At 48.3% G+C, this 72,089-nt stretch overlaps 1 pseudogene across 1 annotated transcript; it reads left to right on the top strand.

Moving 5' to 3' along the window:
- The first annotated feature begins 24,788 nt into the window (after nucleotides 1–24,788).
- On the top strand, nucleotides 24,789–54,197 carry LOC123169916 (probable apyrase 6; annotated as a pseudogene). The gene is made up of 9 exons (XR_006484981.1): nucleotides 24,789–25,516; nucleotides 25,779–25,891; nucleotides 25,978–26,085; nucleotides 47,518–47,572; nucleotides 47,850–48,044; nucleotides 52,927–53,024; nucleotides 53,194–53,393; nucleotides 53,476–53,561; nucleotides 53,658–54,197. The product of XR_006484981.1 is annotated as a probable apyrase 6 (transcript).
- Nucleotides 54,198–72,089: the final 17,892 nt, after the last annotated feature.

Raw genomic sequence — 72,089 nt, 5'->3', positions numbered from 1 at the left:
ATACCGGGTAGTGCGGGGTTGATTTTAAACTGCGGCGCCGGCGACATTAAAAGTGGGAGCAGTTGGGACGACGGTGGGCGGCGGAGCCTGGTCAAAGGGCTCGCCTCCCGGTGAGCCTGCACAGCGGTCTGCTCGCACGCCTCCCTGACAGCCGGCGCAGCGGTCTGCTCGCACGCCTCCCGTCGACTCACACGCTTGCTCGGACGGCACCTGCCGATGAGAAGCGGGGACTCGTGGCGGCACGTAAACGCCCATGGTTTCAATAGTGAAAGCGTTCGCCTTAACGTGACAGGTCTTTGTTCCAAAATACCTTGGCTCTTCATTTGTGCAACTTGTCATAAGCAGCTTGTCTCAAATTGAAGAAAAAACTTACGAAGTAATATTTGTGCCATATCACGTGACCATGCTTAGTTTCAAGAATTTATGCTCACTTTTGGATTTTCTGAAATTTAAGATCCAGGATTCGAAACAATATCATAACCTGCATCATGCAATAAATTTTCAAGTCGTACATCTGTCCTGTTGTATTTCTTAAGAAAGGATTTGGTCAAACATTTTGCTTAGTTAGACTTCAGATAAGTTATATATGCAGAGTAAAAGGATAATCCCTCTGTACCAGTGCATTGCCTGATATATTAACTCAAGTACTAGGCACGAACAAACGGGCTCAATTATGTGCTCATCCTGGTGTAGTAGTAGTAGTACTAGGCAATGCAGTTGACGGGTGACCTTGACGAGCGACGACCGAGGGAATTGAACCGTGCTCGGCACGGTAGGTAACGTTGTCTAGTTACTAAAGCATCCCTCCGTTGTTCATCGGTAGTCATTATCGACCGGGGACATGAGGGGAATTTCCTAGGGCTGGAATTCCGGCCGCCAGATATTTTGACTTGAAACGCTAAGGCTCGACTCGTTGGGGTTGCCTAATGTGCATACCACGCACGCCACCGAAGGACACGTGCCCGGTTTCTTTTTTAGGATCAACATGAGCCAAGGTCTGGCCGGTACGCCGTTGGGTCCTACCATTCGAGAATACGAAAGGAACCTTTTAAATTGCCGAATGAATCTATGTGTATTACAATACCCGTATTTTTCTTGCAAATACTAATCTCAACGTGGTAATTGATTTATGACGAGTTGTTGAATTAGAGTGAGTTTGTGATATAGTGATCTCAACGTGGATTTCACATTTCATGGTATCCCTAGTAAGTTTTCCAATGCAAATTCAAATTTAAAAGATGAACAATATGGAGGTGAGAAAACTTTGTAAGTGCATCTATTTTTCCAAACCATGCATGTATGACACGAATTCAAAAATACTCCTTCTATTCCTAAATATTAGTCTTTTAGAGAGTTTAACAAGTGACTACATACGGAGCAAAATGAGTGAATCTAGACTCTAAAATATGTCTATATACATCCGTATGTGCCAGTCCATTTGAAGCCTCTAAAAAGACTAATATTTAGGAACGAAGGGAGTAAAATGTAAGACATCCATGGTCCTCAGTTCAATATTTAAAATGAACATGAAACTGAAACATGAATATTAAGTCTAGTACTACAGTACATGCAAATGTTGTGTTTAGGCGAAGCTATGATTGTCGGGGGTCAACCCCTCAACCTTAGATAAAATTGTGGAGCTCTGTTTAGGGTTGTTTAGATTATATTTGTCCCCACCCTCCCAACCATCGATTGGTTGTGCACCCCCCACCCCTCCTCCCCGGGAGAATATCATGTGCCCCCATACCTTAGATGCTATATGCCGATACGAGTTGCTTGGAGCTTGTAGATCTGAGATATAGCAGCTCACATGATGTGTCTTAATATTTTTGCAGGAAACCTTCATGAGTTTGAGAATTGCACACAATTTGTACAAAAACTACTTAGATGCCCTTTGATCCCATATCCAATGACCTCGAAGCTCGTATCACTGTAGCATCTAAGATGAAGGAGGACATCATATTCTCCTATATGTAAGAATATCATGTGCTACCACACCTTAGATGCTTTGGTGATACAAGCTCTTCGGAGGCGTTGGATTTGTGACCCAACACCTCCACGGTGGTTCGAATGGTTTTTTGCAGAAAAGCCCCAAAAGAGTTCAACCACTGCTTACAAGCACAAAGACTGCTCAGATGCCATTGGATCTCAGATCAAACGACCTCCAAGCTCGTATCACTATAGCATCCAAGCTGCGATAGCACCTTATGTTTTCTCGCACGGGAGAGTATGAGGTGCTCCCGCACCGTAGATTCTATGGTGATACGAGTTCACTGAGATCTAACGGCCCATAGTAGGAGGTTTGAATGTTTTTGCAATATACGACTGATAGAGTTTGGGAAATGCGCAGAAAGTACAAGTACTATGCATGTGCCATCTGATCACTGATCATACGACCTAGATGCTCATATCACCATAGCGGGTAATTAAGCTACGGGGAGCACCTAATATGAGCACCGGGGAGCCGTTGGATCGAAGATGCAGCGGCACACACGAGGCCTGAATGTTTTATTAGCAAAAAAACCTTTGGAGAGTTTGGAAATTGCGCATAATTACAAAGACTACTCCCAAGCCATTGGATCTCACTTCCAACGGTGTAAAAACTCGTATCACCATAGTATCTAAGCTGCGGGGTGGATGTGATATTCTATGCCGCTGTCATTTTTGTTCGTAAGCTTGCAAAATACGTGTAGCTCGTGCGTTACTTGTCTAACCGCGCAAAGTGTTTGTTCAAAAAAACCATCCTACACTGAAATATCGGAACAACACACGGGGGTCCCACTTGTCATTAATCAAATTTGGACCTAAAACTAACAAATCTGAAAGACGAGATTCGAACTGGCAACCTGGACTACAAAGCGTAAGTCGATAGCCTGAAAAAACGAACGGTTGTTGGCTTTGTCCCATAACTTGATTTTATACAGTACTTGCGTTGAGTAGAGTAGAGGGAGTGCCTCGTCAACACGTGCATGACCGTTGTCTCACTTACTGGTGGGTCCCAGGTCTGCGATCTCAATCTCTCTTCTCTCCATCGTCTAACCTTTGCACGGGCACACACGAAGAGCGGCGCTAGCTTGCCGTGGTGTTATTACAACTAAAAAAAGCTTGGAAAATAGAAGAATCGCCTAGAACAAGAGACGTTGTGGCTGGTCGAGACGGAGCTAACCACATCTATCCTCCGTGCCACGTTTGCATGATGAAGCTGTGTGGCTAGTGGGGTGTTTTCGACCGACTGGCTGGGTCCCGAGGTCGAACCATAGGTACTACGTCTGATACAGTATATTTTTACACGCACATTTTTCCTCCGTGCCGAGACGTGGCACACCCTACCGCGCGGTTTCGGGGTCCTCCCGGGTGGTGCACGCATATATTCTTCCTGACGTGGGACGCCCTACTGTGCGTTTTCTGGGTCCTCCTCGGTCGTAGCGCCGAAGCAAGTAAATGAGTCATCAAATCACGAAAGACCACCTTTCCCGCCGAGTACATCAGTGAAGCACGGTGGCTAGCTAGTTGGGCTAGTTCGACCGATTAGCTAGGCCGCCGCCACATTTGTTTTTTCACCCCTTTTTTATCTACTTGCCGACAGGTAAATTTAAATATCCACCGCGGTGTTGCTCTGGTGTTTGGGTGCGGCAGGATTTTTAATTTTTTGATTGACGGGAGCAGGCGCGGCAGGATTTTTAATTTTTTGATTGACGGGAGCAGGCGCGGCAGCAATTAGTCACGATGACTCCGCCTGTAAAAACCCACTGCTCCCTGATGTGAGAAGTCGTCGACTGGTGTTTTACCGTGGTGAAAACCAAAAGATTCCCCGCTCCCTCCGCCTTCCCGTAGATTGCATTGCCTTTCAGCCGTTTCGCCCCCTTTGCTTCCTCTCCCCATTGCTTCTACCTGGTGCCATGGCGGCGCAGCAGATCACGGAGTCCGAGGTGAGGCGCCTGACACAGGAGCTCCATGTCAAGGATGCGGAGCTCAGGGCCAAGGACGTGGAGCTCCGTGAGCTCAAGGAGGAGAGGAGTGCCATGCTCCTCCGTTATGTGCGGGAGTTCACGGAGCTTCAAAAGCGGCAGGCGTCCACCACAAAGATGCTCGAGGCGTCGGCGGCGTTGCTGCAGAAAGCGGGAGATACGATAGGCCGTCAGGGGAGCCGGCTGGAGCGCGAGCGGGCCGATCGTGACGAGGTCCAGGATCGCCTCAGCCACTTGGTGAACCAAGTTGCCACGCACGTGTTGCGGCTGCGCGATGCCTACCGTCGTGCCAGCGCGACGATGCCGGCCGTCGGGCTAAACCCGTTCGACCACCCGGTCGACTTCAACGAGCTGCGGCTTCCTGACCTGGTCTCCTTCTTCACCTATATCTCCGAGGAGCTGAGCCGTCTCCGCGCGATGGTGGGGGCTGAGCTGGACAAGGAGGGGTTGCGGGCTGCCGTCGCCGTTGCCGGGCGAATCCTTTCAGGGCTCCGTCACCGGAATCCATTCGTGCCATTGGACGCCGTCTTTGACGAGCTGGCTCCCGTCGACCGGGAGCGGGCTCTGCGGGCGGTTGCACCCTGCATCACCAACGTCGTGCGCCTCGAGAAGCAGAGGGACTTCGGTGGTGTTTAGGCGCCCTCTGCATGGGCATGTCCATGTCTCGGCGCAACATGACCGTTGGATCAAACTCAGACGGTGCAGATCAGTCACTGTAGCACAAAGCGTGTGGGTGTGTTTGGTTGCATTCTCATCTCAATATAGTTGTTTCCTCTTCGTGTATTTTTGTCAACCTACTAGTGTGGACTCATGCACCCTTCATGCACTCTGCCAAACACCCAAAAGTGGGTCGAGAAGGGAACTTTTGCTCCCATCCCGTGCACCCTTCATACACCCTGCCTAACACTATTCGTGCTTCATATGGTTCATGTTTCGTGGAGTACTGTAGCACCGTACTCTCCGTGCGCTGTGGACCTAGTTCTGTTAACATTGATCTCACCGTTCATTCTCGACCGGACAGTCGAAAAAGCGGTACTATGTTACATATAGGAGTAGTTGACATGCGCACAACATCATTTGTTATCCTCATATCTTACTACACTAGCAACAAGATTGTGTAGTACTGACGTATGAACCACTGCACATGCCTAGTAGTAGGAGCACTGTGTATGTTCAAGTGGCTGCCGTGTTTCGCACTCCTCCGTCGTAAGAGTGGAAACGCTTGCTGTAATCATTTTTTTCTTCAGAAAAACAGTGGACACGCTCTACCGTGCGGATCCTCCTCCAGCCATGCACTAAATTACTCACTTTCGCCGACGTGTGGGACAGCCAGCACCTGGGTCCACCAGCCATGCACTAAATTACTCCGTAGTAGAGTGACGGTAGACTACCCCGATCGAACCGCCGCAGTAATGCCCAATGAGCCGTCAAATCACAAAACCCCCTCCTTTCCAGCAGTAAGTTGGACGGACGAAGCAACCATCATTTCACTCTTCTCTCTCAGCTTCCTCTCTTGAAGAAAACCCCCACTCGCTTCGCTTCTCCCTCATCTCGTTCCTCCTTTCACTCTTCTCTCTCAGCTTCCTCTCTTGGATGGACGCCGGAGCACCGGCCGACGTGATGTCTATGGCTCTGGCCAAAACCGTCGAGGCTCATGGTACGAAGAAGCGCAAGCACCCCGCCGAGACTACCGCAGACAAGCTCAAAGCCATCGCCCTGTCCAAGCCCCCCTCTCCGGGATCCCTCATTAAGCAAGTCCAGGTAATGTCTCTTGTTGACGATCTTTTTCTCGATCTTGATCGTGTTTTTTCATCTAACACGCAGTACTAGTACTGGTAGTACAACTTTCTGGGTGATCTTGCATGTGATTTTAGTGTGCCAAATGACGGTTCTAAATTCCTCTTTTGACCAAAACATGCGAGAGGTTGACACTGATTTCTTATAGATTACTTTCAACTACTCCCTCTGTCCCAAATTTCTTGTCTTAGATTTGTCTAGATACGGATGTATCTAATACTAAAATGTGACTTGATACATCCGTATCTAGACAAATCTAAGACAAGAATTTTGGGACGGAGGGAGTACTTTATGAACATCAATGCTACCTTTTAAGAGGGTATATTTGCCTCAGTAACTTGTGTTATGGATATTGCATGTAATCCCTCTGCTCTCATGCCTTTGAAGACATGTTCTAGTGTCTTTGTTCACTCATTTCTGTGCGTATATGTAGTCATATATGGAGTATAATATCGAAAATCATCTTATATTTCTGAACGGAGGTAGTAATAAAATATGGTTTCTGTTTGAATTAGAACCAGGTCCGCGGTGGAGATGAAGTTCTCAAAGTCATGCCGTGTGAACTGGAAGACCTGATGATGAGTTCTACTGCTGAACTATCCAGCTGCTGTGTCCTTGTCGCCACGTGTCCTGAACTAGTGTTTTCCTGTAGCATTGTTGTCAGGCGTGTTCTCGAGGCTGTACTTGACCACAACAATTTCCTGGCTGTGCCTTCGATTACGAAGGGTGTGGTTCTTGTAAAGCTTCCCAACAAATCTGATGCGGCCTGTCTTCATCATCATGTTTATGAGTGGAAAGACCACTCTGTTAGGTTCTCCAAGGTTGACAAGATGGTGATGGTGCATGTAGACATCTCACACGAAGTCCATGGCCTAGTCAGTTATGCGGGGTTCATCCCGTAGGTCGGTGGCAAGAAATAGTCTGCAGAGTTTAGTTAGTGCAACTTTGCTTGTCTGTAGTAAGTACTATTGTTCAGTACTTGATTTGTGTTTGTGAACCCTGTATTGTTTATTAGTACTGCCGCTTTTGGTGTGTGAACGGTCTATGTTAATGTCTATGTTAATGTCTGTCCACTCAATTCAGTCTGTATATTTTGAAGTATCCAGATCATATTTTTTGTGAGGACGGTTTATCAATTATGGTTACACTCCAATATCTGTATGCATTGCAGGGTTTATCGCACCCACCAGGATTTCCAGTCCCATGGATGTTCGGTCCATACGATTTGTCACGACCTTTGGACTGTCCTGCTTGTGGGAGTAGGCGGGGCCCCTGCATGCCACGCGTAGTTGGACGATCAATCTTCTGTTTAGTACTTCAACATAGTGATTTCCTGGTAAGGATTCACTCGTGTCACATCAAGTAAATCTTATTGATTTACTGTCTAAATCTTATTGATTTAATGTCATGTTTTCTTTCTTTTCCTGCAATTTTACGATGCAGGTTTTGCCATGTGACATTCATCACAGAATAAACCGTTTGGTTTGCTCTACGATGGCTATTTTTGCAGGTTTCACTTCTTATGTCGTGTCAGTAACGAAGGCACTGTCCATCACTTATATTACTGGAAAAAATTGGATCAGTCTGTTGTCTGAGTACAAGCTGAATCCCTATGATGAACTGCAGTTTGGTTTAACAAAAACGCCACAATTAGTCCTTCTCGCGTTTAAAAGAAATGAAGAAAAAAACTGGATCACGGTCACGGATCCTAGTCAAGTTAGAAAGCTGATCATAGCAGACCAGACACGATCGCCGCTGTCTCGCACAGATCGAGCACCGGCAGTTGCTCTAGCACTGACAGCGGCAGCAGCTCAGTCTGATCCAGCTGAGGATTGGGCACCGACCGCGTCAGCGGATCAGTCTGATCTACCGGAGGATCGGGCATCGACACCGGCACCTGCTCCGACACCGGCACCAGCTCTACAAGGAGCACCATCTCCGGCAGCAGCAGCGGCTTCGGCACCTGCACCAACACTTGCACTTGCATCTGCTCCGGCCCGTGCAGTTGCACCGGCAACAGACTGGGCTGCAGTTCGCACTTCATATACCAAAGTCCTTACAAAAACCGACATGTCCACCTTCTTGGTAAGCATTGGCCGCCCAAGTGCTTCGTTCTTTTTTCTTTCCATGTTGTTTCACATGATTCACTGTGTTGATCTAACTGTTTGGGTATGTCTTCTTGTTTGCAAACAGAGAATTCCTAGAGCAACGAGGGAGTCGTTCAACAATCCGGGCGACCGCGGCCAAGTTTCTCTTACCATGCGCAGCCTTGGTGTGAATGAACCTGCTCAATATACCGTAAGTACAAAGGATGGTCGCATGATGATTGATGCTAAAGGATGGTCAAGGTTCAAATCTAAATCATATCTTGCGGTAGGGGATGATGTCAAAATCGAACTTTCTCGGCAAGGAGAGCTGGTCCAAATCAACTTTGAAATTCTTCAGTAGCAGCACGCAACTGCCGAACTGATCTATCCTCCGAGAGATTTTGATGTAATAATCTGGCATGGTGAAACAAGTGTCCTGTGTGTATAAGTAGTACGACAGTATTATTTATCACATGGTATATCGTTGATAGAATTGCAACTCTGATTGCTGGTTAGGAACTGTCGTTCGATTTCATTCCAACAGCTGCCGTGCTTTATTCAATTTTGTGTATTCGCCTTGCGACAGCATCTAAAACCAGCGCCGTACCGATCGCTTGCAATATGAAAAGCGCTGAGGTAGAACACATGGGCCCCCAAACATGCAGGGTCGGCCTGCGGCCCAAAGTCCAGAACCGTGAGCCTATCTGAGTATTATATTCTCAGCTGAACCCCCATAAAAAAGCTGAACCCCCATAATGCCCGTGCGTTGCAGAGGGAGTATATTTCTCGGCAAGGTGAGCCTGTGATATAAAAGATTTGTATATTTCTTTACAGAGGGAGTATCTCTCTGTCAAAAAATATATTTATGTGTAACTAGTTACTCCTGTCTTTCTACTTCCTTTCGCTGATATGTGGGGCAACCGGCAACGGGGTCCACGTGCCATATGCACAAATTAGAGTGCACAACTTCACGGTAGACACACCCCGGTCGTAGCGCCGCAGTAATGCCCAATGAGCCGTCAAATCACAACCCCCCCTTTCCAGCTTTAGCAGTAAGCTGGACGGACGAAGCGGCAATATTTCACTGGGCCTGAATCCCCTTCTCCCTCGTCTGCTTGTTCAGAGAAAACCCCCTCTCGGCGATTGCATAGGGTTTTCTCATGGAGAACCAGGTACGAATTCTTCATCCATCCCCGATAAATCCAAGTCCCTTGGTCGCAGGTAATCCTAGGATGGCAGCCGCCGCCGTTGATGCATTTTTCTTCCTACTGAATCTAGTGTGTTTCATTTGCAGTGCCCAAAGTGCGAGTACCCTACAGGTTTCTGCGCCCTCGGCGAGACGCCACACTTGTTCCTTCTCATCCTAACACAGCATTTTGAAACGCGCACAGTATGTTCCTAGAATCCTCTTTTCTATCCGGGAGGGTGGGGTTTTTTTGAACATGCTGTGTTCTCATATTATTTTTCCTGCAGTGTATTATTTGCTCTGCCAGAACACATGTACTCAAGATGCTCGGCCTTGCCATAACTGAATACACTAGTTTAATGGTCACAGTGAAGACAAGCCATGGATATAAGTTCCGAGTTGGGTTCATGAACCAAGAAGATCGCTGCTTTTTTTATGGCCGAACTTGGATAAACTTTCTCAAGTGTTACGGACTGAAAGTTGGCGCACGAATGTTGATGGAAATAGCAGAACCTGGTCTCATCTTCACTGCGATCTTCCACCCCGACGTCGTTCCAATTGTTCATCCATGTTAGTTTTGTATCTGGTTCTTGCTTGTTGCCTCGATTACTTCTTAATCCACCTATTCTGTCTAACTAATCACAATTTAACTTTAGAAGTAGCAACGAATCTCTCACGAAGATGCTACTTCTAACTAATATTTTCTTATAATTGGTGGCACGTGTAGGTTTTTTCAGAGTTAAGCAGTCTGCTCGTTTGTTACTCTGTAATAACTCGGCTGTTACTAATGGCACTGAAGTTGACTGGATCGACATCCACAAGTTCCTACACTTTATTGATCGTCTTGAGGTCCTTGTGGGGCGTTTCAATGGTGGAAGGCCACGTGGGATATGTGTGCCACTGCTGCACTCGTTGAACAGGTCCAACTGTGTCGAGAAACTTATGGTACGAGCTGTTTTCTGTTATATATGTTGTTCATAAACTATTGCTTATACACAGTTTTACAGCTGTGATCTTCTTGAAACAGGAACTGCCGAGTTCTATTGTTCCTATACAGATGCCTGACCATGGTCGGGTCAGACTTGCGCTTGGTCACAACATGATGTTTATGTCGACCTACTCAATTCCCCTTGGAGGTGAAAAGATACTTATTCATGGGTGGTCTCAAATAATGAAGGCCCGTCCATCTTGGAGAATAGGACAGAAGATTATGTTCATGCTTTTCCATGGCTCTAAAGCGAATATCCTGTTTATTGACCACGTTGCTTTCAGCTTTGGTTGTTAAGTGCCCCTGCTGGTTTCAGTTAAGGTTGTTAAGTACTCCTGCTGCTTTTACAGTCTGTCGTGTTTCTTCAGTCCTGTCTTCCTCCAGCCGCCAAAACCAAACCAGCGCCGGCGGGGCCGCCTGCTTCCGCCTCCCACGGCTGGCTGCGCCTCAGCGCACGCATCGCCGCCCCACCGTCTCCTAAATCGTTAACGCCGACGTCCTCCGCGCGCTTTGGTGCGCTCGCCGCGGCGCCGCCCTCTCGCGTTGTCAACATGGTCAACAAACAACAGGAATCGGCAGAAGTACGTGGAGAGGATGACAGTAGGGGCCCACCACGTCAGCGTATGGAAAAATAAAATGCTTCCTCCTAGTGTTTTCCTGACATCTGGGACCCACGACATTGTGAGCGTATATAGTCAATAGACAAGAGAACAGCACAAGATCGGCTGACACCTGGGACGTAGCTACTCGAGCAGTATTTTTTTGTTTGGTATTGTTGAGACGGAGCAGGGTTTGAACTGGGCTGTGGCCCGTCTAGCCCAGGCTTATATTTTATGTTCACCATGTGACCAGCCCAGCTATTTTTTCTTTGTGAAAATGAGCCCAGTTTATTTTTTCTGAAGAATACCCAATCCAGGCCTACTTATTTTTCTACGCCCTGATGGGCTGCAACTCTTTCAAGACGCCTGCAAATCTTGAAAGTAATATGAAATGGGTTGTAAATATAAAAACAGATGACAAATTGGCAATTACTTTATAATTTCTGAATTTTTTCACATTTTCAGATTCCTATTTCACTGGGCATTAACCTAATTTAAATATATCTTCAAAGTACTTTAAATCTGGCTCGACATTTCGGTATTAAAAATAGTTTGGAACCCACAGAAATATGCGAAATTGGCCCTGGCCAACCAAAAAAACGACTGCAATAAATTGCATAAGAAGTTGCCATGAGCTATATATAAATTATTAAAAAAAGAGGGAGTGGTCTGACTTGTGGGCCTGTTTAGTTGACGCGTATGCAAGATTTTTTTAGTTATTATATACGTCAACAAACGATTCTAGCAGACGTAACCGTTGGATGTCAATCCAACGGCCGTCGTGTTTCTTCAATCTCTGATCTTCTTGCTCCAGCCGCCAAAGCAGCGCCGGCGGGACCGCCTACTCCCGCCTCCCGTGGCCGGCTGTGCTGCCGCGCAGGCCTCAGCGCCCCCTACTACTCCCACCGCTGGCCAGGGCATCCCTCTACTCACCCACACCCCCTGTTATTCTGCGGCGACGGCAGCCTCACACCGCAGCCGAACCGGTGAACCCTCGTACTCCTCTCCGCGCGGGCTTCCACTGCCGCGTCTTCCCCGGCTCCGCGTCGTCCCCTTCCTAGGCCTCGCCGTCGTCCACCGCCGTGGTGCTCTCGGCGCGGCGTGGTCAATGTGGTCAACGACCGACTTCCATCGGAAGAGTACTGTACGTGGAGAGGCTGACAGCTGGGTCCACGGCAGCCGCAAGGAAGTGCCTCCTTATTACGCGGAAAATAATTATTCCTCCACCTGACAGCAGGGACCCACCGGACGGGCCACCAGTATTTCGCGAAAAAAACGTTTCCCCCTGACTGCTGGGACCCACAGGACGGGCCACCGTATTTCGCGAAAAAAACGTTCCCCCCGCTGTCAGCTCGGACCCACCGGAAGTGCCTCCTTATTACGCACAAAAAAATGAATACCCCCTGCTAGCTGGGACCCACCTTGGTGGGAGGCTGACTTGTGGGCCTACTAAGTTGACTGGGACGGAGGCCTTTGTCAACTTTAGTCAATATATGAACGATTCTAGCTCCAGTGACCGTACGATGTCCATCCAACGGCCGTAGTGCTTCTTCAACCTCTGGTCTTCTTGCTCCAGCCGCCCAAAGCAGCGCCGGTCGTGCCGCCTGCTCCTGCCGCCCGTGGCCGGCTGTGATGCCGCGGAGGCCTCACCGCCCCCTACTACTCCCACCGCTGGCCAGGCCATCCCTCTACGCACCCACACCCCCTGTTATTCTGCGGCGACGGCAGCCTCACACCGCAGCCGAACGAGTGAACCCTCATACTCCTCTACGCGTGGGCATCCACTGCCGCGTCTTCCCCGGCTCCGCGTCGTCCCCTTCCTAGGCCTCGCCGTCGTCCACCGCCCTGGTGCTCTCGGCGCGGCGTGGTCAACGTGGTCAAGGAATGGCTTCCATCGGACGTGGACTGTACGTGGAGAGGCTGACAGCTGGGTCCACGGCCGCAGCAAGGAAGTGCCTCCTTATTACGCGCAAAATAATTATTCCTCCACCTGACAGCGGGGACCCACCGGACGGGCCACCGTATTTCGCGAAAAAAACGTTTCCCCCTGACTGCTGGGACCCACCAGCTACATCTTCGCACGCAAGGAAGTGCGTCCGAAAAAAAACGATTCGCCCCCTGACTGCTGGGACCCACCAGCTACATCTTCGCACGCAAGGAAGTGCGTCCGGGCAAAAAAAACAAAACGATTCCCCCCTGACTGCTGGGACCCAGCAGCTACACCTTCGCACGCAAGGAAGTGCGTCCGGGCAAAAAAAACGATTCGCCCCCCTGACTGCTGGGACCCACCAGCTACATCTTCGCAGGCAAGGAAGTGCCTGACAGTCGGGACCCACCTGGTCGAAGCGTACGTAGCGTTGTCATTCTGGTCGCGAACGTGTACGTACATATATACTGGTCGATGTAGAGGCGCGCACGTGTCGTAGTAGAGGCGCGTACGTGTCGTAGTAGAGGCGCGCACGTAGCATGTACACGTACGTACAGCGGCCAGGGTGCAAGAAAGAAAATACGGCCACGTACGTACATACGGGCAGGGTCTCGAACGCCTACTCGCGCATACGTACGGCCAGGGCTCGTGTACATGGCTGGGTCGGAACGGAGAAACAGCGTCGTCGTCGTGTTCATGGGGAGGCAACGGAATGCGTCGTGTTCATGGGGAGGCAACGGAATGCGTCGTGTTCATCGGGAGGCAACGGAACGCGTGGGAGCCAACCGGCTGGGTCGGAACGGAATGCGTGGTCGTGTTCATCGGGAGGGCTTGGACGGAACAGGCGATGGAAACGAGGCCTGGCGTACCGCAAAACGGAGGAAACGGCCTTGTGTTCGACCGGCCACGTTCGAAACGGGATCCTGTTCATCGGGAGGGGTCTGGCGTACCGCAAAACGGAGGAAACGGACCTCCTACGGTCGAAACGGGGGTCCTGTTGATCGGGAGGGGTGTGGCGTACCGCAAAACGGAGGAAACGGACTTGTGTTGGAGCGCTACGGTCGAAACGGGGGTCCTGTTGATCGGGAGGGGTGTGGCGTACCGCAAAACGGGACTCCACGGGATACTGTTCATCTCCACCGTCGACCTCCTCCAGCCTCCACGGGCTACCGTCGACCTCCTCCAGCCTCCACGGGCTCCTGTTCATCCAGCCTCCACCGCGCGCTACTCCACCGGCTACTGTTCAACCACCCCTCCACCGTCTACTGTTCATCCAGCCCTCCACACCACGGGGTCCTGTTCAACCACCCCTCCACGGGCACCCCTCCACCGTCTACTGTTCATCCAGCCCTCCACACCACGGGGTCCTGTTCAACCACCCCTCCACGGGCACCCCTCCACCGTCTACTGTTCATCCAGCCCTCCACACCACGGGGTCCTGTTCATCCAGAGGCAACGCCACCGCTCACTGTTCATCCAACCCCCCCCCCCCCCCCCCGCAACGCTCACTGTTCATCCAATCGATCGGCTTCAGTTAGCAGCAGTAGCGAAGGAATCGCTCGATCGGGTTCAGTTAACAGCCATCGATCGATCGCTCGGGTTCAGTAACGCGTAGCCTGCAGTGCAATCGCTCGGGTTCAGTTAGAGCCCAACGCCTCGCTCGGGTTCAGTTAGAGCCAACGCCTCGCACACACGCGCGTACGTGTACGAGAGAAACGCGCATCGCTCGGCCCCCGACCTCCCACCGTAACCGGGAACTCCCCGAAATTTTCCTCCCCCTCGCTTCTACCACGGTTTTTTCCGTCATGGACGGCCCAAAGAATGTCATGCAGTTGCGTCTCTGGCCCGCCCAGGACGAAAAGCCCATTTTCTGTCATGATTTTTTGTCATAGAAGTAGGAGCCCACCACATCTATGATGATACCGGGTTTTGTCACAATTATCGTCATAGAAGTGTCATATGTATGACAGAAAAAAATTTCGTTCGGCCCAAAATGTCATGGATGTGTCTTTTTTTGTAGTGCAACGTCCCACGCGGTGTTGACCGCAGGGGCGCCCTTCCCCTTCTTGGGCATTCCCGCCTCCAGATTCATGGAGGCCCCCCTCTTCTTCTCCTTAGGGGGAGGGTTCTTCTTCTCCTCCTCCTCCTCCTCCTCCTCCTCTTCCTCGTCGTCGTCCTCAGGGACGAAGGAATGGGCTTCCTCGTCTTCAGACGTCACGTCCGAAGTGCCCTTGCGACGGGGGCCACTTTTGGCCCCCTTGGCCTTCTTCTCCGGCGCCTTGTATGGCGCCGGCACCAGCATCTTCGTCAGGAGCGGGATGACCGGCTCTTCAGGCAGCGGAGCCGGACACTAGATCCACTTCGCCCTCTCCATCCAATCTTGAAAAAGCAATAATAAACTCAGACATCATCCTCGAAACAATTAAGTAGGGGGTATGTCAAAAATAGCATACCTCGCTGGTGAGGTGTTTGTAATCATGCCCACGATCTGAATCTGTGGCCGGCGGTTTCTCGTTGCCCTTAAAGAGCAACTTCCAGGCACCTTTGTGAGTGGTTTCGAAGAGCCTCTCCAGAGTTTGGTGCTTCTTCGGATTAAACTCCCACAGAGGGCGACTTCTACACTGGCACGGGAGGATCCGGCGAACTAGCATCACCTGGATTACATCGACAAGCTTGACGTTCTTGGCTATCATACTTTGAACACGCGTTTGCAGTGCTATCAGCTCATCGGGCGAGCACTAGTTCGGACTCTTCTCCACCCAGGAGGTGAGTCGCATGGGAGCACCAGAGCGGAATTCGGCAGCTGCGGCCCAGGTGGTGCCGCGGGGTTCTGTGATGTAGAATCATTGTTTCTGCCACTCCTTTACTGTCTCCACGAAAGTACCTTTCGGCCAAGAGACGTTTGACAGCTTACTCACCATGGCTCCCCCGCACTCTGCGTGCTGGCCATCCACCACCTTCGGCTTCACATTGAAGACTTTGAGCCATATCCCGAAGTGGGGTTGGATGCGGAGGAAGGCCTCACACACGATGATAAACGCCGAGATGTTGAGGAAGGAGTTCGGGGACAGATCATGGAAATCTATCCCATAATAATACATCAGCCCGCGGACGAAAGGGTGGAGTGGGAACCCTAGTCCGCGGAAGAAACGAGGGAGGAATACCACCCTCTCGTTGGGCTCCGGCGTGGGGACGACTTGTCCCTCGGCCGGCAGACGATGGGCGATTCCCTTCGCCAAATATCCGGCCGCTCGAAGCTCAGTAATGTCCTCCTTGACGGAGGAGACCATCCACTTGCCCTGACCTCCGGATCCGGACATGGTTGAGTGCTAGCTCGAGTGGAAAGGAGATAAGAACTTGGGCGCTGGAGCTCGAGATTGGGAGGGCAGAGATGGAGAGAAGGCATGGGAGAGGAAGAGGGGATCCTTATCCCCTTATAAAGGCAGTAAATATCGAACGCCTCCCCACTCGCCTTAGAATTTGCCTATTCCCAAGGGCTGTATAAAACGGCGCGGTTGGATTACCCATGCCCGCATTGATGAGAATCCCACTATAAAGGGGGCACGATCTCTGCTTCGACAAGACGTTCCAATGGCAACCGCGTCTTGGGACGTGGAACGTCGGACACTAAAACGGTCCGGAATTATGACCGGTCGGACGTGATGTCATGCTACTAAAAATTTGTCAGCGGATTGGACTCGTGCAAAATTATATTCTCTCTGTGGTTGTGTATGGTGTGTGTGACAGGTCCGGATACTATCATAGCGTCTGAAGACTATCTTGGAGTTCGGATAGAGGGGAACCCCCCTTGCAATGCCGAAGACAATCTGCGCGTCGGACTCCTCGTCATTGAAGCCAGGTTCAGGGGCTACTGAGGGAGTCCTGGACTAAGGGGTCCTCGGGCGTCTGGCCTATTATCTATGGGCCGGACTGGTGGGCTATGAAGACATGAAGGCCGAAGACTCTACCCGTGTCCGGATTGGACTCTCCTTGGCGTGGAAGGCAAGCTTGGCGATCGACTATGAAGATTCCTTCTTATATAACCGACTCTATGTAACCCTAGATCCCCCCAGTGTTTATATAAACCGGTGGGTGTAGTCCGGAAAGCATATACTCATTACCATAGTCATATAGGCTAGACTTCTAGGGTTTAGCCATTACGATCTCGTGGTAGATCAACTATTGTAACACTCATATTCATCAAGATCAACCAAGCAGGAAGTAGGGTATTACCTCCATAGAGAGGGCCCGAACCTGGGTAAACATCGTGTCCCCTGTCTCCTGTAACCATCGATCCTACACGCATAGTTCGGGACCCCCTACCCAAGATCCGCCGGTTTTGACACCGACAGGGGGTACCTAGGGTTGCAAATGGTCGGTTTCCAATCTAGATATGCACAAGCCAGCGGCCGATGCAATACTTGGAGTGCACGTCAAGTCTTTGGTAGAGCCCACCTTGATCACGCCAAAGTGCGAGGCTTCCAGAGTCCTTCCTTGTAAGAACAGTGGTCGTAGGCTCGGCCCATGGACTATGGGCCAACTAGGTTGTGCCCCCTAGTCCAAGACACCTCAAGTGCTATCATGGCTTATGTGATATGGGTGCTAGTATAAGTGCTATTCCGTTCTCTTTATATCAAGAAGTTATGAATGATATTGCATGTGTGGAGATAAAAGATATTGATGTTACTATTAAACTCACAAATAGAGATACTATTTGACCACTTGGGATTGTCAGAGATGCGGAAGTCTTGTGTGGTAAGATCAAATACCCTACTGATTTCCTAGTACTTGGATCGCAACAAGATGATTTTTTGTCCCATTATATTTGGTAGACCTTTCTTGAATGCCGTTAACGCTGAAATTGATTGTGTTAAAGAAAAGGTAAATGTTAAGTTTTGTGATATATCTCATGAATTCAAATTTTCTAAGTTTAATAGAGAACCACATGATAAAGAATTGCCTAGTAAAGATGATATTGTTGGTCTTGCTTCTATTGTAGTGCCCCCTACTGATCCATTAGAACAATACCTTCTAGACCATGAAAATGACATGCATATGCTTGAAAGATATGAAATAGATGAGATATTCTTTAAGCAAGCATATATCCTTAAGCACAATTTGCTTGTTGAAACTTTGGGAGATCCTCTCCCACCTAAGAGTGATCCTATGTTTGTATTAAAGAAACTCCCTGATACACTGAAATATACTTATCTTGATGAAAAGAAGATATATCCTATTATTATCAATGCTAACCTTTTAGTGCACGAAGAAAAAAGATTACTTAAAACTTTGAGGAAGCATCGTGCCACAATTGGATATACTCTCGATGATCTCAAGGGCATTAGTCTCACCTTATGTCAACACAAGATTAATATGGAGCTTGATGCTAAACCGATCGTCGACCATCAACGCCGCTTGAATCCCAAAATGAAGGATGTGGTAAGAACTGAAATATTAAAGCTTCTGGAAGCATGTATAATTTATCGTATAGCTGATAGTAGATGGGTAAGTCTTGTTCATTATGTCCCTAAGAAAGGAGGCATCACCATTGTTCCTAATGATAGAAATGAACTCCCACAAAGAATTGTGACTGGTTATAGGATGGTAATTGATTTTAGGAAATTAAATAAAGCTACTAGAAAAGATCATTACCCATTGCCATTCATTGATCAAATGTTAGAAAGATTATCTAAGCACACACACTTTTTCTTTCTAGATGGCTATTATGGTTTTTCTCAAATACATGTGTCACAAGAAGATCAAGAGAAAACTACTTTTACTTGTCCTTTTGGAACTTATGCTCATAGACGCATGCCTTTTGGTTTATGTAATGCACCAACTACTTCTGAAAGATGTATGATTGCTATATTCTCTTATTTCTGTGAGAAAATTGTTGAAGTATTCATGGATGATTTTTCCGTTTATGGAACTTCTTTTGAGGATTGCTTGAGCAACCTTGACCCGAGTTTTGCAGAGATGTGAAGAGACCAATCTCGGACTGGGAGAAGTGCCACTTTATGGTGAATGAAGGTATAATCCTTGGTCATAAAATTCCTGAAAGAGGTATTGAAGTAGATAAAGCTAAAGCTGATGTAATTGAGAAAATGACATGTCCTAAAGATATTAAAGGTATAAGAAGTTTCCTTGGTCATGCTGGTTTTTATAGAAGGTCCATTAAAGACTTCTCTAAAATCTCTAGGCCTCCCACTAATCTCTTACAGAAAGATGTTCCATTTGTTTTTTATGATGATTGTGTGGAAGCCTTTGAAATACTTAAGAAAGCTTTAATAACTGCACCTGTTGTTCAACCACCTGATTGGAACTTACTCTTTGAAATTATGTGTGATGCTAGTAATTATGCTATTGGTGTTGTTCTATGTCAAAGGATTGATAAGAAATGAAATGTTATCCATTATGCTAGTAAGACCATGAATAGTGCTGAAAGGAATTATGCTACTACTGAGAAAGAATTTTTAGCAGTTGCATGTGATAAATTCAGACCTTATATCGTTGATTCTAATGTCACTATTCACACTGATCATGCTGTTATTAAATATCTTATGGAAAAGAAGGATGCTAAATCTAGGTTAATTAGGTGGGTTCTTTTATTGCAAGAGTTTGATTTGCATATTAGTGATAGAAGAGGAGTTGAAAATCCCGTGGCGAGTAATTTATCTAGGATGGAAAATGTTCTTGATGACCCACTACCTATTGATGATAGTTTTGCTGATGATTAATTAGCTATTATATATACTTCTACCTCCCATGTTAGTCCTTGGTATGTAGATTATGCTAATTTCATTGTTGCTAAATTTATACCACCTACTTACACATATCAACAAAATAAAAAATCTTATTTGATTTGAGACATTACTTTTGGGATTATGCACATCTATATAAAGAAGGAGTAGATGGTATTATTGGACATTGTGTACCTGAGCATGAGCAGGAACGGATCATAAGGAAGTGTCATTTCGAGCTATACAGAGGACACCATTCTGGAGATAGAACTGCACACAAGGTATTGGAATCTGGTTTGTATTGGCTTACTCTCTTCAAAGATGCACGTAAGATTGTCCTTTCTTGTGATGAATGTCAAAGAATTGGTAATATTGGTAAACCTCAAGAAATTCCTATGAGTTAATCACTTGTTATTGAACCATTTGATGTTTGGGGTTTTGATTATAAGGATAATTATTTCTGTGCCCCTAGTTGTGTCCCACCCGGCTGTTTTGCCCCTAGTTTACAAAAATCATTGGTCTTGCCCAACGCACTTCTCTCCTCTTATGCATTTGCCCTTTGACCGCCCTTTGACCGTTTTCCCGTCACTTTGAAAACTTCATAATAAATTCATATTAACTTGGAAAATGGAAATAAGATATCAAAATGTTCAAAAAAAAACATCACCTATATGTGTATGTCATTTGCATTCATGACAAAAGTGTTGTTCAACCTAAAAATGTATGAACAACACTTTTGTCGTGAATGCAAATGACATGCACATCTAGGTGTTGTTTTTCTGAACATTTGGATATACTATTTATATTTTTTTCGAGATAATATGAATTTGTTATGAAGTTTTTAAAGTGACGATCAAACGGACAAAGAGCAAATGCATAAGAGGAGCGAAGTGCCTTGGGCAGGACCGAGGGTTTTTGGAAACTAGAGCAAATACATTTTGATATCTTATTTGCATTTTTCTGAGTTCATATGAATTTGTTATGAATTTTCAAAGTATTGATCAAACGGTCAAAGGGCATTCGGGTGACCTCGGGGCAAATCTAAGGGCTAAACTGAGCAGAGTCGAAAAGTAAGGGCAAACCCCATGGGTAGGTTCCAACTAGGGGCAATAATGCAATTGTCCCATCTATCTATGTAATCGTGTGTGAGAGCTATATAAAAAGAGTAGTTTGAGTTTGGTTCCTTTGCTCTCTTATTTAATTTAAGCAATAATAAAAGATCATATGCTAATCCCATGAGGAGCAATGACTTCACATATAGGAAGTATAATGGATAAAATTTATTGGAAGATAGAAAACACAACATTGGTCATTGATGCAATTCAATAATAAAAAAGAGAGATTTCACATACAAATATACCATCTTGGACATCTTTTATGATTGTGAGCCCCCATTAATTATTTCCAAGCTTGATCAAATAGTTGATGTTGGACAAGGAAGACAACGTAATGAGTTATGTTCGCTTATATTCACATAGAAGTTATATTGTCATGGATCCTCTAACATGTGGTGTTTGCTTATAATCTTTTGCTAGCCAAATTTCATACTAAGTAGAATACTGCTTGTTCATCCAAAAACCCTTAAACCCAGTTTCTTGTCACGAGAGTCCACCATATCTACCTATGGATTGAATAAAATCCTTCAAGTAAGTTGTCATAGGTGCAAAAGGCAATAAAAATTGCTCCTAAATATGTATGATCTTCTATTGTAAAGGAAAATAAACTTTGTATGAATTTGTGATGGGAAAGAAATAAAAGCGACAGTCTGCATAATAAAGGTTGCTATCACAAGGGGCAATAAAAAAGTGGCGTTCCTTTGCATTAAGAGTTTGCACATCCAAAAATTAAAAGCGCATGACAACCTATGCTTCCCTCTACGAAGGGCCTATCTTTTTTACTTTTCAGTCTTCACTTTCATGCAAGAGTCAAAGTATATGTCTCCATTCCAACCTCAAGTATTCCACTTGGCAAGCATCATGTGGTAGGGGGAAGATCTATGCACATATATCCAATTGGATGTAGGTGATCACAAGTTATTATTGGTGACATTATCCTTGAGATAAATAAGTTGGGAGGTGAAATATAAAAACCCCATCTTCCTTCATGTCTGATGGAAGCATTTGTTCTAAAAATACGCTCTTAGTGTTAACAATCATAGAAGACTATATGATGGTTGAGTATGTCAAATTTGCCAAATCAAAAGATCTTACATAGACCCTTCCTGAAATATGATGAATTGCAATTGCTTTGATGACTGAGAACACAATTTGCTAGTTTTCAAGAAAGTTTATTTCTTGTACTTTGGCATTGTGGATGAATTATTACTTGATCATGAGAAGTTTTATGATGATTTATTATTGTTGTAATAATTACCATGATGCTGCCATGTTCGTATTTTTGTTTTATGGACACCTCTCTCTATAAACATGTGGTCATGATTACTGAGTTTAGTATTCGCTTGAGGACAAGCAAGGTCTAAGCTTCGGGGAGTTGGTACGTCCATTTTACATCATGTGTTTCCTACTGTTATTTATAATGTTTTGGGTCAATATTTCACTTATGAGGCAATTCTAATGCCTTTCTATCTTATTATGCAAGATTTATATGAAGAGGGAAATTGCCGGTAGCTGAAATTCTGGACCTGAAAAGAGCTACCACAAAGATAGCTATTCTCTAAAGCTCCAAATGATCTGAAAATTTTCGGAGATTTATTTTGGAACTAATAAACATTAATGGAAGAATAATCACCGGGAGGGGCCCCACCAATGAGCCACAAGCTCACGTGGCGCCCCTCGGGGCACGCCATGTGAGCTTGTGGGCCCACCAGCAGGCCTCCGTGGCCTTCCTTCTCCTATATGATGCCATTTTCCCTAGAAAAAAATCAAGATAAGACTTTCGGGAGGAAGCACCGCCATCTCGAGGCGGAACCTGGGCAGGAGCATTTTTGCTCTCTGGCGGAGCGATTCCGCCGGGGATACTTCCCTCTGGGAGGGGGAGATTAAAGCCATCGATATCACCAACGATCCTCTCATCGTGGGAGGACCCATCTCCATCAACATCTTCACCAACACCATCTCATCTCAAACCCTAGTTCATCTCTTGTATTCAATCTTTGTCTCGAAACCTCAGATTGGTACTTGTGGGTTGCTAGTAGTGTTGATTACATCTTGTAGTTATTGCTAGTTGGTTTATTTGGTGAAAGATTATATGTTCAAATCCTCAATCATATACAATACTCCTTTGATCTTGAACATGAATATGATTAGTGAGTAGTTCCATTTGCTCTTGAGGACATGGGAGAAGTCTTGTTATAAGTAATTATGTGAAGTTGGTATTCGTTCAATATTTTGATGATATGTATGTTGTTCTTCCTCTAGTAGTGTCGTGTGAACATGGACTACATGACACTTCACCATGTTTGGGCATAGAGGAAGGCATTGGGGGGTAGTAAGTAGATGATGGGTTGCGAGAGTGATAGAAGCTTAAACCCTAGTTTATGCACTATTTTGTAAGGGACTAATTTGGATCCCTATGTTTCATGCTATGGTTAGATTTATCTTAATTATTTTTTCGTAGTTGCGGATGCTTGTGAGAGGGGGTAATTATAAGTGGGTTGCTTGTTCAAGTAAGAACAACATCCTAGCACCGGTCCACCCACATATCACATTATCAAAGTAGTGAACGTGAATCAACTAAACATGATGAACGTGACTAGATGAGAATTCTCATGTGTCCTCAAGAACGCTTTGCCAACTATAAGAGGTACTCTAGACTTGTCCTTTGCTATAAAAAGAATTGGGCCAACTTGCTGCACCTTGTTACTATTGTCACTTGTTACTTGTTACGAATTATCTTACTATCAAACTACACGTTACTACTTTCAGTGCTTGCAGAGAATACCTTGCCGAAAAACCGCTTATCATTTCCTTTTGCTCCTCGCTGGGTTCGACACTCTTACTCATCAAAGGACTAGTATTGATCCCCTATACTTTTGGATCATCAGGCCCTAATAACGAGCATTAAGCATATGGAAGCCATATCAACATCAATCTCTGAACATAGTGGATATTAGGGATCAAGCTCTAACAAATTGACACGATTACATATGAAATCTCATCCAAACCCCATTTACCTCCAGTATGCGTACAAGGGGATTACTCACACATGATTGTGAGCATCATGAAATTTTTGATGAAGAAGGGTTGGTGACGACGACGGCGACGAATCCCTCTCTCCGGAGCCACGAATGGACTCCAGATCAGGGCTCCCAACGAAGAATAGGAGGTGGTGGCGACTCCTTATCGTAAAACATGGTGAAACTTCTTCTCTTATTTTTTTCCACTGAAGATGTGAATTTATAGTGCTGGAATTAGGGCGAGCGACCTCGGCGTAGTTGGGAACGCGAGCGACGGACTGCAGATGAACTGGTTTGAGCAATACGTCGAACAGGTCAAGGACGCCCTGGCGATGCAGTCAGAGGACACCACATGGAGGACTTCCTTGGCCTTGGTGGTGGAGGAGGAGACTCCAGGAAGGACGACGAGCTTGATTGCGATGTCTAGAGTGGCCACCACGAGTTCGTACTCAACAACGACGCACATGTCGTCAGTGAAGACTTGGGGGATGGGTCCTCCACGTGGTCCGGCGTGCTGGTGCTGGCCGTCACCGCGACGTCGATGGCGGGGTCGGAGCAGAGGGATGTGGCGTTGTTGATGTCATGGATCTCCTGGTGGTCGGGGCAACCGAATTGAGTCGCGAGGTAGAAGTAGCAAGCTCAGCTGTCATGCCCTCAATCCGGTCTATCAACGACACGAGATACAGATTGTCTACTCCTTGGCGGACATGGCATCCCACTCCGGTGGTAAGATAGTGGGCATGGCGTCGTCGCTGGTGGAACCGAAGGAATCGCGTGGGGCAGAAAAAATGAGAAAATTGGAGGGTGGAAGGGTGAAGGCCTGGCTCTGAATACCAGATGTTAGGGACCAGCTCTACTAATCACTCATAACATTGGATTACAAAGATGTGATAGCTAATTTGGGAGATACAAGTTGAGCATCAGAGGGGATGGAGAGAGAGAGAGCTGGAGGTAGCAGAAGGAGCCGCCGTTGCCGTTCGTGATCCACTGGATGCCTCTCCCGTCGCCTCGTCTTTGGTTCTTATTGTCTCGTTAGTTGCCGAACGGGCCAAGCCTGTTAGCTGGTCCAAGGGGCCAGCCCATGTACATGATGATGGGAGGGCTCCTAACAGAAACTGAGCCGACATATCTTTTTAGATTTACGAAGTCATTATAGGGGCCTCTTAGTCAACGGGAGTGTCTCCTCTCACTGAATGCGCATAGCCAAAAATCCTAAAATAAATTCAGAACAATACTAATATCAGGACTTAAACCTGGTAGGCTGACCACAGATTGCTTTTGTGTGTACAGCACACAAAATTGAATGGTCAAAAATGCTGAGGACGTGAGAGACTCGGTTTAGACTTACTAGTTTTGTTGCACGTGCACACTGACGAGTGTGACCACGCAGCGGTCAGTTACTACCCGATCCCCCGCTGCCCGTCACAGGTCTTCCTCGCCGCAGCCTCGCGGCGGCGCGCCGGCGCTCCTTCGCTGACGTCGCGTCCCGCGTCGCCGAACGCCCTCCACCCCGAACGAGCTTAGCCTTAGATGTGCCGCACCAAAGCCCGCGTCGAGCCGCGTGCCCAAGCACTGGAACAAACCCTAACTCCTACCCCCGCATCCAAGATGGTCGCCCAACGGCAACGCTCCAGTTCATGTAGCAGCCGCCGCCACCTCGCCGGCTCTCTCATGTTCCTCGCGACGACCGCCTTCGCGCTCCTCCTCCTCCCCCGCTCGTCGCCCCTCAGCTATGACATCGTTATTGACGCCGGCAGCACGGGGAGCCGCGTCCACGTCATCACCTACCACGCGGGTGCGCTCCCGCAGCTGGATTGGTCGCGCACGTCGTCACTGAAGGCCACCCCTGGTTTGTCCTCGTTCGCAGCCGACCCAGGCAGCGGGGGCCTGTCGATCGCCCCGCTGTTGGAGTTCGCAAGGCGGCATGTGCCGCGGGATAATTGGGTTCACACCGAGGTGCGACTCATGGCCACGGCCGGAGTCCGTCTGCTTGATGTCACGACTGCTGAAGCGGTCATGGAGTCATGCAGGAAGCTGCTTCGGGAGTCAGGCTTCCGTTTCCAGGATCAGTGGGCCACTATGATCTCAGGTATGTTACAGAATGGAAGTATAAAACTGCTCAGTTTGAGTACATGTTGTCGAAATGTGCGGACTTGCAGTGCTTGCATGCGATAGATCAGTATATTCATGGATGGAAATATGTTGAATTCATGTTTTTGCATTTGATAGATTATTGTATGGGACGGGGTTGCATTGAATCAGGACGAGCGTGCCGTTTATCTGCAGAAAAGATTGGTAAATTTTTCTATTTCCACTAAGGTGATTACTAATCCACTTAAACTGCTGCGCAGGAGCTGATGAAGGGATTTATGCATGGGTTGCGGCAAATTATGCATTGGGTACTCTCGGTGGTGCTAGACAAGATACTACTGGGATAATTGAGCTTGGTGGGGCTTCTATTCAGGTCTCGTTATCATTTTCATGCTAAGAAATTACTTCCTGCAGTAAACCTTTCGGGTTTCTTACTGTTGTGGTATTCATGATTAATAGATAACGTTCGCCACCGATAAACCTATGCCTCCGGAGTTCTCCCACGTGTTCAAGTTCGGCGATATCACATATAACCTGTACAGCCACAGTTTTCTACATCTTGGTCAGGTGATTTTAGTACATAAATATTTGTTTCTTGTGGATTCACCACTATGTATGTGTTATGGATGCAACTTACCTCTATTGCGTAGCCCGAGGGGCACATATATATATATATATATGTATATATATATACATATATGTATATATACATGTATATATGTATATATATATATACATGTATATATATATATATATATTACATGGGACTTGGCAAGGAAGGAAACATAGCCCAATACAGACTCCTAGAACAATACTAGTAGTCCTTAACATCCCCTCAAATGTAAAACATATGCAATAGAGGTAACACTAGAAAAACAAATGATAATCCAAAATCCGTGTCTTGAGTTTCTTCGTAGCATGGAGTCTTGAAAACCCGTTGAGTCAAGCCAAAGAGGATAACGAGAAGATGGCGCATCAGAGTAAGACATCACATCAGTAGAAGATACAAGATAAGTATCAAGAGAAGATGGGTTGTCAAAAGAAGATAAGCACATCAAGGGAATGAAGCATTGCACACAAAATCATAGCCCAAGAAAACCGGCGGTGAGAGAAGCTCGGCGGCAAGAGAATGGGTGTCGATCGACAATGCAAAAAGAGGCCACATAAGTATCAAGAGAAGATGGGTTGTCAAACGAAGATGGCACATCAAGGGAATGAAGCATTGCACACAAAATCATAGCCCAAGAAAACCGGCGGGGAGAGAAGCTCGACGGCAAGAGAATGGGTGTCGATCGACAATGCAAAAGGAGGCCACATAAATCCTATAAAAACAAGGATGGGAAAAGGCCAAAGTTGTATAGAAAGGACTAGGACCAGAAAAAGAGGTTGACAGATGAAGGGGTGGTAGACTTGCATAACATGAGGAACACGACATAACATAACATGAGAAACATGAAAGAGCAACAGATTTGGTGGACGCAGCGGAAAATATAGAGCTAGAAGTTAGGAAGCACACATGAGACAGATGCAAGAGGCATTGTGTATGCATGAGAAGTTGCAGAGGAGGCCCAACATGTGAGATGACGAGGAGCGGTGACGAGCAGCAATTAGACGGAGTTGACAAAACAACCACCGACAAGGAATCACTGGAGACAAACGACATTGTAACTGTTTTTTTTTGGAAGAGCTAAAGCCAAGGAGCACATAAGGCAACAAGCAACGAAACTACAATAGCTCACGATAGCAAGGAAGGCCGCATCACCAAGCAACTAGCACACCAACTAGAGAAAGGAAGAGCCGCACGTGGACCAAACAACAACGCACACAACAAGCAGTTGCAGGGAAGAGCCAACATGCAAAGCAGCAAGCATCCATGCAAGCAACGCATGTTAGCGGCAAGATAACATCACAAGGGCAGCAGGCAGCTAGGCAAGCACCAGGCTTGCAGATGTAGGAGTCGTTCGGTTATGCGGTGGAGACAGGCTCTAGAGAGCCACGCGTGGGGATGTGAGGAGCCAGTGGCAGGGGAGTGTGGGCATGGGTAGCCCGGTGGCCGGTCCGATCTGGGGCTGCAACGACCAGGCATGCAAGCAGCGAGTGCCGGCGGCTTCGATAAGCGACCAGGGAAGGCAGTAACACAATGGCCTGACATCGGCCGCACCATCAGATTGAAGGGAGGCGATGGCAACGGCCCAGGACGTGTGCGTGGCGACGAGTCTGATCCAGGTGTGTGTGTGCCTCGGCCCGATCTGGAGAGGCAGTTGTCGAATGTAACAGAACTATGACCAACACACGGGCACACAATGAGCGCCTAGCAACCTGTGCACTATGGACGTGAGCTTCCTTTGATCTGGAGCAGAGGTAGAGGGTGGTGATGCAACTCGATGGGGGAGGCGACGACCTGCATGGAGAGTCCCGATCCAATGGCTTCAGACGGGATAGAGCAAGGCGGCCAGCACCTGGGCTGATGATACCATGTTATGGGTGCAACCTATCTCTATTGCATAGCCCAAGGGGCATATATCTATATATTACACAAGACTTGGGGTACAAGGTATGAAACATGGCCGAATACAGACTCCTAGACCAATACTAATACTCCTTAACATATAACGTGTATTCTCTTAGTTTATGATGAGCATTGTAGGGGGTGGCTAATCTTTCATGGTGTCCAGAGGATAAAGTTAGGATAACTAACTTACTTTGAGAGATTACAAACAACGACAGGGGGTGTACGACAACCTTATACGAAGGTCGCGGTACACTCGATAAAGTGACATAACTATTTTTTTTAAATAGATCCAGTCATCTCGTTGGAGAGAGACCTACGTTCCATGGGGAAGGGCCGTCGAGAGTGGTGCCTGACTCCCGGGCTTCTTCAAGTTGGCGGAGGTGTGCTGGTGTTGCAGCTTCCTTCGCCTGACTTGGCCATAGTGATGAGGGCAAACTTGGTCGCGACATCGAGGCGATGGAGCCACAAAGGCGTTGCAGTCTCGGGCATGAGTGGGAGCAAACTTTGGCCGCGGCTTTGAAGGGTGATGCAGCTTCGAGTTTACGGAGCCGAGTGATTCTGAGCGGAGTGGCCTCAAGGATCCGCAGCGACTCCATGCTTGGTGAAGACGAGCGAGGTTGCGGTGTCGAGGATCCACACGACTCCGAGCGAAGCGGCGTCGAGGATCCGCGGCGACTCCAAGCTTGGTGAAGATGAATGGGGTCGTGGCATCAAGGATCCACGCGACTTCGTATGGCGTCGAGGATCTGCGTGATTATGAGGTGCCTTCGAGGAGTCTTCACCTTTCGGTGTCGGCATGCCTTACCTTTCCTTACCTTCGGCTTCGGTCAGAACTTGATTTAGGCGACGCCGTCTTCCTCATGGGTCAATGACTTTTCACACGGCGAGGATTCGCCATGGTAGGCACCAATGTTGATGTTCAAGAGTCAACTATCACTAAGGATGCCTCTTGCAATGTGGTTAGTATGAGTTGGTGGGCGTGTGCAGGCCTTATTGCGAAAGTCGTCGTACACCCGACAAAGTGCCAGAACGATGTTCTTTAAATAGGTCCAGTCGCCCCGTTGGAGCGCGACCTACATCCTTTGAGTAAGGGTCCACGATAGTGTGCTTGATGCATGGGCCACTTAGAGTGCCCGCCATTTCTGGAGTCCCGTGATTCTCGAAAGTGGTCGGAGTAGTGCTCGATGCACGGGACACTCGAAGTCTCTCCGCTTCCGGAGTCCCACAACCCTTGACAAGTTTGAGCCTGACTAGGTCCGAGCTCAACCTTGGTAGCTCGCCGGAGGGAGCTAAAAGGGGAGTAGAGAGACTGACCCTCTTGACTTCATTCAAGTAGGGAGTGAGTGATTTACATGCCCATAGGGGCCTTATATAGCCCAGGGTCCTTGACAAATGACCAAGGCTACCCTTGAAAAGAGGTGGTGGGAGGGTAGGACTAGGTAATCTTTTATCCTTTGGGCCATAGGCCTCTAGTTGGCTAGGAGGGGTGGAGGCCCAATAGGGGAGGATTCCCTCCACTATAGAAAGGGTTTCTAGCTTGGACTTGGTCGTTTTTGCTCATTTGCGTCCATCTTTGATTTATTCTTTTATATGACCTTTTTTCTTTGTCTTGTTGACCATGAAGCTTTACTTGGACTTTCGCTGACTGGGGTGGTTTGCTTGGACCCGTCGGAGCTTGCTTGGACTATTGTTGACCTCCTTGACTTATGTTGACCGACTAAGTGGCATTCCATGCCAGATAGGGGGTGGGAGTAATTACTACGACACAAACTGACACAAAGCCCTGCATAACAACCTGATAAGAAAGAAATACAAGTTTGAACCACATGGATCCTATATGGATTGAAGAACACTGTTCAATCCACATACAAGTGTTTAACAAATAGTACTCTTACAACAGGAACTTGGCAAGCCTACAAGGCTACAACAATATATCGTTCAACTCTCCCCTGCCATATGGGGTACCCCCCCCCTTTTATAGGACATACTAACTCGGTCTTCAAGCAAACAAAGGTAGATTAGGTGGCTTGTTCATGCCCTAAAGGTGTGAACTCTAGTAGATATTGTGGTTGATTCATGCATATGAAAAAGCTAGCTTACAAGAGTTAAAAATCAACATTGGCATCTACTTCCTCAAGTTTTTAGGTGATTTAATAGCATAACTTCGTGTGGGTCAGTAACTCCTTCCGGTTAATTATTGCAATTAACCAAAAAGTGTTAGTCACAAGCTTGTTCACATCAGTTTACTTGTGGTAAACTATGTAAAAATAGACAAATGGTTGATCTATTTTGTTAATATAACTCAGACAAACACTAGTTCCTTCCTCTTGAATCATTTTCATTGTTAACCGCCATTCTTGTCTTGCTTTGCTCTCGAATCGTTTTCATTGTTGACTGTCATCATGTCATGCTTGTCTCGCCTTTGTGCATCCCTCGTATAATTTCGAGTTGAAATGCACTACTAACAATAATTAACTTTGAAATTAGTTTTACTAATCAACTATATTTCTTCAGGAAAATTCTTTGCTGTGTATTATCCAACTATATATTTCTTTAGAGAAATTTTATAGCTATATTTCTTCAAGGAAATTCTTTGCTAATTTTCTTTGAGCGGGGATCGAAATGTCTTGAGTGGGGTGGATAGATTACTAAAAGTTTAACCTCTACGAATAAGGAAGGCCTACTCCAAATTGTAGACGTTGGCACGTTTTAAGCTTTTCTACTGTTCCCTAAAACACCCTACACAAGCAAGCCTACAAGAGTAAGAGGTGAAATGAAGCTTGCACAAGTAAAGACTAGAGGTTAGGAGAATGCAAACATGGGGATGCTCGGTGAAGATTTTTCCCGTGGCACTAGGATTATGGAGATCCTGGTTGCGAGATCCACAGACTACACCTACGAGATCTCCACGAAGGAGCAACCAACCTATGCCATCATGTCATATCACAAAGATCTAGCCTCACTCAGGGTATATCTTCACAAACTTCTTGGTTCCTTCACACCTTGAAGGCTCCCAAACACACCTAGCCTATCTTGGAGGCGTACAACCTCCAAAAGTAACAAGATTGAGGTTGCTTGGTGATGAATCCCTTGCTCTTGTGCTTCAAAATATCTCCCTTACATTCAAAACTCTCTCAAGATGGGGCTTTGGATTGGAGAGATGGAGTGGAAAGTAAGGAGGGAGATTAGAGCTCAAAGGAGTGGCTTCAAAGTTGCAGTAGAAAGCCCTTTGATCTCAGCACAAGGAGTGGGTAGTTTCTTCTGAGATTTGAATGGAGTTGCTTCGAGTGAACTAATGGAATAGGTGGAGTATAATAGGCTTTGCATTGTAGAGAAGGAGTGGAAAGTAAGGAGGGAGGTTAGAGCTCAAAGGAGTGGCTTCAAAGTTGGAGTAGAAATCCCTTTGAACTCAGCACAAGGAGTGGGTAGTTCTCTCTCAGAAAATGAGATCTGAATGGAGTTGCTTCGAGTGAACTAATGGAATAGGTGGGGTATAAATAGGATGGACCAAAAAATGGGACCACTACACACTTTTTTTGGCGAAGCTCGGAGGCTCCGAAGGTTTAGTTTGAAATCACCGAACAAAACTAGAAGTGGCAACTTTCAAATAGTTCGGAGGGTCCAACCAAATGTCGTTCGGAGGCTCTGACTGAGCAACAACACAACTACACATGCTTTTGGAAGTCGTTAGGAAATTTTGACCAAAGACTGTTTGGAATGTCCTAGCGGTACAAGAAAAATGTGCAAGTGCTTCGGAGGTTGAATTGTCCAGGAGTTCCAAAGGACTAGGGTTTGCAACGGATATCTCTGGAAGTGGTTTGGAGGATCCGAACAAGAATAGTTCGGAGGCTCCGGGTAGTGCAAATGCAGAGAGATAGTGGGACTTTTTAAGGGCTTTGGGAGTTTACTCTTTAAGCACATGGAGAAAGAAACTCGCCCTAGCAACCTTGATCCCCTTTTGATAATATCGCATACCTATTGACTCAATGTGATCTTGGATCACAAAAGTGTAAAAGCTAAGTCCTTAGATTGGCCAACACTTGTCGTCGAAGAATTTGGGGGTCGTTATTCATTTCCCTTGTTGCATCTCTTAGGACCTAATCTGAAATAGACTTGATAATCACTAGTCCCTTGAGATATGTTGACATTAATTACCAAAATCTACCTAGGGGAATAGGATTCATTTTCATCTTTATATGCGCATCAAGTGCTATTAGATTTTTATTATCTAGTGCATATGCATTATAAATACTGTACTATTTTGATTTCCTAACGTTTACCGTCTTAATGGTTCAATGATAACCGGATTTATTCTTCTGAGTTGAACTTTGAGTAAAATATTTTGTCTTGAATATCAAGAGAGGTCGGGGTAGACCGAACTTGACATGGGAGGAGTCTGTAAAGAGAGATCTGAAGGACTGGAGTATCACCAACGAACTAGCCATGGACAGGTGTGTGTGGAAGCTTGTTATCCATGTGCCAGAACCATGAGTTGGTCGCGAGATCTTACGGGTTTCACCTCTAGCCTACCCCATCTTGTTTGAGACTAAAGGCTTTGTTGTTGTTCTTGTTGAATATCAAGCACATATCGGTTAATTCAGTGGTGGGCCTGGCGGGAGATGTCTCCTCCTCCTCTCCTCCCCTGCGGCCCCTCGGCCGCTCCCAGCTCCACCCAGCCCACACCTCCGGCCACCGCGGCCGCCGTCCACTCTCCAGCACCATCGCCCGCACCAGTTGCCCCGGCCTCCTTCCACGATCCCATTCCATGGCATGTCTCCCCCACCTCCCGAGCCTTGCGCATGGCTCTTGGAGTTGGGGACGCTATGGGTGACGACTTCCAAGCGCAGGTCTGGCGCTGCCTCTCCAAGCACATCAACCCGCGCCACCACGAGCCACCATGCTTCCTCTCCGTGCAAGTTCGCCACTCCTCACTCGACCTCGATGAGGAGCTCGTTGCCGTCCTCATGCAAGCCTGTCTGGGTGGCAACGCTCCTGCCTTCCAGGTGACTCGCCTCCAAGACGACCTCTTCCGAATCTCTGTCTCCGACGTGCGCATCGTTCGCGCTCTCCTCGCCGAGCCCGTGCTCGTCGCCACCACCCACTCGATCCAGTTTCTGCCTTTTCCTCCGCCCCAACAAACTCATGACCCACCCACCAACATCCAAACAACCTTGGACATCGGCGACCGCTTTGGCCATGCGGATGCCTTCCTGCGCTCTCAACTCGGGTTCGTCCCCTCGCTCGGCATCGATTTCTCTCGCAACATCTTCGATCTGTTCTCCACCAAGGTCTTCTCTTCGCCACAAGACTCCTCCTCGCCCACTAGGATAATTTTCTTCGTCCACAAAGCTAACTTCATGGTTGACGAACCGCTCGTCGCCGTGTTACTCTCATTCCGTTTTGGTGGATCTCCGCGAAGCATTTCCATCACGCGCCTATCCCACGCCGCGTTCACAGCGTCGGTATCGTCTTACCACGTTGCGTCACTCATGGCCGCCTGCTCGCCGATCGCTGCTCCTCGCATGTTCGCCACGGTCACGGTCGCGCCGCTTGCGATGCCGGCCCCGCCCCCATCTCCGGTGGCCTCGCCGCTCCTGCTTGCGGGTGTGCCACCTCAACCTGCTGCCGCTCCGTCACCAGCCTCTCCTCCGTGCATGGCCTCCATGCATGTGGGCCCGCAACCGCCAACGGTCGTCCGCCTCTTGAGGCTCCTGTGACCTCCCCAACACTCAGCCTCTCGCGTTCACATGCAAAGGTACGACCGTTCCGTCCTGGGATCTTGTTTAATAAGCTGATCTTTTCTAAGTACCACTGCCTTGTCACCACGCCCACTACACGCCTCACACATAAACCAACCACCCCTATATGGGTTGTCTTCCACTCTGGCTCGGTTTGCGCTAATGAAACACTGATTAATAATGCCTTAGACCACCAGTTCTCCTTTAAATGTGTCTTCCACGGAACCACGCTTGCTCCGAACCTGTTCTTAGTGCATGTGTTCTCGGTCTTGGTCAGAAGAGAGGTTCTCCGTTGCGCGCCACTAGAGTTTTCAAATTTCAAAATCCTGCTCTTTGACTCTTTTGACCATGCATCACAAACAGTGCGATCAGTACCATTGCCAACTGTGTTCGAACCGGACTCATTTGACCCGTCCCACAACGTCCGGCCTACCCACTCCACGTCCTTGCTTGGACCGCACCCGTCAACTAGAATAAACACACAAAATCTATCTCCTCTGAACCTGGGGATTCATCTCACTGTTCTAGGCGAGGATTCTACTGTATCGTCCCCGGTTGACCAAAATCCACTCGATGGCCTGGGACACGTGGACCTCTCGGCCAGCTTGGCCTCTCCCGTCACGTCTCCCCGAAACCTTTCCAACGAAAGAAAACAAAAACTGGGTGCGGACTGCGCCGTCCCCTCCCCCTCCCCTCCCAGCCTACCCAGTTCTTTAAACCCTAAAACGCTAGACCATCCGCCCCCACGCCCTCTATCCACCACTGACTGCTTGGACCCGCGCCGTCGCCGCAGCCGCCCCCCGGTCGGCTCCCGGGGCTGCTTGATCTTGCCACCGCCTGCGCTGACCCAAAAGCATACCCCACTGTCGCTGATTTGCGGGACCCATCCTCCCTCACCTGCTCGCCCTCACCGCTCGCACCAACCAACGCTTGCATGCACACGCATGCGCCCATCATCACGTCTACTCCACCTCCTGCCTCCCCTACCTCCGTCAGCCTACACACCGCCCCGTCCCCTCAGCTTCGTCCCGAGACCGCCATGGACCAGTGCCACGCTCCTGCCACTCCTGCCACCCCTGCGTGCTCTTCGCTCTCCACGCCGCTGCAGACCCCACGCTCCTACCGGGAGGTTTTGCTCAGCTCCCCAGCTCCGGCCGCTGCAATCGACCCCCCCCCCCCATCCTCTGGCCTCTCCGGCCTATAAATCAGCCCCTCCCCGGGCGGCCAGGCCCAAACACATCCACCACAGATATAGCCGAAAGCAAAAACCAAGATGCTTCCGGTGTCTCGCCAGTGACCACACCATCTCCGACTGCCGTGATCCCATCCGCTGCTCTCGCTGCTGGTGCTCCGGTCACCGGAGTTTCAGGTGCAAAGCCGACCGTTTCCTTCCTTTCTTCCCCCTACGCCCCCCTCTCCGCGTATTAACCCTGCGTTTGTGCGTCCGCCATGCAGCTCAATGGCGCACACGACGGGCACCCACACCGCCTCCGGCTCGTCGGCCGGATCCAGGCTCTCGGACGGCGCTCCCATCTGATTCGGCTCCCACTGCGTCCTCACCAACGACCTCCCTCCTTTCCACCTCCCTCTCATCTTTGGTCCTCGAGCCTCCAACGCCTCTCTTCCGGCGCCGTCCTTCACCCCGCCACCTCCCCCCTCCTGATGAGGAACACTAGATGAGAAGAAAGAAAACACATGCCAGATCTGTTTGGCTACTTCTAGATGCTTCCACTCTAGTGTAGTATTTCTTTCCTTTTCTTTTCTATCCTACCTACTGTTTTCTAGAGTCTTCTAGTTGTGAGTAGCTATGAGTAGAATGGTGAAACTTACATAATGTTTTCTAGAGTATTCCAGCTATAAGTAGAAGTATGTGAAGGCTTCCCAAAGCCCTATAAATAGAGGTCGTCGCCTCTACTTTGGAGGCAGACTATGTACCCCTACCTATAATAGAACTTGTTGTTCTTATCTAAGATCTTGGAGTAGATCTTGTGCCCTAGGAGTTCTGGATTGAACTCTTGTTGCCCTATCAACCTACATTCGCCTCTAGAGCGATATCTAGCGCAGCACGTTGAAGCTGTTCCTTCAACACTTGTGCTGTACACATTGTAGCAGCAAGGTGGAGTTGGTCCTCCACAAACTTTGTGCTGCTTCAGGTGGTATCAGAGCCTCGTTGACCCATACTAGTTCTTGCAAGCAATGGAGCAATTGGAGAAGAGGATGGATGCTGCTGAACAACAAATCAAAGAGCTGCGTGAAGATCTTAATAGGAGATTTGACCAGCTGGTTGAGATGATAAGAAAGGGTGTCCCCCCTGCTACCAATGAAGGAGATTCATCTAAAGAAGAGGAAGATGTTCATCAAGGAAGAAGGAGAGGTAATCTTGGAGCAAGACCGCCACGACAACATGTTGTTCAACGTGCTTCAAGAAGGCCAATTTATGTTGAGGCTTCTGAAGGTGAAGAATATGATGATGCCCTTGAAGAGCCAAATCTCTACGCATATCGGAGAGCACCCAACCCTACATATGCAAGAGATACATACAAGGTGAAAGCTGAGATCCCAAGTTTTAATGGAAATGTTGACATTGAAGGGTGCCTGGATTGGTTATATGAAGTGGAGACTTCCTTTGAGGTCATGGAGGTTTCGGAAGATCGTAGAGTTCCTTTGGTCGCATACAAACTGAAAGGAGGAGCCGGTGCATGGTGGCATCGCGTTCAAGAGGAGCGCAGGCTCAGAGGAGAACCTCGTGTTAGAACTTGGCGACAAATGAAAGGCCTCTTGAAAGGGAGATTTTTGCCCGCTGATTATGACCAGATCCTATTTATCCAATTTCAAAATTGTGCTCAAGGAAATAGGACTGTTTCAGATTACACGGAGGAGTTTCTAAGGCTACAAGTGAGGTGCAACCTTGCTGAAACTGAAGAGCAACAAGTTGCAAGGTACATCAATGGTCTCAATGATGCTATTCAAGATCGATTGATGATGCAACAAATCTGGTCCGTTGATCAAGCACAAGCTCTAGCCTTAAAGGCCGAGAGGTTTGTGAGGATGAGAAAGACAACTAAGGCTCCATATCCTCCATATCCTCATACCGAAGGCTCATCTAGGAGCCAACCTAATAGAGTGGAAGAAAAGACCACTCCACCAAAGACAAAACAGCCCATCCCGAAGCAAACTAGAGGCAAGGGTAAGGCAAATGAAGGCCCAAAGTGCTATAAATGTGGTAAAGAGGGACACATATCCAGCGGCTGCCCACTAAGGAAATTTGTTAACACGACTATCCATGATGGTGAAAGCGATGAGGAAGAATACGAATCTGAAGATGTAGACGGACAAGAGGTTTGTCAAGAAGAAGGTGAAGAGGTGGTATGTGTGATCCAGCGTGTCCTATGTTCCACACCACAACTCGATGACACACAACGGAAGAAAATATTTGAGAGCAAATGCACGGTGAATGGCAAGGTATGCAAACTAGTGATTGATAGTTGCAGCTGCGAGAATCTTATCTCCCAGAAGTTGGTGGACCATTTAAAGCTTGAAACCCATGATCATCCAAATCCCTACACTATTGGATGGATCAAGAAAGGAGTGAGTATGAGGATCACCAAACAATGCAACCTGCCACTTTCTTTGGGTAAGCATTATCGCTCAAATGTGTTGTGTGATGTGGTTGACATGGATGCCAGCCATGTTCTTCTTGGGAGGCCTTGGCAATTTGATGTGGATACTACACACAAGGGCAAGGAAAATTCTTACTCTTTCATTTGGAACAAGAGAAGGATCATTATCTTACCAAACAAACCCGAAGGTAATACCTCTAAGGAGGAGGGGAAAACTATGTTAACTATCTCCCATACCACTCATGAGTTTATGGAAGACTTGAAGGAGGCAGATTTGTGTGCTGCACTTGTTGTAAAGGGAGAAGAGCACCTGACTGTTGAAATTCCAGGAAAGGTACGTGGTTTATTGGCAGAATTTCAGAACACACTTGGGGAGCCACATGGCTTGCCACCGATGAGAGGAATTCAACATAGAATTGACTTAATTCCGGAAGCAAGTCTTCCTAATCTTCCACACTATCGAATGAGCCCAAAGGAGCATGATATATTGAAGGAGAAAGTGGAGGAATTGTTGCAAAAGGGGCACATTCGAGAAAGTATTAGCCCATGTGCTGTACCAGCCCTACTCGCGCCAAAGAAAGATGGATCTTGGCGCATGTGTACGGACAGTAGAGCCGTTAACAAGATCACCGTAAGGTATAGGTTCCCTATTCCCCGTCTGGATGATATGTTGGATCAGCTTAGTGGAGCAAGAGTGTTCACAAAGCTAGATTTAATAAGTGGATATCATCAAATCCGTATAAGACCCGGGGATGAATGGAAGACCGCCTTCAAGACAAAGGAAGGGTTGTTTGAATGGCTAGTCATGCCATTTGGACTCTCAAATGCACCAAGTACCTTTATGCACTTAATGAATCAAGTCCTTAGACCCTTCTTACCCCACTTTGTTGTGGTCTATTTCGATGACATCTTGATCTATAGCAAGGATGAGGATGAACACTTTGATCACATTCGGAAGGTGCTAGAAGTACTAAGGGAAAATGAGCTCTACGTCAACTTGAAGAAATGTGTTTTCCTGCAAACACAACTTCTTTTCCTAGGATTCGTCATAACATGTGACGGCATTCGTGTTGATGATTCTAAGGTTGAAGCAATCCGAGAATGGCCAACTCCTAAGACCATTTCTGAGGTAAGAAGCTTTCATGGCCTTGCAACTTTCTATAGGCGATTTGTTAAGAATTTCAGCACTATCATGGCACCAATTACCGAGTGTTTGAAGAAAGGAAAGTTCCAATGGGCAGAAGCAGCTGAAGCTAGCTTCAATGAGATTAAACAAAAGCTATCACAAGCTCCTGTCTTGGTACTACCTGATTTCAACAAGACTTTTGAGTTGGAGTGTGATGCAAGTGGAGTAGGCATTGGAGCTGTCCTATCTCAAGAAAGGAAGCCCATTGCTTTCTTTAGTGAGAAGTTAAGTGAAGCTAGACAGAAATGGAGTACCTATCAGCAAGAATTATACGCCGTTTTCAGAGCGTTGAAAACTTGGGAAGTCTATTTGCTACCTAAAGAGTTCATTGTTTATAGCGACCATCAATCCTTGAAGCATTTTAGAAATCAAAAGCATGTTGACCGCATGCTAGCAAGATGGGCAGCATATCTTGAGAGGTTTAACTATCTCATCGTGCATAAATCTGGAATAACTAACAGAGTGGCCGATGCTTTGAGTCATCGTGCATGCCTCTTGACTTCTTTTGAAGCTGAACTTCTGGGCATGGGTCAAATAAAGGAGTTGTATGAGGGTGACGAAGACTTTGGCCATGTTTGGGTAAAGCACGCAAGGGGCCAACCATTAGGTGATGACTATTTGATGCAAGATGGATATCTCTTCAAAAATGATCATTTGTGCATTCCAAGAAGTTCTCTACGTGACAAGCTGGTTAGAGAGCTCCATTCAAGTGATCTTAGTGGCCGTGTTGGACGGGACAAGACTATCGCTAACCTGGAAGCTCGCTACTTTTGGCCACAACTAAAGAGAGATGCTGGAAAGTTCGTTCAACAGTGCCCCGTATGTCAGACCTGCAAAGGCCAAGTCCAGAACACAGGGTTATACATGCCTTTGCCTGTTCCTGTTGCTCCATGGGAGGACATTTCTATGGACTTCGTTTTGGGCTTGCCAAGAACAAGACGAGGAAGTGATGTTGTATTTGTGGTCGTGGATAGATTCTCTAAGATGGCTCATTTCATCCCATGCCGCAAGACAACGGATGCTCATCATGTGGCAAACCTATTCTTTCGAGAAGTGGTCAGACTTCATGGAGTTCCAAGGTCCATTGTCTCAGACTGTGATAGCAAGTTTCTTGCTGCATTTTGGCTCACTTTGTGGAAGCAATTCAACACTGAATTGAAATTTTCTAGCACTGCTCATCCACAAACAGATGGACAAACGGAAGTGGTGAACAAGTTTTTGGGTAATCTGATCTGTTGCATTTGTGGAGAAAGAAAGGGGCAATGGGATTTGGCTTTATCTCTTGCAGAGTTCTCCTACAATAACTCCAAGCATAGATCCACAGGAAGGAGCCCTTTTTCCATTGTCTACACTAAAGTTTCAACACATGTGGTGGACCTGGTGAAGCTGCCATCAAGGGGAAACTCAAAATCAGCATTGTCCTTTGCTGATAATTACACCGAGTTATTTGAAGAGATTCGCGGCGCTTTGGAAGCACAAAATCAGAAATATAAACAAATTGCTGATTGCAAAAAGAGGCCAAAATCATTCCAAGTCGGTGATAAGGTGATGGTCTACCTCCGAAAAGAGAGGCTGCCTTTAGGTGTTAAAGGGAAACTTAGGCAGCGAAGGTATGGGCCCTTCTCTATCACGAGGAAGATAAATGATAATGCTTATGTGATAGATCTTCCAAGTGACATGGGTATCTCCAACACTTTCAATGTTGCGGACTTGACTCTCTACCATCCAGAAGAAGCGCTCTATGAAGATAACTCGAGGGCGAGTTCCAAACAACCAGGGGAGATTGATGAGGAACACTAGATGAGAAGAAAGAAAACACATGCCATATCTGTTTGGCTACTTCTAGATGCTTCCACTCTAGTGTAGTATTTCTTTCCTTTTCTTTTCTATCCTACCTACTGTTTTCTAGAGTCTTCTAGTTGTGAGTAGCTATGAGTAGAATGGTGAAACTTACATAATGTTTTCTAGAGTATTCCAGCTATAAGTAGAAGTATGTGAAGGCTTCCCAAAGCCCTATAAATAGAGGTCGTCGCCTCTACTTTGGAGGCAGACTATGTACCCCTACCTATAATAGAACTTGTTGTTCTTATCTAAGATCTTGGAGTAGGTCTTGTGCCCTAGGAGTTCTGGATTGAACTCTTGCTGCCCTATCAACCTACATTCGCCTCTAGAGCGATATCTAGCGCAGCACGTTGAAGCTGTTCCTTCAACACTTGTGCTGTACACATTGTAGCAGCAAGGTGGAGTTGCTCCTCCACAAACTTTGTGCTGCTTCACCTCCCCACCTACCACAGCTCCGTCTGCTGCTAGCCGTTCTCCTCCGGCGCCCCACATCCCACTAGTCCCGCCAAGCTGCCTCGTCCGCCAGGTCGATAACCTATCCTACGTGCACCTCGCCACCCCCATGCTCAACCCCTTCCGCTTCATCCGCCAGGCTATCGCTCTCCACCGCAACAACCCTACGTTCGGGCTCACCTCCTCTGGCCGTGGCGCTGTGTGTCTCTCCTTTGCAAACGCTGAAGAGCGTTTCGCCGTCACGGGCCATGGCCCTATCCACCACGAGGGCAACACCCTCTTCTTCGAGCGTCCAGAGCACGCAGACAACAGATCCCTGGCCATCTTCATTCACATGGCCGAGATCGAAGCCTTTGACTATCCCGATGAGCTCTGGCACCCTGAGGGGGCAGATTACTTCTTCTCACACCTGGGAGACTTCGTGTCAGCAGATCAGCACTGCTTCCAGGGTGACCACTCCAGTGTCCGTGCTCTTGTCATGGTGGCCCGCGACTTCGTCCTTCCCCCTTGTCTCATGGTGCGCCTTCCTGACAACGATGTAGTTGTCGTCAAGCTTGAGAGTCGTGCTCTCTTCCGCCATGGCTCGGGCGCCTCCCCTTTCTCCTCCGATGACGAGGACAACTCTTCCCTTTCCTCCCAGATATCCAACCCACGCCTGTCCCCAGCCACCACGCACCAGATCCGATCCATCGCTGCAGCCATGTCTCCTTTCGCATGCACACCCGAATCTCCCTCGGGCCCTCCACCAACACCTGCAACTACGCTCCCTCTGGACGGCATCCCTATCCTTGCTGTCATGGCCGATGGCATGCCTGTGGCCATGCTGGTGCATGCCCCATGGTCTCCTCCCGCATGCACTCCCACTCCCGCTCGCAAGCTTGTCCGATCGACTGCTCCCCGTCCTATGCTCGCATTACCAGCTCCACCCTCTCCAGCTCCCTTACCACCACCACTGTCCCCTCCCCACTCTCCTCCGGTGCTCCATGAGCCACCTCTGCCTGTCGTCGTAGCCGATCCGGCTCCCGATCTGCCTCCTGAACCCACGCATGAGTGTCTGGCCAGGCGCATCAGCAGGCGCGCCAAGATGGCCGCTGACTCTGGTGTTAAGGCCAGACGCAACGCTCGATTGGCCGAAATCGAGCCCCCAAACTACTCCTCCATGACTGCCAAGGCCATGCGCTCCAAGGCGAAAAAACTCGACCTCTCAACTGCTTCCAAGGATCTCTCGGACGCCCTTGTCCACGCTCGTCTCTGCGATATGGATGGACTCATCGACGACTCGGCCCGCGGTCCTGCCTCGCCAGAGGATCTCGCGGCCATTGCTACTGCATGCGGTGCTCCGCCGGAGGTGGCGGTTGATATCGCTTCGGGCTCCGATGTTTTGGGCTCGCCATGATTACATCTCCCGTATGCCAGTGCCACTCTGCTGGCCACCCTTGTTGGGCATGTATCCGGTGCGTCGCACCCTACCGTAGTTGCTATGTTAGGTTAGAGTTAGCTATGTTAGTGCTCACACGTGGTTCTGTCAACTTGTCCCGCTACCTCCTGTACCTGGATGCTCGCTTGCTGGGTTGCTTATCCTATGTATGGTGCTTGCTAAAGTTTCCATTATGAAAAATGAATCCTACTCTATCGTGTCTTGGAACGTTCGAGGTCTTGGTGACAATGATAAATGTGCTAATGTGTTCTCTGAGATTAATCAACTACGCCCATCGATCGCTCTTTTTCAAGAAACTAAACTTCTCAAACCAGACACCATTAAAATACGCTCGATCCTACCACGCTTCCTAGACTCAAACAACCATCTAGACGCTATCGGTTCTGCGGGTGGCATTCTCTCTGCCACTAACTCACGCTGTTTCACACTTCTCAGTTGTGACCATAGGCGTTTTAGCTCCACCCTCACCCTCTCTTGCCTTGCCTCGCAACACGCCGTCTATATCACCAACGTCTACGCTCCTTCGCAAAGGGATCTCAAAAGAGATTTCCTGGATGAGCTTAAACAAACTGAACCACCACCACAATCCCCCTGGCTCCTCATCGGTGACTTCAATCTGATTCACTTCCCCAATGAAAAGAACAATAATAACTTTCGCCGATCTGAAGCAGATGCCTTCAATGATACCATTGATCAACTTGCTCTCATTGAGCTCCCTCTTCTTGATCGCCAATTCACGTGGTCAAACAAGAGGCCATCCCCTACGCTTGTAAGGCTAGGTAGGGTTCTTATTAACCTCGCCTGGGATGCGCTCTTTCCCAACACCCACCTGACCTCTCTCACTCGTTTCGCCTCCGATCACGTTCCACTACTGGTTACTGTGTCCACATCTATTCCCTCCTCCCGCCTTTTTCGCTTTGAACGTTACTGGACCTCCCTCCAGGCCTGCAAAACCATAGTGCAAACCACTTGGCTGCCCATTGATCAAAACCACAATGGGCCGGTACTGGACCCCGCGACTTCTCTGGCTCAAAATCTGAAAAAAACACGGTCAGCCCTCAAATCTTGGGCCAAAACTCTTAGGCCCATCTACCAACGGGAGGCAAATTGCAAACTTGCAATTCTGGCCCTTGACCTTAACGAGGAACTTGCCCCCCTCTCCCTTCTGGAACTAAAGCTTAGGCTCACAATTTCAAATCTGTTACAAGCTGCTATTAAACAGAAAATTTCCTTCTGGAAACAGAGGGGTAAGATCAGAGGGGCCGTCGACGGCGATGAAAACACCAAGTTCTTCCACGCCTCTGCCACACAACGATCTCGCTCAAATAAAATCCCGTTGCTCATCCACAATGACTCTGAAATCTTCCTGCACGAACACAAAGCAGCAATCCTAAAAAATTACTTCCAAAAACTCATCGGTACCACAAAAAATGCAACCTGGAACTTCAACTTACTACAGCTATATCTGGCAACTCTTCCCCAGCTACGTGATCTTGCTAATCCGTTCTCCCAGGAGGAAATTCATCAAGCCTTTCTCTCCATGAACACAAACGCTAGCCCTGGACCAGACGGATTTGGCCCTATTTTCTTTAGAAAATATTGGCACGAAATCAAACACTCCATCCTCACGTTCTTTGCTGCTTTCCATGATCAAACAGCTTCCCTCGATCGATTTAACCGAGCATACATGGTCCTCATTCCAAAAACAATAGCCCCAACCTCCCCCGATGCATTTAGACCAATCTTTGCAAAACTGTACCCCAAAAGCGGTGGCCAAAGTTCTTACAAACAGGGTCAAACCACTCATCCCTCTACTCATTCACTACGACCAAACAGGATTTCTTCATGGCCGCAACATTGCAGAAAATTTTATTTACGCTGCTGATATTCTCAGCGCTTGCCACACAAGGAAGGCCCCCACCATGGTCATCAAGCTGGACTTCAGAAAAGCTTTTGACTCCATTTCTTGGTCCTCTCTAACATCGATCCTACAAGCGAGAGGTTTCCCTCCTATCTTCTGTGCATGGGTCCAAAACATTCTCCACACTGGCAAAACGGCTATTCTCCTCAACGGCACTCCGGGATCCTGGATCCAATGTAGAGCTGGCCTTTGACAAGGTGATCCCTTTTCGCCGTATTTATTCATCATCGTCGCAAATGTCCTTCAAAGACTGATCGCACAGGCTTTCAGGCAAAACGAACTATGCCACCCCCTCCGTTCGAATGAACCACCCGTAACCCTACAGTACGCCGATGACACACTTATTATTGCTGCTGCCAGCGTCGCAGCAACCACTATTCTCAAAAACACTCTGCATGATTTCGCCCTAGCAACTGGCCTAGTCATCAACTTCCAAAAAACCTCGCTTCTCACCATTGCCACAGATGACCTCACCCAAAACAACATCGCTGCAACTATTGGATGCAATCTCTCCTTCCCGTTAATCTACCTGGGCCTCCCTCCCTCCCCTCTCAAACTACCACTCTCAGCTTTCGACCCTATACTAGATAGCTTTCGAAAACTCCTTTTCGGATGGGTTGCGCGTCTACTCTCTCGTGGAGCAAGACTAACCTTGCTCACTGCTGTCCTCGATTCCTTAACTATTTACTTCATGTCCGTTTTTCGCCTACCGAAGTCTATCCTAGTTAAGCTAGATGCCATCCGGAGAGCTTTTTTCTGGTCCAACGAAGAAACTTGCACGGGTGCAAAGTGTCTGGTCGCGTGGAAAAACGTTTGCAGGCCTAAAGAACTGGGTGGTCTAGGCATTAAAAATCTTGAAATTCAGAACCGCTGCCTACTTATGAAATTTTCCTTCAAAATTTTGCAACACCCAAACATCCCCTGGACCCAGTGGTATCATCAACAATACCCACTTGGGATTGCAACAAAAACCCCTAGGCCTTCTTTCCTTTGGAAGATTATAAACAAAAACCTGCCTCTCCTAATTGAGCACTCCTTCGTGATTACCTACAACGGCCTCTCCACTTTCTTTTGGCTAGATAAATGGCTTCTTGACTCACCTCTACAAAAAGCTTTCCCCCACCTATACTCCCACTCCATAGATGACAAGGTTCTAGTGGCTACAGTTTGGCAAACCAGCTTATTATCGAACCTGCGGAACCGTCTTACTAATGCTGCTGCTCGAGAGTTGGACTGTCTGTTGTTGTTGTTGTTGCAGGATTTCCAGCAGGTCGACCGTCCAGACGAGCGGTCCCTCACGCATGGGCTTGCTTTCTCTGCCAAGCACGCTTACTCTTCCATTGTTGCTGATGACTCCTTCGATCCCCACCATGATTTTGTTTGGGCCTCTAAGGTTCCGATCAAAGTCAAGATTTTCGCTTGGCTTCTCCTCCGCGATCGGCTAAATACGAAGGCCAACATGTTTCACAAAAATGTGGCTCAATCCGCAGTGTGCCCTCGATGTCAAGACCCATATGAGGATGCTCTTCACCTCATCTCCACCTGCTCCTATGCTACACAAGTTTGGTCCAGCATGGGCCTGTCTGCTCCGACATCTCTCACTGCTCTTCACCAACACCCACCGATTCAGGGCCTCAACCCCAACATCTGGCCATCGGTGGCCCTCACCATAACTTGGAAGCTCTGGGACTCAAGAAATGCTCTCGTGTTCAGGAACGAGGACCACTCTCACAGATTAACGCTAAGAAATATTGTAGCAGACTTCTCTCTCTGGGTTTTCCGGTTCAAAAAAAATGAGGACAGGGCTTCGGCTAGACAGTGGCTAATTTTTCTCTCCTCTGCAATTCCCTCCAGCTGAACTTGTAACAATAACTTGCCTGTATTCCCCTGAACCCTTTGAGTGGTAATATATTCAGGTGGGGAAGCTCTCCCCCCCGGTGACCGTTCAAAAAAAAGCACATATCAAGCTTGATATTCAACCGTCAACCATATGTAACTATTGTAGGCATGTCTTCAAAAAGTAACTATTATAGACATTTCTGTAGTGGCCTACCATCTGTAATAATGTCCTTGACTCTATGGAGCTTTGATACTTTCTCTTTGACGTTCTATTTCTGAAATCTTAGAGCAAGTACATTCATGTAAGGTGAACAGTCCTATTGTGCTAATGTAGTACTCCCTCCGTAAACTAATATGAGAGCGTTTAGATCACTATTTTAGTGATCTAAACGCTCTCATATTAGTTTACGGAGGGAGTACCGTTTGATTTCTCCCAATAATTGACATTTCTGTTTCAGTTTGCATGGAAACAAAATTATATGAAAGATGAAAGATCCAGTTCTCTGGGACCTATGTAACTGTGCAAACCCCCATATATATTGTGGAGGTGACAATCGGCAAACCTGAAGATCACGCAGCAGTTGCGGAACAAAAACAGGCATCCACTGAAGAGCATTCACTGCGTGTCCTAATTTCAACGGATCAACCTTCAAAGGAGGGCCAGACAAGGAGGGGTGGGAGGAAAAGCAGGACTGAGACTGATCTGCGAGAAGATCGTGACAGTTGCCACTGCCGCCAGAGGGGTCGCTGGAGTTGCCGCGGCACACGGGAGCTCGCTAGAGACAGAGTAGTGAGTCGGCGTGGCAACTGCTTTGCCAAGGATAGCCTGTCATCCGGTTTGCGTTAGAAGGAGATGTTGAAAATTCACCAGCCAGAGAGGAAGGGTCATACTTTTTGTCATGATGGAGAGAACGACCACGAGCCCCATGATAAGTATGTTGGAGAGAACGACCACAAGCCCCATGATCGGCGGTTGCCATGGAAGGAACTACAGCAGGAATGACAACTGCTAAGATCTGAGTTGCAGGGGAAACCACTCTGCACTACACTGATGCGCTGAAGCTCGCGCGGCTAACAACCAACAAATTGGTGGCACTGATGGTGACACATGGCGCTGCAGCAGCGGCATGGGGATGGGGGAGGAGTATCAGCGGTGTGGCTGGATGAGCTCGCTTGTGGGGTCGTGCATGGGTTGGATTCCTTAGGATCAATGGGGTTGTGCGTGTGCTGGTTTTCCCCTCTCTATTTTTTTTGCTATTTTTCTACGTAGGGGGATGGTTGGAGGGGTGGGATGGGAGACGAAACTCTCGCTTTATAGCAGTAGAGATTTCCAATAAGTAAACTACAAGCTGGCACCTAATTACAATCTTCTTTGTTATGTACTAAATGTTAAATGCCTATTTGCTGCAATTCTTGAAGTGCTAACTGTTATATCTTATTCTATTTCCAGAATGTAGCATATGAATCACTCCATGATTTGCTGAGCACACCTGCCCTTAAATCAAGTATGTTGGTTAAATCCATTTGTAGTTGCTAATGAGGTTCCATGAGCACACATCTAATGATCTATATGATTTATACTGCATTCCATTTCCGAGATTTAGATGATACACATGACTCTTTTCGTATGATCATGCTTCTTTTTATTTCCTTTGTTCATCTCCCTGGCCATGTGCATGGGACTTGGGACTTTAATGACGTTAATGATATTAGGCTGGATAACCTGGAAAGCTAATTCCAATCCAATTCTTTTTTGTACTTAAACTTTATTTGATTTTGCAGTGTCCACACATTTAATTCATGAAGCTACATACAGAGATCCTTGCACCCCAAGGGGATTTTCGCCCATGGCGGGACCAGTTAAAGTTCCTGCTAGTGTTCTCGAGTCCAAGGCTGACTACAAACCTTTTGCTCATGCGGTTGGTAACTTCTCTGAGTGTAGATCTGTGGTGAGAACATTATTGCAGAAAGGACAAGGTAGGTATCACTCTTAAGGCATCTCTAACCCTTCTCTTAACTCCCGATAATTTGAGGCTTTTGGGAGGCTTGCACAGTTCTCGATTTTTCAATGCACTTAAAGGAATATCAGGATTCTGTTTGCCTGATGATGAACCGTTATAGGTGCTCCGTTGTAGTCAAAGCCAATAGTTCGCCACTTGACCTCTCTTATCCTTTATGATCATGTCATGCAAGATCACACATGTTGTCATGATCTTCTACAATGTCTTTTTGTCTCAATACACAACAGGTCCACGGACATTTGCAAAGCGAGTTCGCAACCTCCAAATGCTCTCTCAACATTCTTTCTCGCGGCTTCTTGACACAATGCAAAGTGAGATCTGTTGTTGCCTTCTGGGTGTGGAATTGTTTTCACAAATGTGGCCCATGAGCGCTAGATGCCATTGTGATAACCCTAGCTTGATCTAGAGATCACAATACTGGATAGAGGGGAATTTGAGACTGGGAATGATTTTTTTTTTTGAAACAAGAGACTGGGAATGATAACTTGGGAGGGAAGGAGACTGGGTTCAGAATATTCAGTCACTATCACATTCGCTGAACTAGCCGTTCAGGGTCGCTGGGGTTATATACCCACTCACTCTCTCCTAGCTACGCCGGCCCACGTCCTACCACTCTAAGTCTTTACATAGCCCATGGCCCACACTCGTTTAAATGTCTGAACCTCCTACCAAATTCCCTCCTACTAGTCTGGCGTCTCTGTCATCCGATCCACGTCCATGGTGCTGACAGCCATCTGCAAGGTAGTAGCCGATATCGCACTTGCAATGTAGTAGCCCATATCGTACTGGTGGCCATTGATTTCATAGTTGCATGGAGGAGCTTCCTCGACAGCTAACCTTGCAAATAGAGATCTCTGCAAGACGTTGAGGTCACTAGACCATGATGGCGCGCGTTGCTGTGCCCATCCAGTTGTCCAATAAAATGATACTCCCTCTGATTCAAATTAATTAATGCAGCTTTAGTACAACTTTGTACTAAAGTTGCGTCAATTAATTTGGAACTGAGGGAGTAGAAATTTCTGTAATACATGACATCTAGATTATACAAGTTAAATTTGCATGAATTAACACATATTAGTCATAATTGAAGGGACATGGCGTTTTGGCTATGCACCCGAGGTGAACAGTAAATTCATTTAAAATAGTAAAAAAATAAAAAAAATCCGAATTTTTTTGTGATGCTGGATGCTCATGTTTGTGAAGTCCGTGCAAATTTCATGGAGTTTGGGTATTTCAGTAGCTCTCAGCAAAAAAGACAAATTTTGAGGCTGTAAGAAAGTTTACTGTTCACATACTGTTTTGACCGTTTTTGCCATGAGCTCCTCGGATGTCCGAAGAAGCTGAAATTTGGCATGAATATCACGCATTGGAACATCTTCCACCTAAAAAATATTCAGATTTTTCTGCCTTTTTTAGTTTCTTTTTTGAATTTGCTGTTCACCGGGTGCAGATGAGCCCAGGCACCGAATTGAATATCCGTAACTGAAGTGATTTTTGATCAATTAGTAGGGAAGAATTTGGTTCTCGGATCTAATGAGCCTCAAATATACTCTTTTTAATTACACCGGTTGATGGTAAATACACAAATACATGTGTTGGAGCACCGGCCCGTATTAACAAAAAAAAAAAGAACAAGGTGAAGAATTTAAGGTAAAAAAGCATGAACTGGGTGGCTTAATCTGCTAACTTTCCAGTCAACCGCCTAATGTCATAACTCCGCGTACCTGCTACCCAAGTAACTTCATCAACTCAGGGATCAAAGTAAGACAGTCTTCTTGACATGCCACCAATGAATAATGAGGTAGATGAGATAGTCTAAATCGTGAAAGGATTTTGGGTTTCCGAAAGTAATGCATGAGTACTTCTCATTTTTCACCAGAGTTGATAGATCACAATTATTTTGAAAGCTTCACCAAACCTCCTTCGGTTATTTAAATCACTCATTAATAAATATCTGTTCCATTAATCATCTAGCTCACTATTCCCTCAAAATAAAATGATCTAGCTCCTTGAAATTACAAGGATCAAGGCTGCTAGCAAATCTTGCAAGCAAATTTGATTTACCAACAGAAGAGTCACCAATCAGAACCATTTTGAACAGATAATCCGGGCGTTGTTGCTGATTTCTACCATAAGCAATCCTGTAACAGCCCAATAGAAGCAATTACCTTTATAGTGTGTCACAAGATTACGGTAACCCTGCTAAGTTTATTCAGTTACACACCAAATTAACATCACAGAATGGGTAGATAACAAAGGCAGGTGAGTTATGTACTTATGGCACAATAAAGGGCAAGAAAATTGTAATAATGTTAAGCAATGATTAAAATACAATGATATAAGAAATATTTGTACAACTAATATACGTGCATGATAAGAAGCTGCTTTGCTGTACTAAAACAATACTTTGTCATACTGCTTTACCCTCTGCAGAACAAATTGAACAAGTCAATGCAATTAACAAACTAAACGTCCAGTCAATCACTATGAAAGCCTATATATTACTACTAAATCACATGTTCTATTATCTTTAATGTCTGTACTGTCAAGATCTTCTATAATAGGAAATCCTTAATTTCATCTTTCGCATGTAAAGAAGATTTCCAGAAGGTGCATATTCGATGAGGCATTTATCAACTACAATCAGGAGGTGAAAATAAAAGAAATGTGTGTGTTTAGATCATCAATTTTGAACATTTTCAGTGTACCACGATCCAGCAAATAAAGACAAGTCAATCACGTGAACAAAACCAGGTGGAATCAAACCTACATGCAATTGATGAGCACTGTTCACTGTTTCTGGGATCTTAGCAGAACTGTTCACTGTCACTAATCCACGAACTGAGACCACCCCAAACCTCAATTACTCGAGCACAAATGAGACTTACAATATGGACCCGCATGTGATTGAACCTATCAGCTCTAGGCAGGGAATTAACTTTAACATGTACTATGCAGAATATAAAGGGTGAGCACTCTGAAGCCTGCTGCTCAAATTCTACTTCACAGATTGGCATTCCAACAGTACTGTCATAATGGATAATTGGATATAGAGTATGTTGGATTGGCAGGAAATAAATACTTACAGGAACAACCAACCCTGTCATTCAATCTTTTGCCAACTTCACCATCTAGAGCAGAGAAATCATCTACAAGCTCTATTGAGCAACCTTGGCCAGCATGTACATTATCTTCAGCCCGCGAGAAAAGAGTGCGATGGAGAGGATTGGTAGGACGCCAAATCTGCTCAAATCTACATGGGGTGTTTTTCGGGATCTCCTTAAAATGCTTTGGGAGTTACGGAACTATATAAGGGAAGGGTTAAATGTTCTTAACTCCATAAAAAATCTGTTTTTTTGGGGAGTTAAAGCTTTTTACGGGAAGGGCTAGAGATGCTCTAATACTTCATCTATATCCTTCTACCTTTCTTGATATAAGACTTACAAGATATGTGTGACTATGCTGACCAAATATTTCCACTGTAAATAAGAGCTGCTTGAGTTTAAGATGTGTAGTGTTTTTGAGGAGAAAGCTTTAGACAATGGACTACATAAACTTTACATTATTGAATACAGAAGAAAATTTATCTTTGCTTTATCTTGCATATGTAGAACCTATATCTATATATATACCTACCTACTAATAAAGGGAGGAGTACTTCTGCCCGTCTGTCACACATTTTGCAGAAACCCCTGCCTTTTTCAGTAATTAACCCGCAGTCCGTCTTTAAGCTGCAAGGACGACCCCTTTTTGCATTTTACAAAAAAACCCTCGTCTTTTCTGTTAATTAACCCACAATCCACCTTTAAGTCAGGCCGAATCATTTTTTACATTTTTACACAAAACCCCCTGATATTTTCTTTAATCAACCCGTAGTCCATCTAAAATAAATGTTTTTTAAAATAACCATATCTTTTAAATCCTAACTTCAAATTTAACATGTCATTAGATTTTTCCCATGTCACTTATGATCATTGTAATAGAGAGCGTAATGGAGTAGCTAATGAACTAGCAAGGTTAGCTAGGTTTTCTCCTCCGAGAGTTTGGATGGATAACGCCCCTGATGAGGTTATCCCCCTACTTGTAAACGATGCTACATTACTTATGAATGAATAATGGAGGATAAGTTTATAAAAAAAGTTATATATGGATTTTGATTAAAACAATGTGTAGAATCTGAATAGTACTATGTAGGACGCAAACTTAATCCAAGCGCGTACTTACCAACAAACTACATGATTTCTTTTTGTAGTGAATACACAAACACTTTTTATATGAACGTTAATATTGGGACCGATACGTAGGATATCAATTTGTGTTCCATCTGCTGCACGTGATGGTGACACATATAGGTTTTCTTAAATAGACTTAATTCATAGACGCGGCTTCCTCAATGTCGAGCGGCACCGTCTAGATGCTGTTTGGGTGGGGCCGTAGGTACACGCCATCAATATGACGAGTCAGAATCAAAACTGAATCGAAATGAAAATAGCGGCTCAGATAATATTTTCTCTCCCGTTGCAGTGCACGGGCATATTTGCTAGTATACCAAAAGGCAAAAGGTGACTCTACCAATGGATGGCAAAAACTTTACTGGTTCCTGACATTTTTGCTATGGTCTGATTGGCAGGATGCACTGACATTTTTTGTTGCTAAGTACAGTAGTTCTCAACTAAATTCATTTGCTTATGTTGCTACATTCCAAATACAAAACTTGCAAATACGATTATGCTTTTAACATTCGACTGAATCATGGAGTACAGTTTCTAACATGGTTTATTGTTCTCCATTTATTTCATACTGTAATAAAGGAGACTAAACATTTCCTCCCTTTGCAGAGGAATGTATATATCATGATTGTCGTCTGGGAGCAGCATTTGTACCAGACCTGGAAGGAAAATTCTTAGCAACCGAGAATTTCTACCATACCTTGAAGGTTTGGTCTCTGCCTCCCTTGTGTACTTAGGTGTTGTTTCTATTACGTAATTAGGCTAATAGAATTTAAAAGCAATATACCTTACGTGGCACCCCCCCCCCCCCCCCCCCCCCCACAGGACACTCAATTTTGTTGCAGAAATAATGCTGAATATTTTATCACTTGACAGTTCTTTGGGCTCCGTTCGAAGTCTTTTCTTTCTGATTTGATGCTGGCTGGAGACCAATTTTGCCATGGGGATTGGTCATCAAACATTAAAAGGGAGCACTGTTCTTTCAATGAGGGGGAACTGCTCCTTTTTTGCTTCTCCTCGGCGTATATTGTGGCCTTACTGCATGATACTCTAAAAGTGCCCATGGATCATAAGAAGTAGGCACCCCTTTTTACTGTTTAACTAATATTATCACCCAGTATTTACAATTTGTTATTTACAATGTTTGTTCTGTTTCAGCATTGATGTTACAAATCAAATTCGGGGTGTGCCAGTTGACTGGGCATTGGGCGCTTTCATTGTGCAGAAAAACTAAATTGGATAGAGTACTTAGATCCATCAGTTTCATATCTAAACTACTACGTATGGCTTTCCTGGGTTGGCGCCACTTATCTTCATTAATACCGTGGTCATATTTACAGTGTGCTCCATCCTGAAGCCGAGAAGATCTCGCCTCAAGACAATATAGGACATGGAGAGAGGCCGGCACATGATAACAAGGGTCAGCCGATGAGCCTTGCGCCTGGTCGCTGGGAGTTGTTCCTGCGATGGAGCAGCAGTGATCGCATATGTAAATATTCCTGACCTGTCTTTTTACCAGTGGACATTGTATGATTCCGACATGCTGCCCTGCTGAACAGGACCGAGTGTAAGCAACCCTTTTGTGAGCATAGTTGCTTAATGCAGTCACTGGTGCATCACGCATGGGTTGTTGAAATTCCGACACGCTGCCCTGCTGAACAGGACCGAGTGTAAGATCAATGACTTGGGTTTGCTGCAGTACTTGTGAGCATAGTTGCTTAATGCTCTATTTAGTACTCCCTCCGTCCCAAAATATAAGATCATTTTTTTATACTAAGATAGTGTCAAAAATGATCTTATATTTTTGGATGGAGTACCATATTATTACTTGTAATGTAGTTGGAAGTTTTGTGTTGTTGAAATCTTTGAAATACGCTGAATACTCTTGGGTCATCTCCGAAACAAGACCAATTTTTCATGTGTATGTTTGTTACTACCTGCAAACCAATTTTGGCCATCCTTTTTATCTTGCACGAAAATTGGTTATATCACGTCTGTATATCAAAATTTTGTAAACAAATTGTTGGCATTAAAACGATGAGCTAGAAATTGCCCTGTTAATAATTATTGCCAAAGATCTATCGGTTTCTTCATTCCTTTTTATTGTTGAGATAAGCGGCTTCTTTATTCAAAGGAATTTCAGACGAAATTTCCTTTCACTAGACCTATTGGTACTATTTTCATTCACGGAATATGAATGCGGTCGATCAGAATCGACCACACTTTCTTCAACCTACAATTTAGTAACAAGTCAAATTATCGACGGGTTGTCTCCCATCGCTGCTCTAGTGGCCCCCAAGGCACCGGAGAAGCACCACAGCCTCAGGAGGAGGCTTGCCACCGTACAACATCAAGGGACCAGGAAACACTCGTATCCTTGCATGCTCCATCACACCAACATGAAGCCTTTCATAGCCTGTGCTATATAAGGGGTACCAGGGGCATCATAGAAGAGGACCTCACCCTAGTTTTGTCCTAGACCACGCGGAAGGATTCCGGTGCTTCACGCCTGTAATCTCATCTCAGAAGATTCACGTTTTCCATTCTTAATCCGTTCAAGCTAATTCGAGGGTGTTATCTCATTCAAGCCATTTAAATCAACCGGTGCAATCTCCCTTTCAAGTAATCGTCCAACGGTGTATCTTTGAGTGGGCCCTAACCCACAGGTCTTTTTCCAGAATCTTACATGACTCTTCTAATTTATCCGGAGTGATTCCCAAATTCTTTTCAAAAGTGTGATGTAAGAATGAATAATCATCAGTCAAATGTCTTTCTCCAAGATCTTTCAAATTCTTTTCATCGTTGGTTCAACCTTTCTAATTTTCATTCCGGAGTGCCTCAACAATTCATGATGGTGTTTCTCATCGTCATTCTCGGATTTTGAAGACCGAAGAGGAGTTCCTCTTAAATCCTTACCCGTTCTTCCAAAGATGCATAGTTCAAGCTTGATGCCATCCTCTCATAATTGTTTTCGGTTGTGAGAATTCTTTTCACCCATCCTGAGCATTTCAGGAGTTGTTTTCATTTCTTGATCATCCAAAGGCCATCATTTCAGAAGATTTTTTCGTTCTAAGTTTCCAGCTTTGTTCTTCAATTATTCTAAATTGATGTCTCGTCATTCATTCTCCATCTCTTCCGGTGTTTCGTGCAAGTATTCTTTAGTCAGCTCATGGTCTCTTCATTCTCTTGTATCTAAATTTCCCCAACTATCTTCATTCATTTTCTAATTCTTCTCGGTGAATTGTGCCTTTGCTACGTTCATTTTCAATTCTACGGCGGTTTGTTCAGGATTCCTCTTCCTTTGTTATCATATTAATTAATTTGTTCTTTTCAAATCATACCGATGATTCGTTGAAGACCTTCCCAAGTTTGCGCTATATATCTCTTCAATCTTTCCAATGAGAATAAGTAGTATGCCAAATCCATTGCTTGTCATCAATTCAAATTGATGAAGGAAATGCATAACATAATTCTTATACTTGTTTCATCCAAGTGATTTAATCCCTTCTTCCAGAGTTTGTTCATGATGAGTAAATTCTATATTCCAAGCGATCCATCTTTCTTTCCGGAGTTGCAACGCTTCGTGGTTATATCGTCATGGAGCTCCATCTAAATCATTGCAAGGCTTCTACCGGAGTTCTTTTCAACACTCCTTTCGTTTGGTCATTCTTTTATTACCGGAGTTCTCACGAAGGCTCAAAATGATGATTCGTCAAGGATTCCTTTCATTCTTCAATTGTTCATCAAGATTTCTCTCGAAGTTAAGATCCGCTAAGCTATACTCTAAAATAAACATGGTGTTCAACACATGTCTTGTTTTGAGGAGTTCTAGTATTTTTCATCTTGCATCCAGAAATGCAATTCTTTCGACCTTATCATTTGCGGTGGTGTTATGTCATTCTTGACTATTTCCCTTTGTGTTTCAAGGTTCACAAGTTGTTTAGAGTGAGATATTTAAAACCATCATTTTCTCTTTATTGAGGAGATCCTTTGCAACCCATCAATCCCTCCATTGGAGTTATCTTGGTATAGGTTTCACTTGAAGCCTTCCCTAAGGAATGTTGCTAGTATGGTGTTTATCACTGATCCAAGTTTCCTCCTATTCTCTCGGTGAAGAAGTGTTCATCTCTTCATTCATCTCAATCAATCATTGTTTTCGTTAGTGGCGGAATGTCACCTCATAATGTTGAGATGTTTCCATAAGCCCACTACAAACTTATTCTTTTCGTTGTTGGTTTTTCAACAACTCCGTTCAATCCTTCTTTTTAAGTATGCTCTCTCAAATTCATTTGAGGTAGAAGATGTTGTTTTCTTCTCTGTTCTTTTGATTCCATTCTTACATTTGTTCCGAAGGCATTGTGACGTTACTCTCTTTGACCCATCATCTCATCTTGTAAATATCATGTTCTCTTCCTTGCTTATCCCTTTAGCAGGAGTGTTGCGTCCTCTGTTCAAGTTCTTTTCATCTTATCAAGTCTTGCATCTCTTTTCAACCGGAGTGTTGTCCGAATTTGTTCTTCCTTGTTCCTTGTTTATCTCGTTTCAACCAGAGTGGTTTCAATTCCTTCTTGTCCATTGTGCTGGTCATTCATAGCTTTGCAACCTTGAAGGTTCACATGGTGTTCCTTGTTTCTCTTTTCTACCGGAGTCCTCTCAATTGTGTTCAACTCTGTTGTGTTCTTTCTTTCGACTTTTCAACCTCTCAAGGTTCATTGGTTTCACTCGTTTGCCAAAGAAGCAACTTTGTTTTACCTCTTCCTCTTCCGTTTCCCCCCCGGTGCCATCCCTAGATCTCGGGGTGAGATCTCTTGTAAGTGGAGGAGAGTTGTGACGCCCCAAGACCGGCGCTTCAGATGCCTTCCATGGATTCTGAGATTCGTCGTGTGATTTGTTTTGTTCGTCGCATTCATCTTTGCATCATGTGCATTGCATCATGTCATCTTGCACCCCTTTTTAAAACTCAGCTAAATAAATTGCATGGATCTTTGATCCATTTAAATCGAGGGAATTCACATGGTGATCTCTCTTTATAACATATCCTCCCAATACTTAGGGAGCTATACTAAATATTCCATTAACTTGGAATCACCCATAACACATTTGCATTATTCTTCAACTCTTCTTTTATCCGACTCAACTTTCCTATCCTTCCTTTTCGACCTTTTAGTAAAATTGAGTTGCAATTTTACTTCTCCATAAATTTTCCAAATTTGCCCATAAATCACATCTGGTGTGTAGGGTCAGCTCCTATAATTTCAACCCATTTGGAGTTTATTTGAATGGGTTTCGAAATTCAAACTTGAAACTTGTCTGAGTTAAATCCAACAGCTGTGGATTTTACTCCCTCTAAAAATCCTCAGGCTAATGTTGTCAAATTCCTCGTATTTTTGTGAGTCCAGGAAAATAATCCAAATGTCCAAATTATTTGTCCAGCCATTTCTTTTCTCTCCTTTCTTTCTTTGCTTTCCTGCTATTGCGGTAGTGTTTAAAAGAGAAGGGAGGGAGAGAGAGCCTGCAGCCCAGCCGGCCTCTAAGCACAAAGCCCAGCCGACGCCCCCACCAGCTCTAACCCTAGCCTGATCCCCTCGCAGCCTCTTCCCTCACCCGATCGATCCCCATCTCTCCCTTCGTCCTCCTTCCTCCTGGCACCGCCGCCACACACATAGACACACGCACATAGCGCCACGCCTCCCGATCCGGCGACCTGCGCCTAGGCTGACCCTCCTTCGCCCGGATCCGGTGTGGATCGGCGTCCTGCGTCCCCTCCACCTTTGATCCGGTGCCGCCGGAGGCTACCAGCGTCGACCCGCGCCCGATCCCCTCCACCTCCATGCGCGCCGCCGACCCTCAAGCTCGCCGCTGTCTCCTGCGGCGCCCCTTCAGCTTGCAAGACCCGCACGACCGCCGGCCATGGAGGCCTCCGTGCTGTCCCGCAGCTTCTCCTCCCGCGCCAACGCCCTCCTTCGGCTCCTCGCGCCTGCAGCTCCGTCCGCGAGCTCGTGCAGCCATGGCCGCCACAGGAGCCTCGCGCCCGACCCCCTCACCGAGGCCATGGATGCTCGCATCCCCGACCTTGCAGCAGGGCACCGCTGCGCCTTCTTACCTCCTTCGCGCCCTGCTCCCTCCTGTCGCCGAGCGTCGCCAAGTCCCCTGCTCAGCCGCCCTACGCCTCCCCCCTTGCCGTACCTCCTCCATCTTCGCCTCCTTGTTGATCACCGGTTGCACCAGGCGCCAAGTCCCTGTTCGTCCTCTGCTCGCAGCTCCATTCAGGGCCGCCTTTTTGCGTTGACCACCAAGACACGAGGCCTTTTTGTGTTGCTTCATTTTGGATGCGCCAAGTACCTCTTTCGGACCCGTCAAGTGTACAACGACTCGTGTGCGACTACCATGGAACCACCGATGCCTCCAAATCGCAAGTCCAACAACCACCCCGACGATTCGCCAAGACCGTCAAGATCGAGACTGCCCGGAACCATGTCGTCTTGTTGGATCGTCAAGACCGTTTCGAGACGCCAAGTACCACGTCGCCCGGAGCCCTCGGATCTGTCAAGTTCGACCACAACATGTCTACGACTACCATCGCCGAAGACTGTCAAGTGAACCACTACCGCCGTCGTGGATTCGACAAGACAACATGTACCACTACGACCGTCCCGAGAACGTCTACTTCACCTACACCGCATTGAACTCGTTCCGCCCCGAAAATGCATGCTTCAAAGCTATAATGACGAGACGACCGCCCGAGAGCGAATGCATGCATGATGTATGAGATGCCCCGTGTTTGCATCGTGTCTGAGTTGTCGCTTGCATGTTCCTCCTCGTTTCCTTTCCACCATCATGTGGGAAACCCGGTAACCGGGATCACCCCTCCATCTCTAGCATATTCCGCATGTTCCGCACACTTGTTCTCTTGCACCGGCATTTCCACGAATTGCCGGATCATCGGAATGTTGCCGTGGCATCATTTTCGTTGTCGTTGCCGTGGTGTTTCTTCGATATGCAACTCGTTGCATACTGAGCTTCACTTAATTTGTAGTATTGTTTTTTGCACTTTGCCATGCCATGCCTCATTTAATCGGACATGCATCATACTTGATTGTGCATCATGCCATGTTTATGTGATGGTTGTTTACTATGTTGTTTGCTTCTTTCCGGTTGTGCTTCTTCTCGATAGTTCCTGTTTCGTTGCGATTGTGAGGATCCATTCGACTACGTTGGCTTCGTCTACTTCATGGACTCGTTCTTCTTCCTAGCGGGATTTCAGGCAAGATGACTGTCACCTTGGATCTCACTACTATCTTTGCTATGCTAGTTGTCTCGATGCTATCGCTATGTCACGCTACCTACCACTTGTTATCAAGCCTCCCAAATTTCCATGAAAACCTCCAACCTTTTTCACCCTTCCTAGCAAACCGTTGTTTGGCTATGTTACCGCTTTGCTCAGCCCCTCTTATAGCGTTGCTAGTTGCAGGTGCAGTTGCAGGTTATTCCATGTCTGGACATGGATATCATGGGATATCACAATATCTCTTATTTATTTAATGCACATATATACTTGGTAAAGGGTGGAAGGCTCGGCCTTATGCCTGGTGTTTTGTTCCACTCTTGCCGTCCTAGTTTCCGTCATACCGGTGTTATGTTCCTTGATTTTCGTCCCTAACACGATGAGGGGTATGGGACCCTCTCGACGTTTCGCTTTGAATAAAACTCTTCCAGCAAGGCCCAACATTGGTTTTAACATTTGCCATAATAATACTTGAACCTAATAATTAATTGGCATAGGGCGTCGCGAACCCGAGGATTTTCTACATACAGGGCGGGGCCAGTGTTGATGGTGTTGGTCCCAAATGGGCAGACTGCGGGGCCGCCTCGGGGAAACTCGAGGTATTTGGTATGTACCTATAGGCTGACCCATCCGGTTGTGTCCTGAGACGAGATACACGCGGCTACTATCAGGGTGTCGACACACCGGGAGGCTTTGCTGGATTAGTTTTACCATTGCCGAAATGTCTTGTGCACCGGGATTCCGAGTCCAATCGGAGGTTACCGCGATGGAGGATTGTCTCCGCGGATCGTGAGCTTGTCATGGGCTAAGTTGGGACACCCCTGCAGGGTTTAATCTTTCGAGAGTCGTGCCCGCGGTTATGTGGCAGATGGGAATTTGTTAACATCCGGCTGTAGAGGACTTGAAGTAAACTCTATTAAAATACACCAACCGCATTGCGTAACCGTGATTGTCTCTTTTCGGGGAAGTTCGAGAGGAGAACACGGTTGGGTTATGTTTGAACGTAAGTAGTTCAGGATCACTTCTTGATCTTTACTAGTTGGCGACCGTTTGCGTAGATTCTCATCTTACTCTTGTACTCGTATGTTAGCCACCATACATTGCTTAGTCGCTGCTGCAACCTCACCATTTGTCCTTTCCATTCCCATTAAGCTTTGCTAGTCTTGATACCCATGGTAATGGGATTGCTGAGTCCTCGTGGCTCATAGATTACTACACCAACAGTTGCAGGTACAGGTAATGCGATGGTCATGATGCGAGAGAGATGGTTGCCTGTTTTGAGTTCTTCTTCTTCTTCGTCGATCTTGGGTTAGGTTCTTGGTCGGCAGCCTGGGCTAGCGTGGTGGATGTCGTTTGAGTTTCTGTTTGTGTTTCATCCGTAGCCGGATGTTGTTCTATGTTTGATGTATTGATGTATTCTTGTGGCATTTGTATGCCTTGTATGTATCCCCAACTATTATGTAATGGTACGATGTAATGATATCCACCTTGCAAAAGCGTGTCAATATGCGGTTCTATCCTTGGTGGGACCTTCGCGTCCCTTTAGGGTAGTGTCGCATATTGGGCTTTTCCGGAGTTCCAAGTTTTCTCGGTTATCTCGTCATATGTGATAGCTTGGCTTATTAGGGATGATAGACTACTCATATCAATAAGGAATTCCTTCTTTTCCGGGAGCCCATTGGGAAAGAACTCCAAAGTAAAGCGTGCTCAGCTTGGAGTAGTTTCGGGATGGGTGACCGACCGGGAAGTTGCTCCCGGGTGCGCATGAGTGAGGACAAAGTGCACAGAAAAGACTAGTATTGATCTGTGGGGCCAGTCTAGATCCCGCCAGGAGTAACGACCACCGGCGGGTGTGTCCGGGGCGCTACAAGTTGGTATCAGAGACGACCCTCGCGGTTACATGGATGTTTGCGGACAGGTGCGCAGTCATGTTGTTCATGATGTTTGTGACCCGTCGTGGCACCCATGGCACATGTACCGGACTGGTTGCACAGACGTATGTGCCAAGAGGGAACGTTCCTGTAGCCCGATGAGGACATCGATTCCTCTGAGTGGGGGTGTATGTGATAGCCTGGCTTATCAGGGATGATAGACTACTCATATCAATAAGGAATTCCTTCTTTTCCGGGAGCCCATTTGGAAAGAACTCCAAAGTTAAGCGTGCTCAGCTTGGAGTAGTTTCAGGATGGGTGACCGACCGGGAAGTTGCTCCCGGGTGCGCACGAGTGAGGACAAAGTGCACAGAAAAGACTAGTATTGATCTGTGGGGCCAGTCTAGATCCCGCCAGGAGTAACGTCCACCGGCGGGTGTGTCCGAGGCGTTACAATACTGGTTCGGGCCACCGTTGTGGTGTAATACCCTACTCCAGTGTGGTGTGGTGGATTGCCTTGTAGGCTGAGGATGGACAAGTACAAGGGATGAACAGCCTCCTGAGGAGAGGTATTCTTGAGCTCGGTGAGCTTGTGTGTTGTCCTTGGTGGAATGAGTCCGATCCCAGATCCGATGCCTCCCCGTGGTGGTGGCTAGTCCTATTTATAGTGGCCTTGGTCCTCTTCCCAAATATTAGGCGGGAAGGGATCCCACAACGGCCAAGTTTGAAGGGAGACAACTAGTACAAGTTATCCTGACAAAAGGTGGTCTTCCCTGCCAAAGGCTCTGGTGGTGACGCCGTCGTGGGCTCCGCGGTAACCTCCATCCTGCTGGTCTTGGTCTCATTGCACCGATATGGAAATCTTTGCCTAATGCCTCGGGACTCCTCGCCTGCGCTTGACCCTTTAGCACCAAAGAGGCAACTGGTACTCTGCGCCCGTTGGCGCCCTCCTGGCCTTGATCGTCACGGCTAACGTCACGCGCGCCTCGCGAGGTGCCTCTTGCATAGATATCTCCGCTCCTCGGGAGCCAGCCTAGTGAGGCTGCCCCTGAGGAGGTCTTGTGTCGTCCGCCTCGCGAGGCTTGGACCCTTGCGAGGGTCTTGAGTGGTTGCTGCTGAAGATGGGTCGTACCAGGCCGTTGGCTGAGCCACGCCCTGGGCCGCAGGCAGGCAAGTCTGGGTACCCTCATTCCTAGGACGCCGACAGTAGCCCTCGGGCCCAAGGCGCACTCGGACTTGGCTTCGAGGCGAAGCCAAGGGTCAAGTGCGGAGCGCCGCGGGCCCCAATAGCCTGCGCCCTTGATTGATGCGTGGCGGTTGACAAGACGTGGGCGTCTCTGCTTCCCCACGCTGCCTCGGCAACTGCCCGACTTGTCGAGTGTCTGTTGCATGCAGAAGAAAAGCCATCATTACCTGCGATCATGGAGGCCGTCGGTTGGCCTCCTTCTGGCTATAAATGAGGAGGGGGGCGGAGCCCCCATCACTCATCTCCTGCTCTATTCCGCCCGTTTCTTCTTCCTCCTCCTTGCTGCGACACTCATGTCGTCAGTGAAGAGGTTCTCGGCCGCAGAGAAGGGGAAGGCTCGCCAGGAGGGGCCTGGCTCGCCACCGCCTAAGAGGGGGCGTGGTCGCCCCCGCAAGCACGCCGCAACCCCCGCTATGGTCCCTCATGGGCGCGGGCGAACTTCTTCGGGGTCCGGTGTCGTCCCTGGCAGCCGCGGCGGCGCCTCTTCGCGCGGCGGAAGCCGCCCGAGACGTGGCAGCCCCGTCAACGAAGGGAGGCGCGCCATGGTCGCTCGGCCTCCCCGGCCGCGCTTCCACTCGGCGGAGGTGCTGCCGGAGTTCGTCGTGTGGTCGGAGAACCCGGTCGGCACCTGGCTTCAGCTTCCGCGCTCCTTTGCTAGCGAGCTGCCGGCCCCGGGTTCTGGCGGCCTCTGGCTGCAGGCCGACGGCCGCTGCAACAAGGCTTCATGGCTCGCGGTGGAGGTCTCCGTCGCGGGCAACATAGCCCTAGCCCGCGGCTGGCAGACGTTTGCCCGCGCGCGCCGCCTGAGCAGGCGGTGCACCCTCCATTTTAAGTACGACGGTGCAGCGACCCTCTTCGTGAGGGTGTTCGGGGAGGACGGTTGCCGCGCCGGATGCTTCCCTGAAGACAACGATAGTGACGAAGTGCTCGGCCTTGGCGACGGCCGTGACGAGGATGAGGGTGAACTCGCCTTCGGCGACGGCCACGGCTTGTCCGGCGACGGCAGCTCCTCCTCCGGCGAACGCTCCAGCAGCGGCGGCTACGGCCAGCCGCCACGTCGTCGGGCTCGCTTCGAGGATGGTGGCGGGTCATCCCGTCGTCGCGCCCCAGTGAAGCGCGAGGAGGGCTCCTACTGAATCCGGGGGGACAGATCCTCGTGAGCAGCCGCGTCATGGGGGCCGCTTTTGCCTGTCCTTTCCCTTCCCCTGTATTACAAGAAACAAGTATAGGGCCCTGTGAACCGCAATGCTGATGCTGCTTTGTGCTATGTTTATTGTTTCCGGGTTGTGTTGTGGAATTTATGCTTTACGCAGGCGTAGGGGGATAACTTGGCTTGATACATTCGAGGTAGCTCCCACCTCGTGAGAGCGCGCGCCTCCTAGCATCTGGTGGGGCTTATCTGCTGCTGACTCGAGAGACATCGCGAAGCTGCAAAAATTCGTTAGGAAATCCATATCCCTCCTTGTGCGAGGCCTCGGGCATGGGCTGATCATGACCTAGCGCACCACGTCGCGGTACCCGTGGGGCACGGACTTAAAAAAGGTGGGTGCGCCGATCACAAGCTCAAGCGAGGGCGCCTCACGGAGACCAGGGGAGTGCGCACGCACGCGGACCTGTCCAACCCCCTCGCGGGGCACGCGAGGGAGAGCGTCGGGCAACTGCCGCCCTCCCTGGCGCAAAACAAAGAATCGAGGGGAGAATCAGAAAAAAGAGGGTGTTCAACCAAGTCATCTAGAAACGCTAGAACTTCAAATTCCATTAAAAAAGGGGGGGCAAGCCAACTACAGAAAGAAAATGAATAGCCGCGTCCGGCACCTAGTCTAGTCTTCTCACCAGCGCGGAGCTAAGTGCTGCCACTAGGACGTGGGAGGGAGCCCCCGAGGCCCGAGGGCGGCACTCCGGAGACTCCGGGGCGTATACAGCCCCACTCATTATTACGTGAGAGTGTCATGAGCGGAGACCTTCACAGGCACTGGGCCTTGCTTCATGGGTAGAACTTCCAGAGGTGCTGGATGTTCTAGGCATTCTGGATGGGGATCCCGTCCTGCGTCTCCAGGCGCGCGGCGCCGGGCCTGGAGATGCGGGCAATCCTAAACGGGCCCTCCCACATGGGTGAGAGCTTGTGCAGCCCTTCCTTGGAGAGCACCCGCCTCAGGACGAGATTGCCCACCTCGAGCGTCCTGGAGTGGACGCTGCGGCAGTGGTACCGTCGCAACGCCTGCTGGTATCTTGCCGCCCGAAGCGAGGCTTGACGGCGGCGCTCCTCCCCCAGCACGAGGTCCATCCCCCGCATGGTGTCCTGACGTACCTCGTCAAATGCCAGGATCCGCGCGGAGCGATGCTTGACCTCGTGAGGGAGGACTGCTTCAGCTCCGTAGACGAGGAAGAATGGGGTCTCGCCTGTTGGCTTGGTGGCGGTGGTGCGGATGGACCACAGCACGGACTGGAGCTCGTCGTGCCAGCACTTACCGCAGGCCTCGAGCTTCTTCTTGAAGGTCCTTGTCTTGAGGCCTCTCAAGACCTCTGCGTTGGCGCGCTCGGCTTGGCCATTGCTCCTCGGGTGTGCCACTGAGGCGTAGCATATCTGCGTTCCAAGGTTAGCACAATATGTCTTGAAGAGATTGCTAGTGAACTGCGAGCCGTTGTCGGTGATGATGCGATTAGGGACCCCAAACTGGCTCACGAGGCCATTAATGAACTTAACTGCCGACCCGGCTGGGATGGTGCGGACGGCTTCCACCTCTGCCCACTTGGTGAACTTGTCGATGGCGACGTAGAGGTAGCGGTAGCCCCCGGGCGCTTGAGGGAACAGACCCAGGATATCCAGCCCCCAAACTGCGAACGGCCACGAGAGTGGGATAGTCTGGAGGCCCTGGGCTGACTGGTGGATTTGCTTGGCATGGAACTGGCAGGCCTCGCATGACCTTACCAGCTTGGCTGCGTCGTTGAGTGCCGTGGGCCAGTAGAACCCACTGCGGAACTCCTTGCCAACCAGGGCGCGTGATGATGAGTGATGCCCGCAGTCCCCGCCGTGTATGTCAGCTAGCAGCTCGCTCCCCTGCTCCCTGGAGATGCATCGCAAGGAAACATCATTTGGTCGTTTTCTGTACAACTCACCATCCTGGATGCAATATGCCGTAGCCTGCCGGGCCACGCGCTCCGCGTCCTCTTCTTTCTCCGGCAGCGTTCCTTGCACTAGGTATGCCTTGAACTCCTCGGTCCAGCACCCCTCTTGAGGCTCGAGCGCCAGGAGCAGGCATGCTCCTGAGGTCAGGCCGCAGGCGGGAGCTCCCGAGGCTGGTGGCTGGGGGAGTTCCTCTCGAGGCGGTGTAGGCTCCACGGCCGAGGGGGCCGCTGAAGGCTTGAAAAGTTGCTCTTCAAAAACACCAGGCTCTTGGGGCAGGCGCCTTGACGCCCTCTTGAGGGAAACGTGCGGTGAAGCACGCCTCCACATGGTGCCCGAGCACCTCCCTCGTGACGTTGGCTAGGTCTGAGGCCCTCCAGAAGAGAGCCCCCAAGCCCAGCCTGAGGAGGGCGCCGGGCGCGCCTTCCTATGCGAGGGAGGGAGGCGTCCCGGCTGCGGGCGCAGATCCTGAGGTGGTGCCGCTGGAAACGCCACTCTCCTGAGGCCCCGGGTGGATTAGCTGCTTCTTCTTCTTGGGGATGGCCTCAGGAGGGTACATGGTGCCTTCGTTGTCGGGGTCTTCGGCCACTGCAGCTTGGTAAGCGTGCTTGAGGGAGCACACCGCATCTCTTTCTTCACAGGGGACCGTGATGATGCTGCCGCTCCCTGGCATCTTGAGGACGTTGTAGCCGTGGTGGGTCACTGGCATAAACTTGGCCAAGGCTGGATACCCAAGGATGGCATTGTACGGCAGGCGGATGTGGGCGACGTCGAAGTCGATGAGCTCGGTGCAGTAGTTGTTACGCTGGCCGAAGGTGACAGGGAGGCGGACCTGCCATATCGGGGCGGTGGAGCCGTTGGTCACTCCTGAGAAAGGCTTGGTAGGCTGTAGCTGATGGTATGGCACTTGGAGGCTGTCGAACGTCTCGATGGACAGGACGTTGAGCCCTGCGCCGCCGTCGATGAGGGTCTTGGTGACTTGAACGTTGCTGATGACGGGTGAGCAGAGCATCGGGAGGGAGCAGGCAGTTGGCGCGCACTTGAGCTGGTCTGACGAGCTGAAGGTGATGGCGCACTTGGACCACCTGAGCGGGCGCGTGGCTTCGAGCCTGGGAAGGGCCGCGTTCACCTCACGAGCAAACTGCTTGAAGATGCGCTGAGATGCTGGGGCTTGAGCACCACCCAAAATGCAGGCGATGGCACGAGGCTCTTGGAAGCCCCCCAGCCCCCTTGTCTGGATGATGGTCGTCGTTCCTCCTTGGTGGCGGCGGCAGCGGAGGGAGGCCGGCGTTGCCCTGAGGGTGGTCCTCACGAGGCTGCTCCCTCTAGGCGCCCTCGCGAGGCTGGTCCTGCCAGCGATCCTCACGAGGTCGATCGCGCCACTCCTGGCAGGGGCCGCGGTCGTCCCAGCGTCCCCCACTTCGTCCTCCTCCTCGGTCGTAGCCTCGGTCGTTGCGCTCGGGGCGTCGACCGAAGCACCCATCGTGGATGGCCCTGAGCTCCTGACAGTCCCTGGTGTTGTGGTTGTGAACGTTGTGGAAGGCACAGAACGGGCGGTTGGCCTTGGATGACTCGGGGTGGTCGCGGTCGCGCTTCGTCTCTGGCTCCGCCGCTAGCACGGCAGCCCCCTTGCGCTTCACGTCCTTGGCCTTGGCCTTCTTGTCTTCCTGGTCAGCAACTGGGAGCTCGAGGAGAGAAAGGCGCCCTTCCTCGGCTCTTGCGCACTTGGTTGCCATGTTGAACATCTCCAGGGCCGTGCATAACTCCTCATGGATGGCGTGCTCCTCCTTCATCTTGACGTCGCGGACGCCATCAAAGAACGTGGAGATGATGGCCTCGTCCGTCACCTTGGGGATCTTGAGGCGGATGCTATTGAAGCACTGGATGTACTTCTGCAAGGTTTCCCCTGGCTGTTGCTTGATGTGCTGCAGGTCACCCGCGGCCGGCGGGCGGTCGCGAGTGCCCTGAAAGTTGGCGACGAAGCGCTCGCGCATCTCGCCCCGGGAGGAGATCGATCCCGCGGGTAAGTTCAGGAGCCATGAGCGTGCACCGTCTTTGAGGGCCATGGGAAACCAGTTCGCCATGACTTTTTCGTTGCTGTTGGTCGACTCGATGCTCAGCTCGTAGAGCTGCAAGAACTCCGCGGGGTCGGGGGTGCCGTCATAGCGCGGAGGCAGGTCCAAGTTGAACTTGCCGGGCCAGACGATGCTGCGCAGCTCGGGAGTGAAGGCTCCGCGGCCTGTTGTGGTCACTGGAGCCCGCCGTGGAGGCGGAGCCTGATCTTGATACCCCCGCGCCGCCGCCGCCAGCGGCACGCGGTCTTGACGCGGTGGTGCTGGGAGCGCAGGAGCGTCTTGACGCGAGGGACTTCTTGGCAGCTTCCTTCTTCGTGCGCGGGCGCCCGACGTGGCGGGTCATGCCGCGGGACCGCGCGTCTTGGTGTGAGGGCGGCGTCTTGAAGCGGAGGTGGTGAAGGCGCTCCGTGGGCTACGTCACCCGCAGCTGGAGGTGGGCGAGTCAGCGAGAGGGATGGCACAGGAGAGCCCCCAGCGGCGCTGACGAGCTCGGTGATGCGGTCCAGCCAGTCCTCGTAGAGGTCGTCGACCGGGCGGTAACGCAGGAGCTCGCATGCCATGAGCAGCGCGGCCTGCGCGTCCGTGGGCACGCGACGAGCGTGGGACGACCAGCCGGCCGGAGTCAGCGACGGGGTGGCGGTGCGTCCATGTCGCCGCACGGAAGGGTCCAGCGATGAAGCTTGCTGCTCGTTCCCGGTCGGGCCGGTGGCAGCTTTGGCAGCAGGCGAGGGAGAACGGCGGGGATGTCCGCCAACGGGCGCCGTCTGGGCGACGCGGGCGGCAAGGGCGGCCCGGCGCTCAGCACGGGCGTGGTGAGCGTCAGCCATAGATGCAGTGGAGCAGCAAGGTGTGGATCGATGGAAGAAATGCTTCAGCGCACCCCTACCTGGCGCGCCAAATGTCAGATTCTGGGTTCCGGCAAACCCTTAAGGTTCGAACACTTGGATGCGCACGAAGATCTCTATCTCCCAAGCTCGCTCTCGCAACGATCCCAAGGCCGAGCTTGCCGAACCCAAGGAACAAGAGACACGAGAGTTTATAATTGTGACGCCCCAAGACCGGCGCTTCAGATGCCTTCCATGGATTCCAAGATTCGTCGTGTGATTTGTTTTGTTCGTCGCATTCATCTTTGCATCATGTGCATTGCATCATGTCATCTTGCATCCCTTTTTAAAACTCAGCTAAATAAATTGCACAGATCTTTGATCCATTTAAATCGAGGGAATTCACATGGTGATATCTTTTTATAACATATCCTCCCAATACTTAGGGAGCTATACTAAATATTGCATTAACTTGGAATCACCCATAACACATTTGCATTATTCTTCAACTGTTCTTTTATCCGACTCAACTTTCCTATCCTTCCTTTTCGACCTTTTAGTAAAATTGAGTTGCAATTTTACTTCTCCATAAATGTTCCAAATATGCCCATAAATCACATCTGGTGTGTAGGGTCAGCTCCTATAATTTCAACCCATTTGGACTTTATTTGAATGGGTTTCGAAATTCAAACTTGTCTGAGTTAAATCCAACAGCCGTGGATTTTACTCCCTCTAAAAATCCTCAGGCTAATGTTGTCAAATTCCTCGTATTTTTGTGAGTCCAGGAAAATAATCCAAATGTCCAAATTATTTGTCCATCCATTTCTTTTCTCTCCTTTCTTTCTTTGCTTTGCTGCTATTGCAGTAGTGTTTAAAAGAGAAGGGAGGAAGAGAGAGCCTGCAGCCCAGCCGGCCTCTAAGCCCAAAGCCCAGCCGGCGCCCCCACCAGCTCTAACCCTAGCATGATCCCCTCGCAGCCTCTTCCCTCACCCGATCGATCCCCATCTCTCCCTTCGTCCTCCTTCCTCCTGGCACCGCCGCCACACACACAGACACACGCACACAGCGCCACGCCTCTCGATCCGATGACCTGCGCCTAGGCTGACCCTCCTTCGCCCGGATCCGGTCTGGATCGGCGTCCTGCGACCTCCTCCGCCTTTGATCTGGTGTCGCCAGAGGCTACCAGCATCGACCCGCGCCCGATCCCCTCCACCTCCATGCGCGCCGCCGACCCTCAAGCTCGCCGCTGTCTCCTGCGGCGCCCCTTCACCTTGCAAGACCCGCACGGCCGCCGGCCATGGAGGCCTCCGTGCTGGCCCGCAGCTTCTCCTCCCGCGCCAACGCCGTCCTTCGGCTGCTCGCGCCTGCAGCTCCGTCCGCGAGCTCGTGCAGCCATGGCCGCCATAGGAGCCTCGCGCCCGACCCCCTCGCTGAGGCCATGGACGCTCGCGTCCCCAACCTTGTAGCAGGCCGCCGCTGCGCCTTCTTGCCTCCTCCGCGCCCTGCTCCCTCCTGTCGCCGAGCGTCGCCAAGTCCCCTGCTCAGCCGCCCTGCGCCTCCCCCCTTGCCGGACCTGCTCCATCTTCGCCTCCTCGCTGATCACTGGTTGCACCAGGCGCCAAGTCCCTGTTCGTCCTCTGCTCGCATCTCCATCCAGGGCCGCCTCTTTGCGTTGACCACCAAAACATGAGGCTTTTTTGTGTTGCTTCATTTTGGATGCACCAAGTACCTCTTTCGGACCCGTCAAGTGTACACCGACTCGTGTGCGACTACCCTGGAACCACCGATGCCTCCAAACCGCAAGTCCAACAACCACCCGAGGATTCGGCAAGACCGTTAAGATTGAGGCTGCCTGGAACCATGTCACCTCGCCGGATCGTCAAGACCGTTTCGAGACACCAAGTACCACGTCGCCCGGAGCCCTCGGATCCGTCAAGTTCGACCACAATATGTGTACGACTACCGTCGCCGAAGACTGTCAAGTGAACCACTACCGCCGCCGTGGATTCAACAAGACAACGTGTACCACTACGACCGTCCCGAGAACGTCTACTTCACCTACACCGCATTGAACTCGTTCCGCCCCGAAAATGCATGCTTCAAAGGTATAATGACGAGACGCCCGCCCGAGAACGAATGCATGCGTGATGTCAGAAGTTTTATCCTATGCATCTTGTTCATCGTGATCGTAATTATATATATAATTTCTGGCCTCGCGAAGGAGAAAGCATCGCTCAAGCTTGGGGGAGGCTTAAGTCAATGTTATATTGATACCCCAATCATGAGCTCTCAAGAGAAATGATTATTCAAAAATTTTATGCTCCGCTTTCTCGTAATAATCAATCCATGCTCGATACTTCTTGTGCTGGCTCTTTTATGATGAAGGCTATTGAATTCAAATGGGATTTATTGGAAAGAATTAAACGCAACTCTAAAGATTGGGACCTCGACGAATGTAAGGAGTCAGGTATAACACCTAAGTTTGATTGTGTTAAATCTTTTATGGATACCGAAGTTTTTCGTGAATTTAGCACTAAATATGGACTTGACTCTGAGATAGTAGCTTCTTTTTGTGAATCCTTTGCTACTCATGTTGATCTCCCCAAGGAGAAGTGGTTTAAATATAATTCTCCCGTTGAAGTAAAAGTAGTTGCACCTATTAAAGTTGAAGAAAAGACTATCACTTATGATGATCCTGTTGTTCCTACTGCTTATGTTGAGAAACCACCTTTTCCTGTTAGAATAAAGGATCATGCTAAAGCTTCAACTGTTGTGAACAAAAGTAATATTAGGACACACAAACCTCCTGAGCAAGTTAAAGTTGAACCTATTATTGCTATGGTTAAAGATCTCTTGGCTGATAATATTGATGGGCATGTTATTTATTTCTGTGAGGAAACTGCTAGAATGGCTAAACCTGGTGCTAAAGATAAACATAGACCTGTGGTAGGCATGCCTGTTATTTCTGTTAAAATAGGAGATCATTGTTATCATGGCTTGTGTGATATGGGTTCTAGTGCAAGTGCAATACCTCATTCCTTATGCAAAGAAATTATGCATGATATTGCACCTGCTGAGATAGAAGAAATTGATGTTACCATTAAGCTTGCCAATAGAGATACTATTTCACCGATTGGGATTGTTAGAGATGTTGAAGTCTTGTGTGGGAAGGTTAAATATCCTGCTGATTTTCTTGTTCTTGGTTCCCCACAAGATAGGTTTTGTCCCATTATATTTGGTAGACCCTTCTTGAACACTGTTAATGCTAGGATAGACTGCGAAAAGGGTGTTGTTACTATTGGTTTGGGTGATATGTCTCATGAGTTTAATTTTGCTAAATTTCGTTG

The sequence above is a fragment of the Triticum aestivum genome, chromosome 7D, assembly GCF_018294505.1.
Source record: "Triticum aestivum cultivar Chinese Spring chromosome 7D, IWGSC CS RefSeq v2.1, whole genome shotgun sequence".
NCBI lineage: Eukaryota > Viridiplantae > Streptophyta > Magnoliopsida > Poales > Poaceae > Triticum > Triticum aestivum.
The sequence above is the reverse complement of the archived record's forward strand: the minus strand, read 5'-3'. Positions and strand labels throughout refer to the sequence as shown.